The sequence below is a fragment of the Saccostrea echinata genome, unplaced genomic scaffold (genome assembly GCF_033153115.1).
Source record: "Saccostrea echinata isolate AGI-Se365-2 ecotype Australia unplaced genomic scaffold, CSIRO_AGI_Sech_v1 ptg000027l, whole genome shotgun sequence".
Lineage (NCBI taxonomy): Eukaryota > Metazoa > Mollusca > Bivalvia > Ostreida > Ostreidae > Saccostrea > Saccostrea echinata.
The window spans coordinates 10,957,538-11,029,626 of record NW_026889776.1 but is presented as its reverse complement, the minus strand read 5'-3'; the positions used below and the strand labels follow the sequence as shown (position 1 = coordinate 11,029,626).

The following is a 72,089-nucleotide window of genomic DNA, read 5'->3' as shown; positions in this document are numbered from 1 at the left end:
ATTGTTCCGAAACATTTTAATTACAAGAAAACTTTACAGAGTCTGGATATTGAGCATCTGAAACATAATCCTCTTTTCTGTTCATGTTCTTCTTCAATCTACAACTATAGTCCTGCTGGACACGTTATTACTGGTGACGTAAATATATTATGTGGACCTTAAATCATCAAGTTTAAAAGGGCCAAAATTTAGGGAACCCCGATCTCTTAACTGGCGTCTAAATTTCATAAATATTATGGATTCTGTGGAAGTTTACGCCAGGCGATGGGCCAGACAAGAAAAATAAACCTTGAAACGTAGTCAGAATGGATTAAATAAATCGGATGTATGTTAAAACCTCGCGATTGAGGGGCAAAATGAAAACCAACTATCCTTCTGTGTTCAATAATTCAGAAGTGAAAAAAGAATTAAATAGATTACACGATCAGTATGTACTGGTCTCTGCTGACAAAGAGGGTAACAATATTGTCTTTGTTTGTAAGGCTCATTATTTAAATTGTATTTTAGAGCAACCAGGATTTAATTCAACAAGTGGTGATCCAACGTTTACCAATAGCTCCCTCTCTAAGGAGAAAATTATTCAAAATCATGTCAGTTTTGAATATTTTTAATATTACCAACAACCAACATGAATTTGAATTACCATATCTATATTGGATTCCGAAACTTCATAAAAATTCTTACAAACAAAGATACATAGTGGGTTCAGTAAATGTTTTACCAAGCCTTTTTCTTTACTCCTCACTAAAATATTAACAGTAGTGTAGCAGGAACTTTAGGAGTACTGTGCAACAATCTATTCGAGAAGTGGTATAAATCAGAATGTGGATACTTAAAAATTCCAAGGAACTTTTGGAAAATTTGAAATCAAATTTTTTTTACCAAAATCAACAACATAAAAACTTAATACTTTTCAACTTTATATACAACCATTCCCCACGATAAATTAAAGTCCAGGCTTTTTGATACCATTGACAGCTGCTTTTTCAATAAAAATGGAATTCGTAGATTTACTAACCTTGTCATTGGTCATTTGCAAAATTATTTTGTTAAAAACCAACAAGTACTCTGAAGTTAATATTAAAAAGAGTTTCTGATTGACAATATCTATGTGGTTTTTGGAGACCATGTTTTCCAAAAAGCCATTGGAATTCCCATGGGTACCAATTGCACCCCGTTATTAGCAGACCTATTTTTGTATTTATATGAAGCAGAATTTGTTCAAAATCTTATACATGAAAAGAAGAAAACACTTGCTGTGGCCTTCAACTCGACATTTAGATATATCGACGACGTATTGTCAATTAACAATGGTTTTTCATACTAATTGTTGGGCCATTATTTACACACTGAATTGTCGTCGGATTTTTTCCGTTATTTCCCGATCATGACAAGGAGCACACGGCGGTTGTGATCAGTCGGCAGGGGATGCTCACTCATCCATGTCACCTTATCCCAACTCTGATGTTTCAATGGTCTGTGTTTGCTCTGCTCCCAAATTTGTATTGTTTAATGGACTTTTGAGCTTGAATACTGTTCGTTATCTCCATACATTTCATTCTAAAGCATTTCACATTTTTATAGTATGCCAGTATAACATACATTTTTTTTTAGTTTGGTATAGTTGAAGGAATTTTTTTTACTCTAACTATAGCTACCAATTATTCTTGCAAATGTCATAGGTTTCAATTTCCCAGAAAAGTTTTGTAACAAATGTTTGTTTCCATTTATTTTAATATGAATTTCAGAAAATCTAATATGGCATGGTTTGTTTTGTACAATGCAAAGCCATTCTATTTCTATAATAGTAATCTTTATGTATTTCACTCATTACATATATATTGTGTTGTAGCTACTCCCAAACAATTTGAAGATGAACAATTCATTCAATCGGGCAGCAACTGATACATCAAGTATGGAAAAGGATATGCTCCATATTACACTATAGCTACAAACCATATACATTTGTATTTACCTGGCAAGATTATTGAATTGTTTTGATTATTGAAAAAAAGTAGAGTTACAAACATATTTATGTGCTTTATATGTTACTCAATGCATTGTTCTGAATTTCACTTTTTAAAACAGCAAACTTGGGGGGGGGGGGGGGGGTTATATCTGTAGAAAGGAAAACAGGTTATTAAATATAAGAGAAAGCATCCCATTCCTTCTAGTTCTTAAAACTTTTAACATAGTCTAGAATCCATAGACAGTAAAACGTTTGATAACCGCTAAGAGAATCCTATATGCGAAAAAAACCAAATCTGCATGTTGGATTTTTTTTTTTTCATCTGTGTGTGTGGTGGGAGAAAGGGGTGTAAGGGGACGACCATTTCCTTCTAAAGGACAGATTATGTATTCTCAAAATGATCAGGGGTATAAGGGGACGACCATTTCCTTCTAAAGGACAGATTATTTATTCTCAAAATGATCAAGAATAGATTATTTATTTTGTCAAGGAAAAAAATTGAAACATCGCAAACCCCAAAACTGCATTTCGGGGGTGGGGGGTGGGGCTAGTATCACTAGTCAAGGACAGTTCATTTATTTTTTTTGCTGGTTGATGACATATTATTTAATTTCAATATTTTGAAGGACAGATTATCTATTTCCAAAATCTGTCACCCTCATCCTAAGATATCAATGGCCATACACTGAGTATTTAATCATTGATGGGGGTTATGGTCCGCGTAACATTTAACAATTCAAATTTCTTAAATGATTTAGGGTTTTAGAATTTTAATATATTAGTTCAAATTTCTAAATTTCAAAAACTCAAACTGATTTCGTATATCGAAATTAAATAGTATAGTTCAAAAATCTAAATTTTCAAATTTCCAAACTGGTTTAAAATTTTAATTTTTTTTTTAGATTTTTACCTTAAATAATCAAAATTCAAATTTCCAAAAACGATTCTTGCATTTTAAACTTTTGACTTTTTAATCTACCGTTTGTTCAGAAAATTTAAGCTCAACAATCTAAAATTGAGGACCATTTTTCGTCTTTGGATTATTTAAAATTTACTTCAAACTTCTAAATTTCAACTTTCAAACGTTTTAGATTTTTAGAAATTTAGTATTTTGATTCAAACATTCAAATTTTAAATAAACAAAACACTTTTTATATTTTGGGTTTTTAGAAGTTTACTTTAAATATCCAAAATATCAAATTTCCAAGCCCGATTTGATTTTTGAAACATCAATCCAACTTCTAAAATTCTAAAAACATCATTACTTGATTGACATTGATCACGAAAGTGAAAGTAACGCTAGTCAATTCGTTCGAAAGCTATCGTGATATGACAAAATCGTCTGTTTTGAGGGCACCAGGAACACATGTATTCTTATCTTTTTATATTTTGTTAATTAAGGGTGCATCAAATTAATGTCATATATGACCCAATTTAATGATAGAGCGTACGGCGCTCCAAAACAGGTGACTTTGCGATATTGTCAACACAAGTCGAAAACAGGTGCAGGGAGGATCCAGGATTACATATGCGTTTAGGCACGATGCAGACGTAAAAGGGAAGAGGACTGGAGTCGCTTGAAATACTAGGAAACTGAATATTATGAGTTTCCACGAGAAGATCTTGCATCATGTACAATGCATGGTTTACATGTTTATTACCTGCTGCTTGATTAATCTTATCACCAAAAAAAAATGTAGAAAAGCGACTGTCCAATTTGCGAAATTCATGAAGATCTTCTGAATCTCCTGAAAATTGCTGGTTGAGAAGGGAAAATCTATGCAGAATACTGTCCATGCATATTCTCTCTCTCTCTCTCTCTCTCCCTATAAACTTTGAACAATTTAAAGGGAAGGTGCGTGACCCCCTCCCAAATCCATCAATGCGGTGCACTTATTTTTTCGCACACACGCTGCAATTAATCCAGTGCAATTAACCTTATGCAATCACTTTCATGCAATTTTCCTCTGTATACACACGGTGCAACTACATGTAATTACATACATTTCTTTTGTATGTATCCCCCCCCCCAAAAAAAAAAAAATTGTACATTTAAAACAAAGATTTTTTTTTTTGGGGGGGGGGGGTCCATATCAACTCTAATAATGCCAGACTCGGAAATTTTTGACAAGCAAAATAAACAATAAATAAATAAATAAATTTGCCCAAACTTGATAAACCTATTTCGAGGGGGGAGAGAGTGATAGAAAAAGACACATCCTTAGGTCAATTTTCTTCTGATACATGACTCTCCTTACCATTTGAAGAGGAATCCATGTTTTATGGGAGGGTCCAAGGTTTTTTTTTCGTTACTTTTACAAAAAGATTTAATAACTCTGAAATCTGGAAGGAGAGGGTTCAGAGCTCGATCCCCTTTCTGGATCCGTACATAAATAGCATACATCATTTTAATGGTTTAGATATAGTAAGGACTTTTCTGTTGTTTTTGCAATCATTTTAGCATTCGCTTTACAAGTAGAAATAAACTGCTTATTCTATATATGACCTTTGTAAGGTTTGATTGGTTACTGCTGAAAAAAAAATTGCACAAAAAAAATTGCACGCAACTCCACTTGAAGTAGAGCAGGGTTCTATTCCAGAACCAAATGTGTTATCAAAACTTGCATGCGACTGATATTTACCCGGTACACATGCTGCAATTTATTCCATGAGATCAATAGGGAACCGGAGTCGGTTATCTTATCTTGTATCGGTAGGGGGCGCCACAGGAAAATGCGGTCCATTACAAAATTGATAAAGCCTGAGAAGATGGATAATCAGCATCCATTCTCGAATTCGGTATCGCAGATCATACATGTTTCAATTACTATCTTTTACTTACTATGGCATCTAATTGTGGTGATATGACCATACCCGAACTTAGGAAAGAGTTAGAAAAGTTTGGAGCAAAGAAATCAGGAAGGAAGTGGGAACTTGTGGAGAGGTAAATAAACATGCGATGTTTTCATGCAAATCCAATGTAAACATTATTAATAACAGTAAATCATTATCAATGGTGTGTAAAAGGTTTAAAATTGGTCAATTTAATAGTGAATAACATAATTACCTGCTTTAAGAAAGTAATTCTTAAATAATCTGTAGCTTTAGCATATTAGATTTTTAACTCGAATTTCCTCGGTAATTCCAACGTCGATGTCATATTGCTTGTTGCTTGCAGTAAAATAGGAATACTTCTCTACATTTTTATTATGATGCAGTATTATCATTTTCTGATTGTTTCCATTCTGTTTTACACAAAAAAAAATGCATGAAAAAGAATTATAAAAGCTTATTTCATTACAGACTTGAAGCCTACAGAAGAAATGCACATTGTGCTAGGACCGATGTCTCTGGACCTGAATTTATGATGATGGCGCCAGATCCACAACTCCACAAGGACCTTCATGACGACAAGATTTTTCCAGGATGCACCGAGGCAGAAATTTCCACTTTCTTGTCAAAGTTTAATAAGACAACTGATAAGAAAGGAAGGGATATGTATAACGATGGATTTATCCAGTATGCGAGGGTGACATTTCATGATTCACACTGGTTTGTTAGAAGCAGTGTAAAAGCTTCAATGATGAAGTCTGTGAAGTACGTTCTTGATATTATGATTGGAAAAGACAGAAGTGTTGTGGAGTCTCAATGTGAGTGTGCAGCAGGTATGGGACCCGATGCACATTGCAAACATGTCTGTGCTGTACTTTTTTCATGTGCATATTTTGTTAAGCATGGGACTTATAAAACGGAACTCACCTGCACACAGAGATTACAAACTTTTCATCGTGCTAAGCCCCATAAAGGAAGCCCTTTGAAAGCAAGACAGCTGGACATGTCAGGCTGTGTCGAAGTATGTAATAACGACTATGACCCTCGTCCAGTTGAATTTAGAGGCAATCCCGGATACCAGTCTCACTTTAGAAATGTGTGTCTGAATTACCAAGGTATTAGAAGGACCCCAATTTTTCAGCTGTATGAACCAGTAAATATGAGAGCTTACAACCTGGACCATGACTATCTGAAAGATACATTTAGTGAGACTCATTTGAAACTTTTGAATGTTTCAGAAATTTCAGAGGAGAGTGCACGTCAAGTTATGGTAAAAACAGCAACACAAGCGGCCAATGACCTTTGGTTTGAGGAACGTTGCAAACGTCTGCATTCCTCAGTGTTCGGTAGAATATGCAAAGCAACTGATCGAACTGATAAAGTGAAACTTGCTGACTTCCTAACAACAAAGGGACAAAAATTAATGCCAAACCTATTCTTCATGGAAGAAAATATGAAAAAGAAGCTGTGAAGAAGTATCAGGAAAATTCGGGACGCACAGTTTACGACAGTGGAATCTGTGTCAGTCTGGGGTCCCCTCATTTAGCAGCAACCCCAGATGGCATTATTGATGATGACACCTTGATAGAAGTAAAATGTCCATATGTGGCCAGGAACAATTTTATTTCTTGAAAAACAGTTCCTTATATTAAGCAATGCGGAAATAAATTTCATCTGAATAAATCCAATGACTACTACTATCAGGTCCAAGGACAACTTTTCTGTGCAGAGAAACAGGAGTGTATATTTATTGTATACACTTTCAATGATTTTCTGTTCTTTGAAATTGAAAGGAATGATAAATTTATTGATGAGATGAAGATAAAATTGAATCAATTCTATGAAGATTTTTTTAAGTCTGCTCTATTGGAAAAAAACATTTTTCAAGACATATAATGGTAAATGTACTTGCAATAAAAGATGACACATGAACAAAGGCTTTATTCTCTTGCCATTTTTATTGGTAAATTATGTATAAGATGGTACTATGCAATTCTTAAAATTACACAATATGAAACAAACATAAATGGTTTCTGAAGAAAGTTTTGTTTCAGAGCTATTCATAGGCTCTGTCAGAATTTTGAATGTTTTTGAAAGTCCAATGATTCTTTCAATGTGCACACGTTTGCTGGATATTTTTCTGTCCTCTATCACAGTAGCACAGGACATTCTGTTTTTCTTTTTGAAAAATGTCGGTGTATTTATTTGAATGTTCCTGTGTATAAACATATCCTGCACACTAAAACCTTTGTCAGTCATTATTGAATCCCCGGAGTTACACATTTCCAACAGCCTACTTCGTTCAACTATTTGACGGTCACTTGTTGATCCCCCATATGCTGTTGAAATATAAGATGTTAATCCACCTGGTGTCGCCCCGACAAGAACTTTTACTGCGCAGCTAGGTTAAGGCTGTCCGAAGGCTTAATATGCATTAAATATATACTATTTTATATTTAGCAATGTTTTGATTTCAGTTTGTAATCTATGTATACATACACAGTTAAGTTGTAAAGAAAGTTGAATAAGGTATTACAAAAAAGCATTTTTGTGATGTCACATGACTGTGTTGATCACGTGACGGACACTTATAAATTTTCTTAAATGTTGCACAAAAATCGCATCGGCACAAGTGAAAAACAAATTTATTGTGAACGGCTTTTTACATAAATTAAATAAACGTATTCTTGGGTATATATAAAGTGCTGGGGGCAAGTCTGAATTTTATTTCATAAGAAAATATTTCACGAGAAATTCAACTTAGCCACATACATGGGGTCATTTTCCACTCTTCATCGCAATTTATACAAAATAGGATAAATTACATACAATCCCCCAGCAGAATTCAGTTAGAGGACATATCTCTCTAGTAGATTCACACAGAATATCTTCAATTAATCCTTATTATTCACTTGTGCCAGTCTAATATACATAAGATTTATAGATTCTAATTCTGTCTACAGACACGTAAGGGGGGCATTTCACATTCATTTTTTCTATTGTTTGAAAACGTGCATGTTAGACAAGAAAAAGGAATAAGGATATTATACTGCAAGTAATCATCATCACAGCCTTAAAACAACAATCCAGACACATGAATTAAACATCAACGTAAAAAAAATTCTACATGTGATGTGAAAGGAATGTAAAAGTTGTGACACTTTCCCCGTCATGTCAGCTCAAGTATGCAGTGACTTGACGTCATATGCCATTATGGCGTCATATCTAGGTAGTTCAGAGAAGTTCCTACGGCTGGTACACTGTGACATTCTTCGGACAGCCTTATCCTAGCCGCGTGTGTTACGGTTTTTATAAGTATAATAAGTCGCTTGCTGTGGCTTTGGCAATTGTGGTCTTTTAATGAGATTCTCTGTACCATCTATTAACACTCTGGTATTTGGAAACTTTGTTCTAAAATCTGACGGACAGTAATATTTCACAAGATACTTTGTAGGCCAAATGTCAATTTCCTGCCATTGCTTACTCATGAATAAAATCCATGTAAAAATATATTAGATACCGTTTTTTCAGACACTCCAAATAATCTTGAAAGTTCAAAATTGGTTGTATGGCGCCGTAACTTGCAGAGGACTAAGAAAAACTGGTCAGGAACACTAATGTTTGAAACCTTATGATAAATATAATTCAAACAGTGAGCTGCAGGTCCTAAGGTTCTTAAAACAAAACAAGAGGCCCAAGGGCCTTAACGGTCACCTGAGTATGATACAACAATTTAAAGGATGCATAGAGTATAATATGAACTGAAAGGTGAAACTTTGTTGCCAAAAAGCAAGAAAAATAGGGTGATCATGATCAACAAAATAATTGGTCTTAATATTCATTAACAGCTTATAAATTATGTTCTGTAAATCTGATCCCCATTTATCACTATCACCATACAGTATATTAAGAACTTATCAATGCTTCTGTACTATTTTAATCCTTTGTTGAAATTTCTTACATTGGCCTCTCTTGGTCCTTGATGAACATTTAATAAGACAAGTTATTTTTGTATCATTTTTATTTATCTACTACTTATAAGTCTATTTGATCATTAAACTATGAAAGTACTTTTTGTATTATACAATAAAAGTTTTTGCATAATTATCTTATTCTATTTACCTTTCAAGTACATTATTTACAGTGATAAATTATCAAAAGTAAATGGCAAAGGGGAATAACTCCTCTCAGTAGAATACAAAATAATAGAGCCCTGGCCAAGACCAGAACACTTGACCAAATGGTCCAGATGTTCAAAAATCTGGTAAAAATAATCTTCCTTATTAAAACTTTTACTCTTTTTGCCTCTGATATGCCCAGGTGTGGAGAAGATTTTTAAAGAAATAATGCATTTTTACTACAGATTCAATATATTATCAATAGAGCCCCCCCCCCCCCCCAACACCAGAGCTTCTGACCCTGGGACCATAAGTTTGCTCATCATAACTAATCACTTTGTTTATCTGCTTAACACCAAGGAGCAAACAGGATTATTTAATAGAATTAATGCATTTTACTATATTATCAAGAGTCCCACCCTCACACCAGCACATCTGACCAATGGGTCATGAAATTCACTACTCTGGAAGAAGCACTCTTGCTCATCGTAACTATACACTTAGCTTCATTGTTTTTTTAACCAGAAGCGGAAAGGAATATTTTCAAATAAATTTTGCTTTTCCACTTTATAATCAATAGAAGCCCCCCCCCCCCCCATCACCAAAAACCTTAAATCTGGGGTCATAAAATTCACAATTTTGGAAGAGGCATCCTTGCCTATCATAACAATGTACCTAGTTTGTTTAAGCAATACCCAGGGGCAGAGAAGAAGATTTTCAAAGAAATAATTCACCTTCATTACAGGATCTACAGTACCAACCAGACCCAACCTGACACCTAAGCAGTCCCAGAAAGCAGTCCCTGGGACTGCTTTGGGACCGCTCTGGGACTGCTGTGGGACTGCTGTGGGACCACTGTGGGACTGCTCTAGAAAGCAGACCCAGCAGTCCCTGGGACTGCTTTCTGGGACTGCTTTGTTCACTCATGCATGAAAAAGGTTCTGAGTGACATGATAGCTCCGCCCCTTGTGTATTCCGAATTTACAGGCTCCCTGTTGTTGTTTTGTTTACTTGCAGCAGAGAGGTGTTTAAGATAAAGAATTAAAAAAACAAGGATTTTTTTAATATTTTAATAAGTAGAGATAGATATACATGTAATTACTAAATGTCTTCAGGGGCTGTAAATTTACACAATTGTAGTCTAGAATTAATTTTAAAAAATGAAAGTAGTTAAAAGGGAAGTCAGGAGATGACTTTTATCCTTTAAATTAAACTTTAATACAGGTGTTTGAAAAAAATATATCCAGGCCTATTTAATTAATTAATGCTAATTAAAACTTTAATACAGATGTTTGAAAAAAAAATATTGAGGCCTATTTAATTAATTAATGCTGTCAAGTTATGGAATGTACTCAAAGTTTGCATTAGCACTATTTAAAAACATACAAACAAACAAAAAAAAACAAACAAACTTGTCATTACAATAAGACATTCAGAGGGACGTACTGTACTGGATTTTTTTTTTTAAATTGAAAAAGCTAAAACCATATGCATGCTAAAAAAGAGCACTCCATGCTATTTTTTACCGTCCTCAAATAAAACCTAACAATTTATTAAATGACCATGAAATAAAATTATTCTACCATTCTTCAGTCATTTAAAAATTATATTTGTGAAAAATTATTGGGGGATTTATTTATGAATTTGTTTTTGATTTATAAACAAGTAATTAAAAGAGTAAATTTATAAACATTTTAAAATATTGGAAATTGTGACTCATTTCTTATTTGTTTTGTTTGTGTTTTCCTGGTCGATTAATAAAAAGCAATACAAATGTATAAAATGGTGTCAACACCTGAAGTTTCAATCGCCTTCGGCATGATTAGCAGAAAGTCAATGCATGTTATTTGGGTATCAGTGTTACACATCACTGAACATGCTGGTCAACAATGACACTAATTTCAATCTATGTACAGCAAAAAATCTTCGTTTCAATAAATGTGTATAAATTTATTGCGGGATTAATTAATCTTGAACATAATCTGAGGGTTCCATTCGCGTGATTTACAGATGTACTCTCAAACGTTTATATAATAAAAGTATTATTGTTTTGTGTTACATAGATAATTTAACGATAATTAAATTGGCAAGTCAGTGAAAATAATCATGACTGAAATATAATACACAAAGAATTTTTCAAAAGCTCCAGTACTTAAGAAAACTGCATTCAGAGTATAGTATGGAAATCGGCCTTGCTTTATAATTATAAGGCCTATTTAAAGCTAGTTTTGATAGAAAATAAATAACTCAATCTTAATTATCTATAAAAAAAAATAAATAAAATATGGAAACCAATATTAATCACAGTAATTTAGAAATTGATTTATTTTGGTGAAAAATTAATATACCACAAAACTGTGTTTAAATATTCATGTTATTTATAGGTGTGAACGTCTTCTTTGTTCAGTATTTATTATTTGTTTCTATTCGCGTAGTGTGATTTTCTTAACAGTTAAAAAATGACTGTCGCATGAGAATTGATACTGCTCAGAAAGAAATGGATCATCAATTTCAACTGCCTTTTATAGTTACATTGTTTATTGGTAATCTCATTTCTGAGTAAGCTCCGCCCATTAAATTAATTAACCCCGCCCACTGGGACTGCTTTCTGGGACTGCTGGGACCGCTGGGACTGCTCTGGGACCGCTGTGGGACTGCTCTGGGACTGCTTTAGCAGTCCCAGAGCAGTCCCAAAAAGCAGTCCCCGGGACTGCTCTGGGACTGCTTTGTGTCAGGTTGGGTCTGGTTGGTACTGTATATAGCCCCGCCCTAGCACCAGAACTCCTGTCCACGGGGCCATGAATTTCACAATTTTGGAAGAGGCATCATTGCTTATCATAACAATGTACTTAGTTTGTTTGAATAATACCCAGGGGCAGAGAAAAAGATTTTTAAAGAATTAAAACATTTTCACATTAAATCAATAGAGCCCCGCTCTAACACCAGAACCCCTGATCCAGGAGCCACGAATTTCACAATTTTGGAAGAGGCATCCTTGCTTATCAAAACTACGTATTTAATTTGTTTCAATAATACCCAGGAGCAGAGAAGTAGATTTTCAAAGAATTAAGGCATTTTTACTATATAATCAATAGAGCCCCGCCCTAACACAAGAACCCCTGCCCCTGGGGCCATGAAATTCATAATTTTGAAAGAGGCACTCTTGCTCATCATAACTATGTACTTAGTTACTGTAGTTAATACCCAGGAGCAGAGAAGAAGATTTTCAAAGAATTAATGCATTTTCACTATATAATCAATAGAGCCCCGCCCTTACACCAGAACTCCTGCCCCTGGGGCCATGAAATTCACAATTTTGGAAGAGGCACTCTTGATCATCCTAACTATGTACTTCGTTACTTTATTTAATACCCAGGAGCAGAGAAGAAGACTTTCAATGAATTAATGCATTTTCACTATATAATCAATAGAGCCCCTCCCTAACACCAGAACCCCTGACCCTGGGGTCATGAAATTCACAACTTTGGAAGAGGCACTCTTGTTCATCTTAACTATATACTTAGTTAGTTTATTTAATACCCAGGAGCAGAGAAGAAGATTTTCAAAGAATTAATGCATTTTCACTATATAATCAATAGAGCCCCGCCCTTACACCAGAACTCCTGCCCCTGGGGCCATGAAATTCACAATTTTGGAAGAGGCACTCTTGATCATCCTAACTATGTACTTCGTTACTTTATTTAATACCCAGGAGCAGAGAAGAAGACTTTCAATGAATTAATGCATTTTCACTATATAATCAATAGAGCCCCTCCCTAACACCAGAACCCCTGACCCTGGGGTCATGAAATTCACAACTTTGGAAGAGGCACTCTTGTTCATCCTAACTATATACTTAGTTAGTTTATTTAATACCCAGGAGCAGAGAAGAAGATTTTCAAAGAAATAATGCACTTTCACTATATAATCTATATAGCCCCTCCCTAGCACCAGAGCCCCTGACCCTGGGGCCATGAATTTCACAATTTTGGTAGAAGAGTCAATGCTTATTACAATCATGTCAACAGTTTGACTGTTTGATGTCCAGGAGTAAAGAAGAAGATTTTTAAAGATTGCATTAATTTTGTTGTTTTTAGTCCCACCCCTCAGGCCCCAGGGGGGCAGGGATCATGAAATTCACAACTTTTGTTCCCCTTTACCCATAGATGCTATATGCCAATTTGGTTGAAATTGGTTGAGCGGTTTCAGAGAAGAAGCTAAAAATGTTCAAATGTTAACGCACATCGCACGACGCACGTCGCACGAACCACGACGCACGCCGACGGACAAAAACGGATAGCAATAGGTCACCTGAGTGACTCAGGTGACCTAATAAAATTTAGTGAGAGTTTCCAGTCCAGTATAGAATTGTACTCCTGACCAGCATCATCATTTGTAAAGTTTTCAATACTCATTGGGGGATACCGAGGAGTTTGTGTCTCTACATTATAAAATTTAATGCCCGATTTCTTCAGCAAAAATTTTGGTAGAGCTAGATACAGTTTCCTCAGATAATAGCAGATCATCAGTTGACGTATAGATGACTTCATCTACAGAAGGCAAAGAAGAAAATTCATCTGCTAGTTTTCGTTTGATGCCACTAGACTTGGCTCTGTCAGCTCGTTCAAGTGAATCTTGACTTGGTTCTATCCAGGAAAAAATGCTTGGCACTGCACTTTTCTTTAATCTTTTATTTAAAGGAGTAGTTCCTAAAAATTAAATGATTCATTCAATAATTTTAAATGGTTTTAATTTATTTATTTATGAATTTAATGAGGCACTAAATTTTGTATATGTTATGCATACTTAAATATTCCTTTGTAATAAGAAGTTTAAAAGTTTTCATAGAAAAGCAAATAAAGTTACTAAATATATTTATTACTATTATGAAATTGATATATATGAAATATGCACATGTGTTTCTCAATTCAACTGAAATCTGTCAAATTTGTTTGTAAGCAGAGTGCTAATTAAACATCAATGTCAAAACACAGTATCTCGTACTAGCAGATAATCTAGCAAATTATCAGACAACAGCATGTGTTCTTTTAGACATGCCTTGTGTTTATACTATTAAGAGATAATGGGTTGTAATAAATGACCAGTAATTGAAGTTGTCAGTGGGGAGTCTGCATGTGGCAGTTTCTGTAGCATTATCAGATTACTTCGAATGAGACGTAAACAGATACTAGTAAACAGACGATCCGATATTATTTGTGCATTTTATCTAAGTAAATGAGACATAAATATTGCACAAAATAAAATCTATAAACATTACTTTGCACATGTGTTTATCAAAAAGATTTCAAGATAATAAAAAAATGTTACCATGCTGAGTTTCCGTCAAATAGTCGTCTGATTTAAAATGTGCTCTGCAAACAACTGGTACCCGTCGACGAGCAGCTGAATGTCTCTACTGGCCGAACATGAACAACGACATAAAGGAATTCATTTCACAGTGTGAGACATGCCGTAGCATGGAAGTGGCAAATACCAAGATGCCACTCTCGCCCCATGATGTCCCAGACCGACCATGGTCTAAGGTTGGTGTTGACCTTTTCACGCTCAACAATATCAACTATCTCATTCTTGTTGACTATTTCTCTGGATACTTTGAGGTTGATGAACTGCGCCAAACACTTGCAACCAATGTCATCCAGAGAATGAAGTATCACTTTGCTCGATACGGACTACCTGAGATTGTCGTCTCGGACAACGGTCCCCAATTCTCATGTCTCGAGTTTCTGAACTTTGCAGAAAAATATGACTTCAGACATCAGCCCAGTAGTCCTGGAAACTCTCCAGCCAATGGAAAAGCTGAGGCTGCAGTAAAAACAGCAAAGACTATCATCAAAAAAGCTCTGGCGTCAGGAAGGGATGTGTATCTGGCACTGCTTGATCTCAGGAACACACCGACCCAAGGACAGAACACAAGCCCTGTACAGCGCTCTCTTGGTCGCCGTACACGTACGCTTTTACCAATGACAACCATCCTACTCCGACCAGAAGGCATACAGACTGACGATATTCACCGTAAGATCCTGCAGCGACAGGAAACACAGAAAAGCTATTTTGACAGAAAATCAAAGGCCCTTAAGCCTCTCGAGGAAGGTGATGTGGTTCGTCTTCAACCATTCGTCAACCGTAAAGCCCCTTGGGCTAAAGGTCAAGTCATCCGTCGTCTAGATGACCGCTCCTATGAAGTCAGTTCTGGAGACCACATATACCGGCGCAATCGAGTACACCTTAAGGCTACCAATGAACCTCCAGTGATGACCTTTTCACCTAACACACCTGTGCATGCACCGTCTGTAATACCTACTTCAAAAACACCGACTAAACCTAATTCACCTGTTAAGGTCAGCCCACAGCCTGTGCAACCACATATCACTGTACCTCCGGCACCGATGCCAAACTTACCTGATGCTCGTATTACCACATCAGCTCCGAAGGCTGATTCAGCTGTGGAAACGCGATCTGGCAGGACAGTTAACCTACCTTCGCATCTTAAGGATTTTCAGATTGATGTTAAGAAATGAACAGTTGTGTATAAGCTTTAATATGTTTATATCTCAATAATAGTTTCATTTTTTTTTTTTGTAAAATGAGGAGGATGTTATATTCCTGTTATTAGTTTAACCTTTTACTGACTTTCGTTTATTAGTAAAACCAGTTGATGTTATATCATTATTAGCCAATCAGATAACTTCTTTTGTTTTGTGTGCGAGTCCGTGATTTGATTTAATAAACGTGTTCAACACATGTGTGCATCTCTCTGGGTCCATCGCCCACCAAAGACTCCTTAATCTAACAAACAGCATGAGTTGACGGAGTCCAGGTTTGGAAACGAATCTCACCACGTTTTATTGCATGTATCCATGCTTTTCTTCTTGACGGGTCTGTTGGAAATATATGACCACCCCGATTACTACAATTCGGCACACAACAACAAGTTTCAGGCATGTTTTATAGGCACGTGTTTGACAGCAGATTGTTTACGTTTTTCTTCGATCGGTAACTACAGATAAGGCGCGAGGGTGTTCCGATATCCCAGATAGCATGACTATGTTGGGCCAACATAGGCCCAACAATGCTCGTTACGTCGGGCCAACGTTGGCAAACAATGTTGGCCCAACGTTATTTTGCTCATCGGTTCTGCGTAGGCCCAACGTGTAGGGCCTACACTGGCCCAACATGTTGGGCCTGCATTGGCCCAACAATGCTAGATTACGTCGTACCAACGTTTGTAAACAATGTTGGCCCAACGTTATTTTGCTCATCGGTTCTACGTAGGCCCAACGTGTAGGGCCTGCATTGGCCCAACAATGCTAGATTACGTCGGGCCAATGTTGGTAAAAGACGATAAATTGGCCCAACGTTATTTTGCTAATCAGTTCTACGTAGGCCCAGCTGAAGGTCCTACATAGGTCCAACGTGTAGAACCAATCGGCTCAATGTTGGCAAACAATGGACATGTACGTTAAACGTTGACCCATATATTTCCCCTTTGGTCAAACAATAATTCACTATTTACTGTTACAATTTTACTTTATCATGAAAAATAGGTGTTTAAAAGATAAGTAATAAAACATTAATTGAAAAAAAATCTCTTTTATTTTTTATTGTACTTAGTTCTCTTTTTTTTTTTTGGTGAAATGGTACATTTTAAAATTTGCGCCAAATTTTTTAAAAGATAAATGCCTAAAAAAACAGAATTAAAGAATGGAAAATGTTCATATTCTTTTAGTGGTTAGGAACCAAAGTCATTTTAGCGACACACATCTAAGCATGCTCAGGTTCACTTTCTGTTTGATCATCTTGAGTGTTTTGGTTGGCTATCTGCTGCCTCCTTTTTTCGGCCCTTTTCTTTCGCCCGCCGTCCCTGTCGCTCGCAAAACGGAACCAGTCTTTAGCTATAGTGAATATCTCTGTGTCAGTGGTGTTGGAGCACAAGCGATTCTTCCTTACTGTTTCTAAATAAATAAATAAGAATAATGTATTTATTTCTCAAAGAATGTCCATGGAAGACCTCTCTCTCTCTCTCTCTCTCTCTCTCTCAATACATACCTTTTAATATTTCCTTTAATTTTAAGGAAGAGAAAGGAATTTTCCCTCCCTTTCCCATCCAGTTTATCTTAATCGCCAGTGGGTTTGATATCATGTGAGACAGGAGTCTCCTGATTGTTGTTTTGGCATTTTCCCCTCCAATTGTTGATAACGATTTCACCTGTATAATTTAAGATAAAAAAATGAATGCATATAATAAATGGCACCTCATGTACATGTAGCAATTATATATATATATAGAGAGAGAGAGAGAGAGAGACATTTAAACCTACCAAAGTTTTACATTTGTCCTTATCCTGCAGTGTGTCTTCTAGCTTATCGATATCTTCTTGTGATTTAAGAGGAAAGCACACGTCTAATTCCGTGTCAAGCTCATTTCCACCGGATATTGGGAGGCCTCCAAGTCCATCAACCTTTGAGATTGTTGCCTGTAACAGCTGCGTGTTTAGGTGCATCTGTACTTTCAATTCCTCAACGTTGGTCATGATTTTTTCCAAGCAGTTTACAATTTTCTTTTCTGATGCTAAAAACAAGGTTAGAGTTTAAAACAGACAATAAATAAGTTTGCAATATTTATGTGAGATAACATTTAAAAAAAAATAAATTGGCACTGAATCATTTTGAATACATACCTGAAGTGGAGGGGCCTTTATCAAATAACGATGCTGTACAATTGGTTGGTGCTTTAGTTTTTGTTGGTTTTGAAGACGAGGGCTGACATGGGGGAGCTGGAAGGCTTGGCAGATTTGGTGGGGCAATTTTCCTTTGAATCTTTCGAGGAGATTTTCTAATCTGTTGTCGGTGGTGTTCCTCATCTTGTTGTTTATCACACTCAACTTCTTCTGAATCTGAAGACTCAAAACGGCTTGGTCTAGGAACACAATACCAATGTATTGTTAGAATAATCTTAACATAACTTTGAATGGTAATACAAAACATGACTAAGTTGATATAATACAAACTTTTTGGTCTTCCTGGAACCAATATCCTCGTTCTCTTCAGCATCAGTTTGCAAGTCTGATGTATATGTTGCTTTTGACAGTTTTTTCCGTGCATCGTTGTACTCCGCTGCATAAAGAAATATACATGTATTCACTAGACCAAAATCTCTAATACAATGTTGATTATACAGTAATATGTACTGAATATATATACTCAAGTTTACTATATAATTATATTTTGATTGCTGATAGACTTACTTGTTTTTGCCAGTACCCTGACTGGAAGAGGTCTAAATTCTGCATTCGGGGCAATATTTGCCTTCACTGCCTTTCTTATTTTGGCTGTCATTCTAAAGGTTGGCCACTGGCACATAGTTTCATTTTCAGCTAACCACCTCATAGGAACCACATCAACTTCCTTTTCTTCTGTAAATTCCACCACTGCATATCCATTAGTTGTCAATGACCTTATTAATGATTTGATTTAAATTAAGTTTTAAAACAAAAAACAAAAACAAGATACCAAAAAAAAAAACAAACCCAAAACCATAAAAGTATTATTTTTGCTGACTATTCACTCCAATTGTAAGGTGTTTTTTAACCTACCAATCAGCATCTGTAAATGAAATCGCAATATATTTGTTCTTGAATGGCAGAATGACACATTTGGATTCTACGTCATTCAATTCGGAAAAATGAAAAGTGTTTCCTAAATTCGAAACTTTTAAAATTCCCAGTAATTTGGATTCTAACGGACATACGAATGCGTTTTCTGATGTTCCAAAGACCTGATGAACAAGAAAAATTTTACCTTCATGCAAAATAATGTTTTTGATTAGGCATATTTTTCCATCGATTCGTACACAGCTATCTTTGAAATTTGTTTTAAATACATATCTCACTGTCTCTACTTTCTGATACTGACAACCATGCACAAGTCTTTCATGAACAGGTCCACTGCTATGGGGTTTACTTAAATGTGGATAAGTTTTTTGTTCCTTTTGCAAATCCGTTTGTTCTGACAATCTGCGAATAATTTGTGCCAAAGGAAAAGTTGGCTTCCTCACCATTTTTTTTAACTTCGAAAGAAAGTTTTCAAATGGAAATGCAGAAATGTTGTCTAAACTACCAAAAGTTCGGGCTTCATCAGCAAGATGAACCAAACAATGCACATTGTAAACAGCCATTTCATCGCCATAAACCTGATAAAAATGTGTGACAAAAGTTCGTAGGAGATCGTGTGCATATTGATTGTATTCATTTGATAGCCTCTCATTAAGTAGAATATGTATCCCCACACTAAAAAGAAGAAAATTATGATAAATGTTTGGATGAACAGCATCATATAAAGCTACAACCCCAGTGTATAGCAAAAACTGTCGGAACTCTGTTGCCTTCCATCTTTCTATTTCTGCTAATGGCCGAGGCTTTCTTGCGAATTCAGATGGTATGCAATGCTTAAGTGCCACTAAAGACTCAGATATTTGCTGCACTTCATGCGATCCTAGTCTACAATGCAATGGACCTTTAATCCACAGTAAAAGGAGGCGTTTCATGACTCCAAGACAAACCAAATGCATATAATCCAAGGGGATTTGTGTAACCATGCGTATACTTGTTCTGGAGAGAGGGGAATCACCTAAATGATGGTCATCGTCATATTGTTGAGAAAAGGATTGATCTGTTCTTAAAGGAGCGTTTATCTCAGGAAATGTCATCTTACCCATCCACCTGCCGCGTTGAGTACATTTTTCACAACCGTGATAACCAGAATAAGACTTCACATTTTTAATGAATGCCCTGGCTGGTGCATCACATATGATTGAATCGATCGTAACATTTAACTGTTTTCCTGAGAATTCAATTCCATTTCTTTCAATTTCCATATATTCAGTTATAAAGTCATATAAATATTCTTCAAGATTATTAGGTTTTTTGGTTCCATAGAATAGACAAATAATGAAAATTTTATTGTTGCCTTCGATGTTTTGAATTTGTCCAAGTATTGGCCAAAATTGGTCAGAGGTGCTCTTGAAGAGAGGTAAACCATCAATATTTATTTGCAGTTTCAGTGAAAATTGATCTGGTATCACATTTGTACTTTGGTTAAGTACATGGCAAAGGGATAACGCAATGCCAAAGTAATAGTACTCTCCCCCACATTTAGTTTGAATGGTATAATTCATTTTCGTTTTAAGTAATGTTCGAGGATCTTTTGGCAAATCAGGATGGAAATGGCGTAAAATTTTTAAAAGATCAGACAAAGAAACATTTGGAATCTGATGTTTAACAGCCCAATCTCGTAAATAATTTTTCAAAGCCTCATCTGACTCATTATCACTCTCTCTATCAGCATTTGAGTCAGAAGAGTCACTCCATACATGTCTCAATCCACAGTGCATCTCAAACTCATTGCTATTTTCTGCTTGTGCATGACAAATATCACTTTCTTCATTGTCTGTAGACCTTCTACTTAAGACTGATTCTTCATCTGAGATTATTTGCTCTACTTCAGAACTACATGGTTCGTCAATATAACTATCAGCTGAAACTGCAGGGCCTATCTGCAATGAACAACTATTTTGTTCAAATGTTTCTTCATCTTCACTTTCTAAGACATTTTGAGCTAATGTTCTACGAACACGTCTTCTAATTGACCAGTATGACGTGCCCTTTCCCCTTGGGTACTCATTCATTTTAATAGTGAAAGGGAATAGTCAGCAAAATAATTTTCAAAAACCCAACAATATCTAAATTAATTTAAAGATGACTTTTTAAGGATATGGATATGCAATGGCATCCACAAAAATAAATTTTACCTGCAACGAAAAGATCTTTTTTAAATTTGTTACCTTTTTTGATTCATTTTTATATCAATTTAATTCTACAATAATTTACCCAAAATTTATTTTGTTTTCATTTAGTACATTAAGAGAAATTGAAATAAAAATTTTTATATTCCCAAAGTCTAGATAGACTACCCAACTTTAACACTAAACTGTTCCATATCTAAGTTCAAATGGTAATTTATAACAACTTAACGATATTTTATGCTGTCTAGTTAAGATATTTTAAGGTATGTCACTCGTCAGCTTTTTAGAAAAGTTCAGTCAGAACCTGTTACTTCAAAACTATTTATAACACTTCAATTTTTATAACATATTGAAATTAAACAATGCAAATTATTCAACATTCAATTAAAAAACTCGCAAATTCATAAAGAAGCAAAATTTATGAAGGACGACAGAGCGCTCATAGCCCAGCTGTTTTTAAGGGATTCATTAAAGGAGAATGCATTAGACATGCAAAAAATACTACTGACTCTACAATATTACATGCAACACTTATATGACTTCAGGACGCACTTATCAAAGCGAGGTTACTCTATCTCAGAAATTGATCGTACCATCAAAGAAACGATCAACACAAACCGATCAAAAGCACTAAAGAACAGCTATTACGTAACCCTACAGTCTTGGTTACTAAATTTAACCCTTGCATTAAAGGACTGAAAAAACGAATTCTGAAATATTGGAATATCAATCTTAGAAATCCAGAATGCAAAACTTTATTTAATTCTCAACCAATCATCACTTACAGCAAACACAAGAACATAGGCGACGAGATAATCAGGACTCACTTAAAATAAACATCGTATTATGTGTCTGTGACTCCTGATGAAGCTACTTAGCCGAAACACTCTACAACTACTTGCATAATACAAATTAATCTGCGCTTTGCAAAAACATATCTACTACCCGGTATAAATTTATGTGGTTTAGAGTGTAGGGTCCTAATAATTAAATCTCATACAAGTCTGGTTGATTGATGTCGCTAATTTTCACATTTTAAAGTAACAGTATTTCAATTATTTAATGCTTTACGTTACACTAACAAAAATTTGAACTATCAGAAATAAAAAGTGAATTTCAAACTTTCTGAACAAATTGTAAGACAGAAAAATCATCAAGTTTGTTAAGAAGAATCATAAATAAACAAACAATACATAAATTAATACTTACATGATTGTTGAATTGGTAAAATTCCACAAAAAAATGGCCAACAAGCTTCTACTTTTCAAAGTTCTTTGTCTCGATCTAACAGGCGGGAAAATGCTGTGATCGAAGCAGCGATGGAGGGTCTTTGTCTTTAATTTGACCATCCTAATTCCTGTATCAAATATCACGCTTTTCTCCACAAACTGACCAGTCTCCCACTGTTTATCTCATTGCCTAATTGCATTCTGCTGAAAGTGTTCTCTTATCTTTAACTTGATGCCCAGATTATTGACACACACAGACGAGGGTACAGGATAAAAATCAACATATTATATTTATATTTTTTTTAATTTACTTTACTTTACATTTTGCATTCAGATTGTTTGGTTGAGAAATATAATTAACATGCTTTTTCATTTGTGAAGAAAACACACACCATAATTTTCTAAATGTATTAAATTTAATTATCAATAAGAATTGTTTCTTATCATTCAAATGTCAAATAATTATTTGACAAGTTAATATGTTAGTCCATAGCCAGTATTAATTTAAAAATCTCTTAGAGAAGTGATTGCAAACACACGTTTTGCATGTTTCCTTCCAGTCATTATCAATATATCTTATGATTTTTGTTGGGCCAACATTGGGCCTGTATAGAACTCACATTTGAATAGTCTTAAAGATTTTACGTTGGGCCAACATTAGGCTAACGTAGAATACCCTAGGAATTTTGACTGATTTTATATTGGTTGATATATACATATATACATAACGGAATTAGTTGATGTTGGACCAACGTTGGGCCAACGTAAGAATCCCTTGGTTGTGGTACTCTTTTCAATTAGGCCTAGGGTAAAACAAACAATGGGCCAGCATTGGGCCAACGTAACGCTCCCAACTCATGCATATCGTCCTTTCGTTTGGGCAAACGTTGCACCAACGTACTCACACTAACTAAAAGAAAACTTAAACAGACAGTCAAGCTTACATTGAGCCAACGTTGGGCCAACATACTGTTACCAGATTAAATTATCAGTTGCATTACAAACGTTAGGCCAACAATGGGCCAACTTTGAACCCCCAACGTCCTTAAAATATGTTGGTTAATCTATGTTGGGCCAACATTGGACCTATTTAAATTTCCCAACAGTATTCCAACTGGTATTGTGTTGGTTGATCTACGTTGGGCCAACGTAAACCCAACGTAGAAAACCCAACTTCATTCTGACTAGGTTTTAAATTAATTATTTCATGTTGGGCCAACATTGGGCCAACGTAGAATTCTTGATGTCATTTTTACCTTCGGTTAACATCGGTTTACCTATGTTTGGCCAACATTGTATCATTGTTATACACCAAACTCAATATTATAAAATTTCTAACTCAATAAGTCTAACGTTGGGCCATTAATGGCCCAACGTTGTACACCCAACGCCAACCATCTGCCTACAACCCAACCACTTGCCAACGTTGGCCCAACATAGTCATGCTATCTGGGATAGGTCCGTGTTTGTCTGTGGCGCCCTCTAATGAAAAGATAACCGGAGCAGGTACCTTATTGCAGTGTGTACCGGCCTAAAAACATCAATTCGTAGTATGCAGTTCTTGATCACTATTGGATATGGAAAACACATAACTACGGAAGCCCGATAGTGCAAACCAAAAATAAATATAAACAAAAACGAAATTATTACATAAAGAAAACGAAATTATTAAATAAAGAAAAACGAAATTATTAAATAAAGAAAACGAAATTATTGAATAAAAAGCAAACGAAATTATTAAATAAAGAAAACGAAATTATTAAATAAAGAAAACGAAATTATTAAATAAAAAACTGAAACTAAAATACGGAATTTATAGATGTGCATGGTCTAATTTAATAATTTCGTTTTCTTTATTTAATAACTTCGTTTTCTTTATTTAATAATTTCGTTTGTCTTTTATTTAATAATTTCGTTTTCTTTATTTAATAATTTCGTTTTATTTATTTAATAATTTCGTTTTTTATTTAATAATTTTGTTTTCTTTATATAATAATTTCGTTTTTTGTTTCTTATTTTTTTTGGTTTGCACTATTGGGCTTCCGTACATAACTCTTTAAAAACAGATTTTATAAATCATTTACCGAATGAAAATATTTAGATCTATTTCTTGCATGCTTAAATTGACAATATTGTAAATGCATGGACACTGGAAGTTAATGTAAATAAATAGTATGTGCATGTATAAAATCATGGTGCACAAGCATCTGAGCACCTCGTATCACTATATAATTTATATTTCTTTTTAAAAAGATCAATATACACTGTAATTCAAAAAAGGAACCTGTGGTCAATATCAATTTTAAAAAAGAAACCTGTGGGCACAGCTCCCCCCTCCTCCCACCCCCCCCCCCAGGTCAGGTCATTTCTCTCTAAAACTTTGTCTCTCCTAGGTTATTTCTCTCTTCTACCATTTCACGGTAGGTCATTTCGCCCCATTTTTAATCTGGTCTAATAAAATTATTACAACTCCATTCTTGTGTTATTAACTCTCCTACCTAGGTCATTTCACCCCATTTTTAATCTGGTCTAATAAAATCATTTACAACACCATTCTTGTGTTATTAACTCTTATCTGGTCAAATAAATTAATTTAATCAATTTATGACTCTTATAAAACTGAACGAGAGGAAGTCTGCTGGTATCTTATTTACGGGAAAAAATGATTAATTTTTTAATAAAAACAATACATTGATACCGTTGCCCAGCCCTTGCAACGTGGAGGCCTCCTCCTTAAGGGCCATAATTTTGAAAGAAAAATTTAAAGCCAAAGTTAATAAATGTATTAAAATCATCAATCTTTACCTTAGCCGATAATGAAATTAAAATTTGTCTTTGAACAGAATGTTATATAAATCAAACTCGAAACCAAAGAAAAAATAATACCTGTAATAATGTTACATTTATCGATTGATTTCATAATAGCGAAACATGTAAGTGCGAATAAAAAATAAAACAGTTTCGAATTATATTCTGTCACTCTAAATCTTACGACAAAAAGGAGGAAAATAGATCTCACATAAAATAAAAATAATTGTTAGAAAAAAAGATACTAGTATTTTAAGAAACCAAAAATGTAAATATTTACAAGGTTTTTAAGTAATTGTACATTCTTTACACTAAAAAAAGATAGGAACGCGAAGAAAACAAAAACGTAAAAAAAAAAAAAATTGCTACTTATATGAGAAAAAACCTGAAATGCAATACTTACATATTTACAACGTATACAATATGTACAAAGTATACCCAAATCTCATGAAACACAATTAATTTAACAACGAAAAAAACAGATTATCTGTAGAAAAAAAAACCCAACAACAACAACAACAAAAACGGATTATCAGATTTCGAAGAGGAATTTACTCAGTGTGGCCATAGACACCTCCACAAATTAATAATTAATATTTTATTTTGTTGCAAGATTTTAAAAATATACCATAAAAATGATTCTTGTATCTCTATAAGAAAAATTATATGAATACCCCCCCCCCCCCATCTCCCCTTTGAATCTAATGTATAATGTATAATCTGCTGTGTATACCACCATAATTTTTTATCCAACCACTCATTAAATAATGCTATTCTAGATATTTTTCCTATAAAAATCGACTTTTGAGCATCCATCTGGTAATAACATTTTGAGGTAGTTCAACATATTAAGTTTACGATTTTCGGATCAAATAATATGGATTGTAATAAATCCTAAATAACTAAGGCAAATCAATTTATGTACTTTCGAGATAACACAAAAAAGCTCAACAGATAAAATGTCTTTTATGAATTGATGCAGTCATATTGCCGAATTTTTCTTCGAATTAATTTAACATATTTCTAAATTGTTATATTTTGAGTACAAACAAAAATATTTTCACAATCATACAATTATGAAATACTTGAGACAGTTTTTTGAAAGGGTAAAGACACATCATTGTTATGTTAGCTAGATCTTTACACTGTTTACATGTACTTACGTCAATTTTATTATTAAGGAGTCATTCACGAGAAGTCAATTATGCACGTACGCAAGAGAAAATATTAATGCAGAAAAAATGTTTGAAACAATCAGGACTTTTTAAAATTAAAACTACATATATGCACATTGATTTTCTGTTTTGAGAATAAACATGTTCAAAAAGGGATACACAAAGTGCTGCATTTCATTTCCGGAATTTTGCATTGCGTTTCCTACATTTTTTGTTTGCATTTCCGACATTTTTTTTATTTTCATTTCTGACATTTATTTCTTTACATTTTTTTTTTTTTTTGAATATTTGGAGGGTACTTTTACGAAAATTTAATGTTAACGAAGTATGTGGAAATAGGATATAAATATTACATTTATTTCAAGCCATATTTTTTGAATAAAAATAATGCAATACACTGAAGAGCGTGCATATATATATATATATATATATATATATATATATATATATATATATATATATATATATATATATATATATATATATATATATATATATATATATAAAGCTTTCGATTTTGCTTCAGTTAATTAATAGCATGAAGAACTTACGAATTGCTGCACATTTAAAAAAAAGTATTGAATAAAATATTTTCCTTTTCAAACTAAATTCTTGAAAAACAAGTTATTAATGACATCCATATGCAATATGTAAAAACAATAATCGGTACATTTTTAAAAACTCAATTCAAATTATGAAATATTTTAAAAGATATAGATTTACAAACATATGTATACACAAATGTCCACATGCAAACGTGTCCCTGAATAAAGTAAATAAATTCAGATGCATGTACATACAATATGTTTTAACAAAACAAATGATAGAGGTACTATGAAATCACTTACTTTACTTATTTTAATTGATGTTTAATTTTTGTTGTTTTCAGGTTACACCTATATTAGGAGACCCACGAGATTATTTTCCCCCACGCAATGTTAAAACTGCAATCAGGACAACTCTCGTTCTCCAATCACGAAATCAAACCTCATTTTTTCCTCTCCCAAACCACAAAAATAGACACCACGTAATATAAGCAAGTGATTTTACCGTATGTTCACAAGTTTCTGAATTAATATTGTTAACGTTTCCTTGTCTATTTCATAATGAGTTTGATATTCTGAGGGAAAAAAATATTGTTGTATATACATGTAATTTTTCTTAAAAGTTTGCTGAAGGTCCTACATAGTCTTCAAAGATAGATTTTCGTATGTCCATTGAGTCTTAACGTCCAGTTGTTGATATTCATTTTTATTCTCAAAGCCAGCTAATTCCTCGTAAAATAATTTATCACTCCTTGTGTGTGCATCAGTATGTACTTCATCTGTTTGTTCTCTTTGGTGTACAAAAGGTCGTTTTATTTCCCTCTGGAATAAGCTGAGGTTCCTTCCTCTACAAACACAACATACATAGATAATAGATGTTTCCTGATACAGATCCATACATTCATATATTGGTGGCCCAAAAAACTACAATGATCTCGTTGCTATTTTTTTCACATAAATCAAAAGCTGTAAAATTATATGAAAATAATATTTTGTATCACTTAAATACAAGATATAAAAGCTAATCACATTTTTGTATTGTTTAAAGATTGCTTAAATCTTCACTACATTAATGACTTTGCTGGTAAGATATTTGTTATTTAATAGTAAGTAAATTAATTCCACATCCATGCATATTACCTTATGAGCTTTATGATTACAACCAATACCAATACAACAATAATAGTAAGGACTGCTGCGATTGAAATCTTCACTGCTAAAGCTCCTGTGGACGTTGTGTCTGACTCTTTTACTTGAGGATATATCCCCTCTTCTAAATAAATATAATAAAATTAAGTACAAGTATTCATTATCCTATTGCTAAATAAATGCATGTATAAAATAGAACATTTAAGATATAATTTATAACAGGAAAAAGATTATTAAACAAAGGATATAAGTGAAAAATATTTGAGTGTCTCAAAACTTTTCATTAAGATCACCCTAGATAAACCGGCAGATTTTGTTCTGGTTTATAGGCCGTCAATAAAATTTCCTGTCATGTCTATCATTATTCGTGAATAGAAAGGTGTTTAATAGATGTTATATATATATATATATATATATATATATATATATATATATATATATATATATATATATATATATATATATATATATATATATCTTCTTCTTAAAATAAACATTTTTTCCCTTTTATTAGACTACGTAAATACTATTAAGATTAAGACATGAAATATGATCCTCGAGTGTCCATAGGGTCAATAAAGTTAAAATCATGCATTCACATGCATGCAAATGAATGTTTTCTTTCGTGGATCTTGATGAAGAGATTTATTAAGAATTTTTCCACTATATATTTCCATATCAAATTTTATCCTCAAGTGTGTCTCACCCTTTCCCCGGGAACATGATTTGTTCACTTTGAAATCTCAATAGCCTTACTCACATATAAGTTTTACTTTTTGGTCCTTACCCACATCTGTTCCGTGTTAACTTTTAAATTAGTAATGGCTCACTTGAGCTTACAACTCAATTAATCTATAAATTGTTAAACTCATGATCCCTAGATTAAAGGTTCAGGGGTCAAAATGGACATAAACATGTATTTGTCATCAATTGAAAATAATTTACATCTTTGGGAATCTTCTTTTCTCTGCGACATTGAAGAGGAGAACTTAACGGTGTTATTACAATTACTAACACTTAGCCCACTATCTAACATTATCATCAAGGTGCCTGTGGGGATAGGGGAAAGGGTTAGCTTGGTAATTTCTCAAATAAATATTACACATTTGAATACTCTCTCTAAAATGCAACCCCAGCAAGAAAAACGTTTTCATGAATATAAATAAAACTTAACCGTCTATCAAAACTAAAAAAAAATTACTGTCATATAATAAGAGGTTCTAAATTATGCTCATATTACGAAATAAACTCGTTTATTAGTCACTAATTGACATGAAATATGAACTTCATGTACACGTTCCTGTGTTGCTTTGTAAAGTCGTTCTGTCAAAGGTTTACATGTAAAAACATCGTTAACATTTTTTGTATGAAACACATGCTGTGTTATTCTTTATCCTCAGTTGTTTGTAAAGGATGGAATCTCTAGCGATATATATGTACTTCTGTAATAGTCTTAGATTTAGTCAAGATAATTTCCCCTAACCTTTAATGCAAGATCCACGTATATGGTGACATGTGCGGTTGCAATTTGTTGGACAAAGATTAGAGCAGTCATCCCCATAATACCCTTCTTGACATGCTGAAAAATTAAAACAATATCAATTCAAATTTTAAAGTTATATATATATATATATATATATAAACTGGAGTTTCAACCTTCCTCAAAAGTAACACTTTCTCCTCGGATTTTTGCAAAGCGTTTTCGATACAGCACTGTGAATAAGCCAGTTTAAACCCATTTCTGATAAAGAACCAGTCTGTGAATCTCTTCTTTTAACAAGGTTTGTTCGCCAATGACCACACTTATAAAACCCAAGATTTTCATTATATCTTGCAATCAAAATTTTTAATAAAAATCCGCATTTCTACTTTAAATGCGTTTTGAAGATATATCCAATATTGTATCAATGTCAAACGCACTTCAAAAAAATATTCCGAATAATAATAAAAAAAAATCCTTAAACACCTGACCACTGTCCATAGTTCCTGCTAAGCCAAACGACTGCCATTTAATGAATGAATGAAACAAAAGAGTTCACTCACTGGTTTTACTGTCTAAAGAAAAAAAAATCTCTTTTCTTTTGTCTACTTATTAGATGGTTTCAGGTAGAAAACTATTGATGCCTGAGCTCCTATTCTGTAATTATCGGACTCCTCCAGGTAATTTTTGGACATTTAAATAGCAATGTTTTAAGAAGACATATGCCGAATACTGTTCTATATGTAAAATTATCAGACTGTTTGAGGCCCGTTAGGGCCGCAAACAGTCTAATAAGTAATGGATATATGCCGAATACTGTTCTATATGTAAAATTATCAGACTGTTTGAGGCCCGTTAGGGCCGAAAACAGTCTGATAATCTATACTACTATATTAAAATAATAGACTCGAATTTTTGGCCTTTAATATCGATTAATCGGAAGAGTACCGTCTTTTATTTGATATATTTTAAACATCATTGGTACTTGAAGATTACCAATTTGTTTTTATTTTTTCTCAATTAAGCTTCGCTAATTAATAATCAACGGAAATTCCTCAAAAAATTCCGGAAATCATCTGGATTTTTTGGATTTTACAATCTTGCGCGTGCGCATTACATTCACGCTAAATCACGGTGTTCAAATCAATCTCCCTTGCAGAGTTGTCGTTCGTTTTTCTCTTATACACGAATGTATGAGCCGTTGGTCGAGAGTGTGTTCAAATCAGAGAAGACAAAAGTATATATACTAAGTAGATATATATTTGTTACTGTATAATTTCTCTAATAAGAAATCATTAATGTATATGAACAGAATATATAGCAAATTTCCAATGAAAATTTACACGTATTTGTCATAGGCGTCGGAACCGGGAGGGGGGGGGGCTACCTTTTTTCGTTGGTTAAGCCCCCCCCCCACTGTCAAATAGCCACCCCACTTTCAATTTACTTCTGACGTCTATATGTTTGTATTATCGTAATCGTTTCTGAGTTTATATCCATACAAATGTGATACTGTGGCCACGTGGGTAATCATTCGCCATCTCGGAGACACATTTATTATATGTTATTTATATCTCTGGCCATCTCAACGGAGGCAAAAAGCTCATGATCGTAGGAGCAACATTAATGTAACTACCCGATTTATTTTATCCCTCCTTTCTTTTATGCTTTTTTGAGGGGAACTGAAAGGGGGGGGGGTCAACTCCAGTTAGAATCACATCTTAGTGAAGTAGGCATTCTTTTTCCGCCAAAAATTACAATAACTACTATATAAAATTATAGACTCGAATTTTTGGCCTTTAATACCGATAAATCGGAAGAATATTGTCTTTTGTTTTATGTATTTTAAACATCATTGGTACTTGAAGATTACCAATTTGTTTTATTTTTTCTCAATTAAGCTTCTATTTTTATTACTTTTTCTATGTACTAATTCAAGGATATTACCTTAATTTTTATCAAAACAGACAGTCTTTTACAGATTATATACCTGTCTATTACCTGTGTATATATAAAGTATATTTATTAGCAGTGCTTAACTCTTTTATTGTTGAGGTCATATTTTGAAAAAGTTGAGACCTGCAGTCTCACCTTTACACCTTTACTTTAATCACTGATTGTGTAAAAATACCAGCTTAGCACAATTCTTCATTTTCATTACTTTGCTTGATATGTATCAGCAGTGTGCTCAACTCTTTGCTGTTGTCATATTTTCAATGAACATCGATCCATAATTTCTTTTATTAAATTTGTTTGGAAAGGTGAAATTTATGTAAGCTCCGCCTGATTCGAACTCAAGACTTGATTTATAGCTAACTGGTGGTCAAACCCATTCTGCACTACGCCGTTACGCAACAATTTTAAAAAACAAAAACAAAAACAAAACAAAACAAACACAAAAAAAAAACAGAATTATATTAACATTCATTGTTTATTTCAAAAATACCTTACAATATGAATGTGTCGATGTATCTATTTTGTAAATGTCCGATATGCACATGGATGCATTAATAACAATGTCAACCTGTGCACGCACGGGTCAAAATCTAGTTTTACATATAGAATTGTATGAGGCATATATCTTACTTAAAACATTGCCATTTAAATGTCCAAAAGTTACCTGGAGGAGTCTGATAATTACACAATAGGAGTTCAGGCATCAATAGTTTTCTACCTGAAACCATTAATAAGAAGACAAAAGAAAAGAGAAAGTTTTTTTCTTTAGATAGTAAAATCAGTGAGTGAACTCTTTTGTTTCATTCATTCAATGGCAGTCGTTTGGCTTAGCAGGAACTATGGACAGTGGTCAGGTGATGAAGGATTTCTTTATGATTCGAAATATTTTTTTTATTAAGTGCGTTTGACATTGATACAGATAGAGTGTTGGATGATATCTCCAAAATGCATTTAAAGTAAAAATGCGGATTTTTATCTAAAATTTTGATTGGATGATATAATGAAAATCTTGGGTTTTAAAAGTGTGGTCATTGGCGAACAAACCTCGTTAAATGAAGAGATTCGCAGACTGTTTCTTAATCAGAAATGGATTTAAATTGGCTTATTCACAGTGATGTATCGAAAATGCTTTGCAAAAAACTGAATGGAAAGTGTTACTTTTGAGGAAGGTTAAAACTCCAGTTTCTTCTTGGGTTTGCTATTCTTAACAACTTAATTTCCTCGCGTGCCCTTTCCCTGAATTTTTTCTCCCTCACTTTTTTTTCTGGTTTCTGAACAAATTAAACCTTCATCTCACTCTAGTTATTGTTTTTTAACTACTGTCCGATTTTGTTATCACTGTCGTCCGATAATATATTATTGGACTGCTAATCATTATTATCGGACGGATACAGGTAAATTTTTAGACTGCAAGAACAAAGGCATGACGTCACAGCAATGTTTTAATTTTTACATATAGAACAGCATTCGGCATATATCCATTACATATATATATTTCACTTATTTATCTATTTTGCTTTATATTTATCAATGTTTCAAACAAAGATTTCTTAAAATTGACATGCAATTAATTACATGGGGGAAAAATCAATTAAATGTTCTCACAATTGAAACACCTAATTCCAGTGTAACCTTTTAAGCATCCATCTATACAGGTTCCATTTACATGGTGACATTTTCCCCTGTTACAGTTAGTACTACAACTTTCATAGCAGTGTTGTCCGAAGAATCCACTAGGGCAAACTATTAGAGTAAAAAATGAATGAACATTATGTTAGTTGTCTGTTTGCTTTACGTTGATTTATGAATTTCGTACTCTCTTAGGGACGACACCAATTGCGTGTGGGAAGCTGCAAATCGGCACATATAGCCATAAATCATTGAGGGATATTTTTTGTGCCAGCATCTACTGCGACAAGGGACCTCAGTTAAACGGTTTCATCCGAACCAAATATAATACGAGCTCTATATAGTCATGTTAACGGGACATTGAAAAATATATCAATATATTTAAGAATATTTACCCTTATTACAGATATTTCCAGAATATCCGGCATTACAACCAAATTCACAGAATCCATTTTCCATATTACAGAAGGTGCCATTCAAACAATGGCCACTGCAGTTATGAATGCATCCAGAACCATAGGTTCCATCTTTACATTCTGCAATTCGTTCATTCAAAAAAATATATTTTCTGTACTTTTGTGACAAATAGGAGTACATATGCATTACCAAGGTTCTACTGAATAGAGACGATTTCAATATTACTGATATAAGTGGTCAAAAAACATCTTTGCAATTTTTTGAATAAATTGTTGTTAATAATCTGCATTTTTTTTTTTTTAGTACAAAATGCATAAGAATTTAAATTTATAATTAGAATTATAATCCAGAAGTCATGTTGAAGAAATATATAAATGTACCAACGTATTGGTTTCAAGTATATGCAAATTCTTGTTTCACATTCTTAAAAGATATGCAGTAAACATTTTTAAATCTATTTTCATGACATTTGACAAATTAAAATAATTACTTATAAATTGTAGATTGTTTAGTAAAAAAGGAATAATTTTCACTGATATTTACTTTGAACACACTGCTTCCCAATCCATCCGGCTGCACATCCTCCATCACAATATCCGGTCACGTGGTTACATGTAGCGTTTCCTTTACAATGTCCTTTGCATTTACTTTTGCACCCTACACCATGCCATCCCCATGGACATTCTGTCATTTGAAATGGCATCTAACATATATTATCAGCATTACATATTTTTTAATGCAATGATGAACGTATTTGAAACTGCAATCTTTTTAACAATAAACTTTTTTTTAGTTGTTAGTTTTAGAATTTATATTGCAGCTGTTTCAGAAAAGAAATACATAACCCGCGTTAGCATGTTATGTAAATTTTTTTTTCTGCAATAGCTGCAACGTTTATTCCCATACTAAAAACAAAAAAGACAGTTTATTGTTTACATTTACATCTGAATAAATGACTAAATAAAGTAAAATTAAGTGCGTTAAATAACGTATTATTGATATGTGTGTCATTGTATATTTTATTGATGCAAGAGCCACTGCTAAAGAAATCTATACAGGTGGCTTGGTTAGCGGCGTTTACCGATGATTAACGACCGTGGTTTTCTGAAAAAATACATGTATTCAGTGGATGGAAATATTTCATACTATCATACCTTCTTCGCACATTAGTCCCAAGTATCCAGGCGCACATCCCACACATGTTCCGTCGACAATATTACACCATTTTTCTTGACAATTTTTTGGACAGGGTATACTACAATTACTTCCATAAAGTCCAGCTTTTGAACACCCTTATTATTATTACAGATAATTATTCATTAATATTTTGCAATGTATTTTTTCAGCACTTTGACAAACAAGTAAAAAAACATCTGTTCCTGTGATAAGAAAAACTTTGTGAACTTTTGTATGAAATGATAATTGTATTCTTAACATCATTTTAAGGTAGAAAAATTAACATTTCCCATTAAATAGCAGTAATGATTGTTATTGTCATTGATTATTTCTCTAATTTTTCCAGTTATCATTTTCTATTCCATTATCCCGACCTCTGATTATTAGCATTGAAGGTAAGAATTCAAAGTGCTAAAAACTGGAAAGTACTAAGAGAAAATTATCGATACTTGGTACATGTAGTTTAACTTTATACCTAGTTTAGGAATAAAGAGTTTTTAATCCTATAATCAAATGAAAAAAAATCATTATCATTCTTTTGACAGAAGCTTTTAATGTTAAGAGTAATAGTCATGATATTTTAACCTTGTTTTCCTCGTGTTATTCAAATTTCACATAGGAAATTGAAAAGTAACACAGCAGAAAATCAAGATAAAAGAGAGAAGAATGTAAACTTTCCAAGTGGAGAAATTCTTATTTTTTGGACTTTTCTAGAACTAACGCCATATACAACTGTACTATAATGTGTTTAGATTGTTTTGTTGGTCGGACGACATGAAGCAAGATGTTATATAATTAAAGGTCGCTTTTTCAATCACATTTGATGATGATGTTGCTTCTCATAAAATATTGAAACACATTATCATAATGCAAAATTTATTAACCAAGCAATCGGATGCTTTGAAAAAGAACGAGCATAGAGAGAACCTTATGGGGTAATTGCAGAATAGAATAATATATTGTTCAAAATGAGTTGTTTGAAACATTTAGATATAAAATGAAACAAATTTTGAAAACCTTGTACTTTTACTTCACATAACTCAGTAAATGTGTGCAGACTTGAGTATCCTTTGGGGTAAGTAACTCCATCCAGTCTTTCATTGTAATAGATGACGTAACGACCATATCCAAAACATGTTATATTAAACGCCAAGGGAGGTAATGGAAGTGTGTTCTTGTAACAAAGTCTACCGTCATCTTTATAAGGGGTGTTGGATATATAAAGGGAAAATCCAGCAAAACGACCTCTTTGCCTCATCTCTGAAATATGTATGTGATATCAAATCATTGTACAACAAATGAATGTTTTGTTTGATTATTTCTGATTTTACAAGTTTTTTTTTTTCTTTTTTCCTGCAGAATTGTTTTGGAAAATTTATCAGACTGAAAAGAAAATGTCATTCAAATGTATCAAAAATTACAAAATTATATTTACGCCATTGGAGAGACAAATAAGCAATAATTCCCTTTTACTCAGGACCACTTGTAGACATCGTTCAAGAATGAGGTTTAATTCCTTCAATCCTTCTGATTTGTTACTCACATCCTTGTCATTACTAACGAAATCAAGTAGTCACAAATGACAAACATTGACATTTGTGACTTGTTATAAATTTGTAACAAGCACTGTAGGAATGCTTCCGCAATGTCTGTGTGAACAGCTGTGCGAAATTGTGAGCCTCTTTTGGTATAAAGTACATGTATTAGGGTATAAGGGAAATTGTGTTTTTATAATTAAAAAATATACGAGAATGACGATAGGCAACAAGTACAAAAATGATATACTTTGCTCAAAGCATGGTGGACAACATAATTATACTAATCTACCTGCAAGGTAGATTTTAAAGATGCAAAATAGCATTCCGATATAAGTGTTTGTAAAAAAAAGTAAAACATGTATAAAATGTACAAAGTATAACAAAATACACATAGCGACACAGAAAAAAAAATCAAAACAAATCTTGAAATAATACAACAATATCAAACCATATTATATTCACTATAATCACCCTTATCTTTGTAGTCTTTAAATTCTACACTGATGCAGTAAATGCTGTGAGTTTCGCCAAGATCTAAGATCCACCACACTGTTTTTTCTTGAGAAGTTGGACCAATGTCGATTGCCTTCATGCATGTGTGTCTATCTCCATCAACTGCTTTGTCTGCACCACAGGGAGGATAACATAATGAGGTCATGGACTGTGTAGCAGTTTTACCTTTTGATAATTCATCTGTGAAAAATGAAAACTTGAATATGAAAAGAATGCAATTATGAATGACGGACGCCTTGTCAGATGTACATGTAAGGATAAAGACAATTTAATGATGGGAAGAAGAACAAATTTTAAAAAGCTACAATAAGCATAGCGAATATATCATGATTTCGGTATCAGCGAAATTTTCTGGATCCTTAGCAAGTTGCTAGCACTTCAAATTATGATTAAAAGTTAGGAAGAGAAATTAGGTGAATAATATTTTTTCCAAAGCACTGTATCCAACGGTATAATTTTATCCTTATGATGATACAAGTTAATAGTTGTCATTGTTGTCATTATGGTAGTCGTTATCGTCAGCCACATCAGCTTCTGGTGTCAACGCATTGCAAGTGTTTTGAGGAGTTATTGCTCTTATATTATAACATTTTGTGATAGATAAAACACTGTGTATTAAAACATATTTCGGGCATATTTGTCTCCATCAACAATACTAACAGGGAAGCAATATTGGTCCAGAAAAGCAAAGTTCTATGAAAATAATGTCTTGACATGCAGGCTATACAAATTCCATAGACATCTTTTTCGTCGACAAAAACTATCAAGTAACCATTAAAGGAACAATTTTCAAAGTGAATTTTATTCCAATGTTGATCAACTCGGATTCATAAGCCAGAATTGCTTAGTAGGCAATTTTGTAATTGGACTTTTATTATGATACGGCAAAAATGTGCAAAAACAGTTATAGAAAATATTTATATCAAGTATAAATAATTATTTACTGAATCTTTTTTTCAATGTATGCTTAATATAAGATCGGACAACTTTCATGGAAACACAAACATAACAAATCAATGTTCGTTATATTAACCTTTTTCATTATATTACACTTTTATCAATTAAACTTTCACTAGAATCTCAGGTATATTTATATCAAGTTATAAATCTAAAATCACATTAATGAAAACCTCTCAATTTTGTTTCTAGTAATAAAAAAAATCCCCATCTTTAATTATCACTGTATAACTATAAAAACAATTGGCTTGAAAGTTACAACCTGTGTATCTTATGTATACTTGTCGCTACCAACGCATATTATCTCTTAAGAATATTGTGCGTTAAGGTTTTTTTTTTCTTCTTTTCCAGCAGAGGTCTTTGGGCTACAAGATTCCGGTCCTTGTCTTTAAAGTCTTGTAGTTTTCCAGTGATGGTTCTCTTATTACCTGACCGGCGAAGTCCATTACGATGAATTCAAATGAAACTGACGTCAAGATTTAGATGATCACTAATGCGCTTGTGAACTTTTGCATTAAGATTCTCGTTTTCCTCTTCTGCCAGATTATGGATTAAAATGTTATATCCTATAGATCTTCCTATCAGGTCTACAATCTCATTTTCTTGTGTCACTTTCCTGTACAAATTTACAACGATTGATTTTAACAGTTGAAGTTCCTTCCGGAGAGCAATACTTTCCATTATTAGAGTTTCAATTTTAGACTGATTGTCTTCTTGCTGTTCAGGGATGTATCTTATTCTGTCATTTAGACAATCTTCATTCCATAAATCCATTCTGCATGTTATTGATTCATGCAGTGTATCGAAAGAGTCCATTTTTGCCGTTATAGCCAAAAAGAGGATAACGTCAGTTTTTCAAACATCATTTTCCCCAATTTATGTAGTAGTATTCATCTATCACCTACTTAAAGTGTTTATGATTCCCAGCTGATTAGGAATGCAAAAGTGTGTTTTGAATATGATCAATTTTCAAGCCAAGACAGACTTCTAGAAAATACTGGATTTTCCTCAATCTCGTTTCAATTCCTATTTTGCAGATTATAATTTTTGGTCCTTATGATGACGTTGCTTGCATATACAACCTATCGCTTTGTCGTAATTTGACTAACGTTTTTCATACAAACTCTTATGCCACCTTTTTATGCTATTTCAACTACTGATTACACATTTATCTGATCAAGGTTTATCAACGGATTTGATCAGTCCACAGGAGATGCTTATTACTCTTGCAGTGCAAAGGGATCCCATATCTGATGAATCGAAAGGTTTTTTTTCTGTTCGCGATTTGAATTATCAACAGGGTTTATGAGGTTGATTCCTATTCTTATCTTCATCTTTTGTCACAATGACATGATTGAATAAGTCTTCCAAGGATTTTTTTTATTTATGATGATACAATTGCAATATTATTGATTTCCTTAAAAATCTGCAGGGGTTATGGTTATGAAAGTGCAAAAAGTACAATGTAAAATACTTGAATTTTCCTAACAGCAACTGATTTCGCAGCTATGTTAAGGCTTCCCGAAGCTTTAAAATGCGCTCAAAACATAATATGTCATTGCGAGGTCGGTTTTAGTTTTAATTTATAAGTGTTGAACTTAAGTACTCCCAATTTATATAGAGGGTTTCCTCGGCTATATATTAACATATTTGCTATGATATCACATGGCTTTGTTGATCACGTGACGGTCATTTATAATTCTTTGAAGTGTTCCATATAAATCGCTTCGGCGCAGCTGATTAACACAATAATTATTAATATTTTGTTATATAAATAAACTCATCGTATCCTTGTGTATCCGAAATGTGCTTGGGAAAAGTCATAGTATTACTTAGATACAAAATATTTCCTGAGAAATTCAACTTACCTACAAATTTGAGGGTATTTTCCACACAATATCGTAATCTGTATTAAAACTAAGCCAACACATATTTTTCCCAAGCAAGATTCAGTTAGAGAACAACATCTTCTTACAGATTTCCACAAAAATTCTCAGATTAATCCTCATTAATCACCTGCGCCATACTCTTTTATACACAAAAAATAAATTCTACCTCCAACCACGGGTATAAAACAGAGTGCATTTCAAAAGTATATTTTTCATAAGCATTTTGAAAATGCTGAATTTTAATCAAAGGTAGGTAAGCGGTGTATTTTTAAATTATTCGGACATATAAGACTTAAAAAAACCTTTAACGACCCGTGAATTTTGCAATAGCTATCTAGCATTTTACATGCAGTTTGAAATAAAGTTTTAAGTTTATGACACTCTCCCCGTCATAACACCTCAAGTTTGCAGTGACTTGACGTTGTTTTCCGTTATGACGTAATATTATGGTAGTTCAGAGATGTACAGAGTGCACTGTGATATTCTACGGGAAGCCTTAACCTACCTGCGTTGTAGGTTTGTTTTGTTTTGTTTGTTTGTTGTTTAACGTCCCTCTCGAGAATTTTTCACTCATATGGAGACGCCACCACTTGCCGGTGGAGACCTGCAGATTTTGACCTATGCTCGGCACTCAGGACCATCGACCAGTAAGGGATCTTTTTCGTGCCAGGACCTACTGCAACACAGAACCTCGGTCTATGCGGTCTCATCCGAAGGACCGGTCTCCACGTTCCACAGTGGGATTCGAAGCCGCGACGTAAGGATCAACTCCTTACTCCGCGACTCTAGAGCAAACGCTCTAACCACTGCGCCACGCGGGCGACTCTGATTTGTAGGTAAATATGGATCTAAATTAGATTTTGACACCCGGAAAGATTAAAAGATTATTAGGAATAATTAAATAAATCGTTCTCGTGTTTGAAAAAAAGGAAGAATTTCGTTATGCTAACAAAGAAATGAAATATCCCGACATTTTTTTTATTTCAACAAATGCTCACGATAGATATCATTATATGTCCGAACATATATCATCTGTTTTTTTCTTGCCACAAGTTAAGCATTGATGCAGGCATTTGCTCAGTTAATACATGTAACAATGTCATTGTTCAGTATCGAACAAGGAAGGAATGATTTCAGCTAGATTTTAAATGTCTGATCTTGCAGTTGACATTGCTCAATATTAGGATTTTTAGATTAATACATGTATATCCAAACCAAGGAAGCTATAATAAATAATCTGAGGGTTTTGTTCAGTATTGTTCAAAAGAAAGTCATATGTATTTCAAAAGGTATTTTTTACTTGCCGTATGCAAACAAATGAAGTATTCCAGTGAAAAGTATTAGTATTCCATAACTAGTATCCATGTCACCTGTTGTTTTGAGTAAACTACAGGGGAAGTTTTTAAAATTCTGAATAAAAGTTAAGTATAAATATAGTCTTTATTTGCAGTATTACTGAAGGAGTTTTTTTTTACTTCCTCATATATGTACATGTATTTATTTAAAAACTTTTCCGTTTGCCCATTGTATGCGTACCTTTCTTCAGTGCTTGGATTTTAACAAAAAGAAGTATAATGTATACGGATATGAAATTCACAATTTTGGAAGAGGCAACCCTGCTCAGCATAACTATGTTCTTAGTTTATTTAATATCCAGGAGCAGAGAAGAAGATTTTCAAAGAATTAATGCATTTTCACTATATAATCAATAGAGACCCGCCCAAACACCTGAACCCCTGACCCAGGGGCCATAGAATTAACAATTTCTGAAAAGGCAGCCATGCTCATCATAACTATGTTTTTAGTTTATTTAATACCAAGGAGCAGAGAAGAAGATTTTCGAAGAATTAATGCTTTTTCACTATATAATCAATAGAGCCCCGCCCTAACACCAGAACCCCTGACCCTGGGGCCATGAAATTCACAATTTTGGAAGGGACACTCTTGCTTATCATAACTACATACTTAGCTACTTTATTTAATACCCAGGAGCAGAGAAAAAGATTTTCAATGAATTAATGCATTTTCACTATATATCAATAGAGCCCCGCTCTAACACCAGAACCCCTGACCCAGGGGCCATGAAATTCACAATTATGGAAGAGGTACTCTTGCTTAACATAACTATGTACTTCGTTCCGCGGGTACGTTAAGGCAGTACACAGATCATATTTCTGTGAATTTAGACTTTTTCCGTAAAATTTAACATTGATAAATCGGAAAAGCCAAAGATAAAACATTTACTATTATTATCCATTGTATAGACGTCATTGAGTCTGAGGCTAAAAGAAGCACCCCACTTCGACGTCATTAGGTGACGTCTATAAATAGAAAAAATACCTTAATGAAAAAGTGAAAAGTTCAACACTACCCCGGGGATAATTCATTTCTTTTTGTGAAAATGGTTATGTAAAAACATCACTGGACCATGAAAAGTGCTGCTAGAATCCTACTATCCAAACACAGAAAAAAATATTCCAAAGTTTCGCATGAAACCTTACCAAAATTTTTACATTTTATTCATACGATCAAGGAATTGTCATCAATTTATGTTAACCACACGATTCCAGCAGCACTTTCCAAGTACTATAGAATATAAGCTTTCGATACATACAAAAATTATGTTTCACAGTATGCGGCATAGTTTTGATCTTTTGCATCTTTGTTGTTATAGAGCGACAGGGGAAAGGCTGATCGGGATTTCAAAGCACTGCCTGTGTTCATTACAAGAAAACATGATAAGAATATATAAGCGTACCTGATTCATAATCTTTAATTCCTTATGAATCGCACATAATCAACATCCACGGTAGGCTATATGCTTTAAAACTCCCATTTCATACATTTGTTTACATGAATTCTCGTCAGGTTTCATTTTCACTCGGCGAGGATTTGATCAATAGTTATGACGTCATGGGTTTGGTATTTAACCCCCGTGATGAGTACTTAGCTATTTATACCACCCCAAAACGACAAGAATTAGTTTATATTATGTTTTGAATGATTCCATTCATTTCTTGAACCTGAAATTAAACTTTATGTATAGATTTTAAGAAATCATTATTTGTAAAGTCACGTCATACAGCTTACTACGACGTCATATTGTAAAGGCAAGTAGGATATCTCTGGGTGTAGCTTTAACATACCTGCGTACTTTATTTAATACCCAGGAGCAGAGAAAAAGATTTTCAATGAATTAATGCATTTTCACTATATAATCAATAGAGCCCCACTCTTACACCAGAACCCTTGACCCAAGGGCCATGCGTCGTCGCAAACCACGATCAAAATGTACGATCCTCTCCCATTCTGGCCGTGGTTGAATGAGGAGAAACTATTTCGTAGCTCATTAAAATATTGACCAATGCGAGTAAAGCATAATCGGATAATGAACTTTGACGCGACCTTTCAATACCTAATCGCAGTACACGAAACATTTCTTGTATACTGTTGATGTCAATAGTTGATTTCAATTGCGATGGAAACGAATATTGTCATTGGCTGAACATGACGTCACAATAAAGAGGCGTGAATATTCAAGATTACGACACTTTTTATGACCAAGCAGCCACGGGTAGGAGAGAGCTATATGCGGACTCCGGACCGTGGCTTGAGACGATGGGGGCCATGAAATTCACAATTTTGGAAGAGGCACTCTTGCTCTTCATAACTATGTACTTAGTTAGTTTATTTAATACCCAGGACCAGAGAAGAAGCTTTTCAAAAGAATAATGCACTTTCAGTATATTATTTATATATCCCCACCCTAGCACCAGAACCCCTGACAATGGGGCCATGAATTTCACAATTTTGGTAGAGAGCTCAATGCTTATTAAAATCGGGCTAACAGTTTGACTGCTTGTTGTGCAGGAGTAAAGAAGAATATGAAAAAGTTTGCATTAATTTTGGTGGTTTAAGCCCCACCCCTCAGGCCCCAGTGGGCAGGGACCAAGAAATTCACAATTGTTGTACCCCTTCACCTATAGATGCTATATGCCAAATTTGGTTGAAATTGGTAAAGCGGTTTCAGAAAAGAAGCTAAAAAATGTTCAAATGTTATCACACGACACACGACGCACGCCGACGGACGAAAACGGATAACAATAGGTCACCTGAATGACTCAGGAGACCTAAAAATGAAAGTTTGCTATACAACTTCATTAACCTACTTACTTAAAAATAGAGAAAAGCTAACATTTAATGTTTATTTTTTGTAAATGACTTTATATAATTTATACATAACGATAAATGGTTTATATATACTTATTTTAAAATATATACAAACGAGATGACGCCTGCTTTCATCGTCACCCCTCCTCATTTACATAGTAATATAACACTATCTTCATTCAAGTTATCTGACCGATATTCAAGAGCTCGCTCCCAGTAAGATTATCTAACCGATGCAGGCTACCGAGAAATATGTTGATGTTACAGTTATTTTCAAAAACCTCATTTAAAGTCAGTATCTTTTCGTAAATTCTATGGTCGATGTATTCATCTTAATAGCAAATGCAACCTGTCATTATATTGACTGTCGTATTTCTACACTTGTCACACCTCGGCCGATTCGTACCTCATCTAACCTCATCTTACCTCAGCTCTTTCATGTAAACCTCTATTGCACCGGAGCTACTTTATAGGCAATATCACTGCGCCTTATAATTACACGTGCACAGTGTGCTGAAATAGATGTGTTAACAAGCATGTGATTATGTAAAGATACTAGGTGCATGTTTCTTGGTAAGTGTTATTCTTTGTGTTACTTTACTGCTTTGTGGATTTTAATCGTGTGTCAGATGCTTGTTTATCATCGTTTTCAAAGCGTTAAGTTTTCCCTAAGCTGTAAACAGGTAGCCTTATCACAACTGTTAGGCGGAGACGCATGTCAAGTTTCCTCGTACAGCGAGGTTTGATGAAGGTGATGGAATCAACCGAGGTTTTCCGAATGATATTTCTAAACAATTGCTAAACTAAATTTGACTACGGATTATCCATCTACCTATCAAACAAAGGGTTCATGACGTATGTGACCGGTTGACAGCTAATGCTAACTCCCCCTAGGCAACAGATCCTTCCTCTGTAATCTCCGGGGATCTGTTCACAGATTTGTTTTGTTTGTAAATTTTCCTTTTTATTGGATAAATGCCATTTTTAAATTAATGTACTAGTATATGAAATAAAAAATTAATTCTTATCTTAGTCTCTGTATCCCTTTCTAAAACTTTATCTGAATGCATATTTTGTAAAGATTTATGAATCTAATTAAGGTTTTCTGATGATGCTTAAGATCAGACGAAAGAAAGTGGTAGAATATATGCCGTAGTGTTTTGACAGATTAATATATAAATGGGCCTCAAAAAAGTTATTTATCTCTTAAAATGGAATTTGAGCAGTGTGCTTTGATTACGTTCATTGCAGTATTCTCCAATATAACCACGGGTACAACCTACGTCATAGTGTCCAGTTTCTATATTACATTGACTATTATTCTTGCAATGGCCATTACAGTTGAAAGCACAGTCTGGACCATATTTTCCAACAACACATCCTTTAATGAAATTTCAGTGCAGACAATTTTAGGTAAATTTACTGCAATTATTTTATCTAAATATACATGTATTTAGATAAAATAATCAACCCTGACCAAACTGGTTTTATCTCCAACAGAATATTGGAGAACACATAAGATTGATATATGATATAATGCACTTTACAGAAGAAGAAGATATTCCAGGACTTTTATTACTGATCGATTTTGAGAAGCTTTTGACTCTCTTTCCTGGAACTTCATACAAAAAGCATTACATTTTTTCAATTTCAGCCCTTCCATCAGAAAATGGGTCACTCTTTTTTACACGGATATTAAAGCTACTGTTAATCAAGGTGGTTATTTTTCTGATGTAATTGATATTCAGAGGGAATGCAGACAAGGAGATCCTTTGTCTCCATATATTTTTTTGATCTGTGCAGAGATTCTAGCCATACAAATTAGGAATAGTAAAAAAATAAAAGGTATTAGCATTAGAAATGTAGAAAAAAGGATCTCTCAACTGGCAGATGATACTTCCCTTATTCTTGATGGAAGCGAGGAGTCTCTTTTAGAAACACTGAAAACTTTGAACACATTTTCAGATATGTCTGGATTATGCATTAACTTCTCAAAAACACACACTGTGTGGATTGGATCCAAAAAATACAGTGATGAGGTTTTAATCCCAAATTATCAACTTAATTGGGGAACTACTAGATTTACTTTATTAGGGATAAATTTTGATGTTGACCTAGATAAAATGTGTGAAATAAATTATCAACCAAAGCTAGTGCAAATCAAGTCTATTCTTAGTCAATGGGGAAAAAGGTTTTTAACTCCAATTGGAAAAATTACTGTTATAAAGACACTGGCTTTACCTATATTAAATCATTTATTTATGTCAATCCCAAATCCATCTAATTCTCATTGTAAAGAATTAGAAAAACTTTTTTTCTCATTCTTATGGAATAATTCAACTCATAGAGTTAAGAAAGATGTCATTGTTAAAAAATATGAAGATGGAGGACTGAAAATGATAAATTTAACTGCTTACATTGTTTCTTTGAAATTAGTTTGGATAAGACATCTAATTTTTACAAATAAAGGGTGGGAAAATTTCATCCCAAATATGAATATTTATAAATTTGCATCCTGTGGTATTGAATACATCACTCAACTTATGAAAACCTTAAAAAATAAATTCTGGATTGATGTGTTCAAGTCCTGGGTTGATTTGAATAAAATTTGTACTGATTCTAATGCTACTGTAGACTCTCCACTGTTTTATAACCTTGTGATCCATATTGGAGGGAAAACTTTTTGACAATAATATTAGATATATTAATGACATTGTTGGAGTGGATGGCTTTTTTAATAGCTATGAATGCTTTTGCAATACTTATCCAGATATAAAGATTAATTTTTTAGAATATTCTAGCTTGATCCATGCAGTTAAAGCTTGGATAAAGAGGAGCAATTTTGATAAAAATTTACAAAAATCAGACAATCCTCTTATTATGTCTAACTTTTATCTTGAATCAAAATGCAAAAAATCAAAAAACTTCTATGAAATTCTCAATAAAAAAACAGCTGGTTACAAAAAATTGATAGAATTATTTGATTTGGATAGCAAGGAATGCAAAATAATTCATAAATTACCATTTCAAGTCACAAAAAACTGTAAACTCCAGTGGTTTCAGTACAGAATTTTAAATAAAATATTGGCAACAAATTCTTTTTTATTCAAAAATAATAAGGTTGTTTCAAAGCAATGTACTTTTTGTCAAAAAGAAGAAGAGACAATTGAACATATCTTATGGGAATGTGATCTTGTACAATCACTCCTTGAAAACTTTGAATATTATCTCCAGCAGAAAAACCTCCATTTGTCCATAACAAAAAAATCATTCATTTTATGTATTGGAGGAAAAAATAATGAAATAGCTAATATCTTAATCTTGGTTGAAATATTATATTTATACTTCTAGATGCTCTAAAAAACCTCTAAATGTACACTCTGCGAAATCACACTTGAGTTATTTTTACCAAACACAAAAATATATATCATATAAAAATGGTGAAAAAGAGAAATTTGACAATCAGTGGAACAGGTGGAACCAACTATTTTTGTAACTCTCTCTCTCTCTTTCTCCCCCATCTCTCCTCTCTCTCTCTCTCTCTCTCTCTCTCTCTCTCTCTCTCTCTCTCTCTATATATATATATATATATATATATATATGCACAATTCTGTTAAAGAAAAGATATTGGACATTTTGTATATAATGAATTGTGTTGAAAAAATAAAATAATTTAAAAAAAAAAATTACTGCAATTAATACATTATCAAAATAATCTCTCTTTGTTTGTGCGCTTTGTCTGTATTAAAAATTGAGCCAGAGCTCAGTTTGTTCTTACATTTCTCACAATTTATTCCTGTCCATCCTGAAGCACATCTTTTGTCACAATAATCGGCCACGTGATTACAAGTATTCCACGTATACAGTGACCGGAACAATTATATTTACACTCCAGACCAAATGTTCTATGCATCCATTCTATGAGGGAAACACGATTTCGTATCAGATATAAATGTAAGAATCCGGACATTTATCATATCAGTAGATTAAGTGGAAAATTTGTTGATCAATTTGACGGGAATCTCATAATAGCATCACACTCGTGAGTCTCATAATAGCATCACACTCGTGAGAATTTTGCACTAGTAAAGAGACCTATAACTTACTTTTTGTGCCAAAATAGATGGATCATTACGCTTAGGTAGAATTTATTGCTAATGCTTAAAATAATGTTCATTTTAAAACAACACGTCAGATCTTGCTTTTAAGGACGCATAATACAAACAAGTTTTTATCAAAAGTCTTGAAAATAACAACTTACATGAGGGTTATATAACTAAATGAATAAGTTTTAAGCAACCGTATAAATTGAATTTTTTTCATTCTCAGTTTCACAATAAGGATTTAAAGAGATTAAAACGTTGTTAAGTTAAAAAAATGTGTCCAGAAAGGTGGAGTTTAGCACATAATGGAAAGTTAACAATTTCTTAATATTCTTGAAATATATTAGTTATATTATTTGCAAACAAACATATATACCAATCCAGGAATCCATTTTTTCATTATTTTTCCTTAAGCAAAATAAACAAAAATACCCATTTTACAGAATTCATCAGTCCATCCAGGGTTGCAGGAATGGCAAGATCCATTAACAATATCACAACTTCTTTGTTGGCAATTTTTAGGGCATGTCAAGTCACATTCTTCTCCATATACGTCTGTTTTGGTACATCCTTTTTGTAAAAAAAAATTTGCTTTTCTTATTTATCACCAAAATACAATGTATCATGCGTAATTAATAAATTTATAAAATTAAAATTTTGGCAGTAGATATTATGACCATAACCTATAACAATAACTTCACATAACTCTGTATAAGAAATCTCATATCCTTCAGGATATGGAATTCCTTCTTGTCTCTCATTGTAGGAGAAAACATAACGGGCATGTCCGATACAAGTAGTATTGAACTCCAAGAGGGGTATCTCATCATTGTTTTTGTAACACAAAGAACCATCTTTTATTTTTGTAGAATTCGATAAATGTAGCGAAAATCCAGCAAAACGACTTCTTTGTCTTAATTCTAAATTCAAACAATAGATATTTTGCATACGAATTAATAAATTATATAAGTATTTTGTTTTTTCTTCTTAAATAAAAAAAGTATGTTGTTCAAAGGATTTGAATGACATATAATATTACTTTTTTACTTATGCATAGACATATAAGTTTAATAATTAGGGCAAACAAGGGAGGGTTGGGGGGTAAATAAGTCAAATGTTATACACGCTATTTATCTCTTTAAGACTAGGTAGACTTGGTCTCTACTGTCTCTATACCGTGTATTCTATTTTTTACAGATAAGAAAAATAATAAAAAGATATTTAAAAAAAAATAGCAATCTTGAACCAAAACTTAAAACTGAAGATGAAATACTACTGTTGTTTGATTTGTTTTGTTATTATATGATAATGACTATAGCAGTTGAAAGCATTGATATTTTTGTGAGAAAATACTTTTATTTAAGGGAGATCATTCAATGAAATTATGATTATTCTAACATGTACATACCGAAACCTTCGTAAATCCTGAAAATGATGAACACTTGATAGATATTGTAGACATCGCCCAAATCTACATACCACCAAACTGAATGAAACTGATTAACATGAGGATCAATAGGTTCCATTCTCATGCAGGTATCATTGTGTCTATCCACTGCATTAGATGCATTATAAGAGTGACATGTTCAAGGATCACAGCCAAGGAACGTTGTGCTTTGTGCAGTGGATTTATTAAATGACAGATCTTCTAAAAATTGGGGTTTAGAATGCAGACTTTATCATACTTGCAGAAGAAAATTATAACATCACAAAAATTAAATTTGTACAGGGCAAACTTAGGGCTTTGAGTTTTATCGCTCAATATAGAATCCTTATTTTAGAATCATAAAAGTCGTTTGCAATCATTTAGAAAAAATTGTGGAAAACCCTTACTAATTGAAAATGCCTTATTTCCTAAAAAAAAAATCATTGAAGCGGAATGAAATGCAAACTTTATCTGTAACTCATTACAATACACCCAAATACCAAACACAGTACAGTATCTGCAAACATTTAAAAAGAAAAGAAAAACCAAGTGGGACAGACCGGTAAAGACACATGGACAGACAGACGGACAGACGAGGAGGAAACATATAGTTCCCTCCGGTTTCACTGGTACTGGACTGATAATAATTTGTACAAAGTTATTTGGCATTTTTATGCCCCCGTAATCGAAGATTCGAGGGTAATTTTTTTCCTCTTGTCCGTCCGTCTGTTTGCCTGACTGTCAAGCTGTTTGTATGTTTGTCCGCAAAAATTTTAACCTTGTCCATAATTTTTGATTAGATGGAGCTACAATTTGTATATTTTACATCTATTTTCCTTCCGACAAAGCCTTTTTTGGGGTACCTTAAATTTGACCTCTTGACCTTGGAGTTTGACACACTTTGGCAAAAAATTACCAAACTTCACATATGGATAAAAATATTTTTGATGTGTTGACCTTCACTTTTAGTTTGACCTTTTTTAATAACCTTTTACCTTTGCCAAAACTTTCGAACAGTTAGAACCAGGGCAACATATTTCACAGGTGTATTCCTTGTGACCTTCCTTAAGTTACCAACAATTCTTTCGATTCAACTGTGAAAAGTCAATCAAATAAAAACTACATGGATTATTCAAACTTCCAACAACTACAATTGATTTATTGAAAATCAAAATGTAATTAAAGTTCTGATACCACACTAAAGGACAGGATAAAAAAAATCAGTTTATAAACTTTAAACCATTGTATTTTATTGGCTTCTGATTATAGATTTCTTGATAAGAAATTTGTGCATTTAAATTAAATAAAAAAATATACTTGTAAACAAAATATTAGATTCATTCTGAATAAAATTGAAACACTGTGCCGGATAAATCTGCCACTTCCAAAGTGGCAAATCGGCGCCCGCCAAAGTCTTAGTTTACATAAAATCCATATATACCATGAGATAGACCATCACTTACAGAGTTCAAAACTATCTTTGTTACAGGTGAATCTCACCTGTCAGGTGAGATAATCATCTTTGAAAAGAAATATCCCATGGGAAAAATAAAGTTCCTATAGGAAAATTAAAATTCCTGAGGGATATTATAAAATCCCACAGGAGTCGATCATTTCCTGCAGGATATTTCAGAATTCCTGCAGGAAATTAATTTACTATGGGAGAATTTAATCTCCTGTAGGAATGTTATTTCCTATAGGAGAAAGAATAAATCCCTTAGGAAAGACGTTTCCCTTAGGATTTCCTAAATTCCTATAGGATTTCTTCTTCAGTAAGAAATTCCTATAGGAATATTTCATTCCTTTTGAAATTTTTGCTTGCTCCTAAGGGAGAAAAATATCCTGTAGGAAATTTTTGTTTCATCTATTTGTTCGACTGTAGCGAATTCTTATCAGTATAAAATATTTTGTATCAGAGAAAGAATCATCATCAATGTGGTTGAAAAACATACTATATCTTATAATAATTCCTTCCTGATACTTAAAGGCAATTTAAAAGGTTGTTATGGGGAATTAGTTTGAACACAATGGTAAAAATATGTATAATATTATGTACAAAACAATATTATTTTACAGTTGACCATTTCTACTGCTACATACTACTGCAACACAATTTTATGTCAAAATTTGCATCCTAATTTTGAATAGATTGATAAATAGGTTGATTAACTTTATAAACATACTTGCTGTGGGGCATATGTTACTCTAAAAATGCTGAAAAAATGCTAGAACCTTAGCCGTTTATTAAATAAAGTGTATTCAATATTAGTCAAAACCTGCCTCTGCAAATTACTATCAAACAAGAGGTTCTTGAGATACTAGCTACTGGGGCATCATATGGAATTGCTAATGTAGCAGAGAACCTGCTGAACTTTGACCTAATCACTAATAAGAGTCATTAAATTATTACAGATTAACCTGTCTGTAAATTTTAATTACTGTAAAGTATATTATTCTTAATTATATCATTTTAGTTAGCAGTACAGCAGAATACTACTTGTCAATGACATTCATCCTTTGATCTAAAAGTCAGTTGTAAGTTATACATGTATCATTTTTATTAAGATATTATCAAGATATTGAAGACTAAAAGGTTGGTATGGTGACTATCAAGCGAGTAAAGCGACTTTGCGAAATATTTGCTGGAGGCAATAAACGTTGAATATAGCAGTGAACCAGGTGACCTTTGACCTTTTGAGCTTTTCAACAATTGCTTTATCCATTAATCATTCAAGAAATGTGCCCCACTTCTTGGAATGGAAGATATATACATTAATGCATTATTCTGTTGAGAAAAAAAATGATCTGATATATATAGCTTGTCAAGCCTTTAAGTAATACAGTGATTATTTACTTTTTCTAATTGCTGGTTTTTTACAATACATTATACATGTATAATCTGAAAGATATCACAATAACCTTGCCAATGACCTTTTAAAATTCCCAGAGTGATATAAAAACCCTTAAATCATGAACAAAGTAATAAGAAATCCAGTTATTTAATAAAGTGAGTAAAAAAGTAGTTTGGCAATAACCTAAGCATTTTTCATTGATCCAACATGGACAATGACAAGTTTCCACTTTTCAAGTGGTGAATATCAAATCATTAATTGGGTTTAAGGAGAGGTCTTGTTGTCAGATGATACATGTGAGTGTACACAGACACCATTACAGGCTCAACCTTTCACCTTTACTGATGTAAGCCCAAACTTTACTGAAGTTTTTTTTTGTCTTTTTCTAAATTGAATCTCTATATTTATATATGATTGTGTAATGTGAAGCGGTCACGCATCCAAAGGTCACCACAGCTTGACTTTATTGAAATTGAAATAGACTCTACCACAACACCAGAAAAGATAGCTCAATAGCAATGAAGTTTTAGTTCCCTATATACTAGTGTCTCCTACATCTCATTTAGTTTGTAAAATATTTGAATTATTGCATCATCAAACTTTAGTGTTGAAAGAAGAAGTGATGAATTTGAAGATTTCTACAGAGCAAAAAATCAGAAGTCATACAGAAATGAGTCCTATGAGTGAAAGTTATAAACAATGAGATTTAGTCTCAGCCAATGATTCAATCCCTGTAAGATCATTTTGAGTTTGTATAAACAATGACATTTCAAATATTCAAGTAAAAAGTAATTATATAATGCTGGTCAAACTAAATTATTTGAATTTCCTAGTGACCATCTATTTTTGAATTCAACTAAAAATGTGCTATTTTCCTACAGGAACTTTAAAGGAAGGAGTAGCATTTTGAAAAATTAAAAAAAAAAAAAATATTTGCAGACAATACAGTAAAACACTTCGATGAAGGTTCATTTACCTATGCTTGATCATTGAACAGTGGAAATATCTAGAAATAAGATTTTTTGAGATATTGGAATCCCTGGAAGTGGTAACTCCATAGATTTGATACAATAAATCATACAAATATATTCATGGCTGTCTGATGTATTGTATATGTATACGAGGGGTTATTAAAAAGTTCGTGGACTGATGCGATAAAATTGATACTATGTAGCCTGTACTTACAAAATTTATAAGGGACATTAAACAACAAAAGTTTAAGAGATGTTGAAAATTATACTTGATACGTTTATAATTTGCCAAATTATTTCAAAATAAAAAAAGACATTATATGATCACCCGGCGCTGTCGCCGTTAAGTTTCATGACGTCCGACAACGTCATTGTTTCTCAATATCCGCTCTCTTTACCTCATACACTTATCTTGATGAGATTACTTGGAGTTAAGTAAGGACTTCAGTCCCTCTACTTTATATGACTTTACAATGTCATTAACAGCTCCTTTCAATGCATATAATATTGTAAATGAATCTATACATAGGGAAGGATCCTTACTTGATTATGCCAGAATACTTCGCTTGTTGGAGTTCAATGTCTACCACACATGAACAACGTCACTTTTCGACGTGACTGTCTTTTGACACCCTGACTACAAATCGACATTAACTGTGCATTTTTCATCTCATTGAATCTTTTTGGGGCATTTAAAACAAGTACTTGAGAAGCATTTTAGTTTTCTGTAGCCCTTTTAAACATTCCCTAGATCTATACCAGTTTTTCCAGATGCGAAACTCTATAGAATGTTGGAAAAAGAAACACCTCCCCCTTTTTGACGTCATTTTCAAGCCCTTAATTTTCTGGACACTCCATATAAAATTTACAATAAAATTTCATAGAACTTACAGGATGGAATGAAAATTGCAAATTTTACGAAACGATTGTGTAGTACCACATGACTGAATTAATTAGATTTTTTGATGACAAATGATCATATCAAAAGAGTTTTTCTCAGTTACACTCAGGTAGAAAAAACGTCATATTTGAGGTTGCGCCGCCTGGACATACCATTGCTTACAAAAACATGAACAATTTATTAAAAAATAAAACTTACGATTTATGGTTTAGTCTATAGATAGAAAAAATGATGCTAACTAAATGTATTAAAATTCATTGATGTACCTAAATCGGTTTTAATTTTATGGCGCTAGTCCACGAACTTTTTGATAACCCCTCGTAATTAAATTATATAGAATATGAAATTTATGAATTGTTGTTCAACACCTCCAAAAAGTCAAAAGTATAATTATTTTGAAATACTTGGTCTAATAAATAAGGTCAGATAATATGAAAATTGTCTCGATCCAGTCCACTTTCAGATCTTTATTTTACATCAGCAGTTAGTTATCTTGAACAATGCTGAGGATTATTAATGGAAATCATTAAAAAACAAAAACTAAAAAAAAACAAAAACAAAAGCAAAACAAAACAAAACAAAAAACAAATCAAAACACACACACTCACAAGCTTTGTTACCCCGCCCCCTTCTTTTGATCAACCGTCTTATTCTAAAACATTGAGTCATAATAACTAAATATGTATCATAAACTATACACGTAACATACTCTATATATATCTAAATCCAAAATTACTGGAGAAAAATATTACATAAAACTCGATATCATTGTAGTACCATACAGTTGACATTATATGGAATATGCTGGTCACCTACTTTTCCGCTGATAATTTCACAAATATTGATTTGATAATACATTAATACTGTACATTCGAAATTTTATGATGACCTTTCGCTCTCTGAAAAATCAACTTCCACTTCTCAAAACGTCTACATACAGTGTACCTTTAGCAAAACAAAAATGGTTCTGTGTGTGGAATGGGGAAAACACTTAAATTCTAATCATTTAAAACTAAAAGACGCAAAACAAGCTTAAGCTTAACCATAACTTTTACTTACAATGATGTCAAGTAATCAAAACAAAACGACAACCATACTTCTCTCCAAAACAAAAAAATTACGATCAAAAGTCAAAGAATCTTGTTTCATTGTCCGAATTTAACTAGGTCCAAACAAATCTAACATAAGGTATAATGTCATGGGGGAGACTCAGGTGATAAAATATACATTTATATCGAAATAGTTACATAGTATACGGGGATATAAACATGTTATATAGTATTGAATGTAGGCTTTTTGAACATAGAAACATAACACAATTTAAATCATCAGTTTTATGTACTTATTGCATTAAAAGCTGTGCTTCAATAAATGAAAAAAATGGCCCATTGGTCACAATGCTCACCTGAGTGACTTTTGCCCTACTTATCTACATTAGATTTTTTCCCTATATACATGTATTCCTTGTCAAATTTTGATCGCGTTTTGTGGCCCCTCCGTATACACAGGGGCCATGATTAGAAGAAAATGATTCTGCATAACAGAGGAGGCTTCAACATTAATATGATTCATCACGGCTTTGCTGTTCTTGACAAGAGGACTTTTCCCTATATAGTCCACATTATAGCCTCAACGTACTCACGGGGACCATGAAAGTTTTCTGGCTCAGTTGTTCTTGAGAAGATGTTTTAAAGATTTTTTCTATATATTTCAATGTAAATTTTGAATCCCTATTGCGGCCCCACCCTATCCCCAGAAACATGATCTGAGCAATTTACAAACTTAACTACCTCAGAAAGCTTCCAAAAAAGTTTCATTTTTTTCCGGTTTAAGCTGTTCTTGAGAGTATGTTTAACAAATTTTTCTATACTGTATACAGGACATTTTCGCCCTAGTCACAGTGGGCGAATTTAAAATGGGATGAGTTCAAAGAACACAGTATAATTTCTTTAAACAAAACTGTGACTTTGCGAATTTTAAACGGGGCAAAATTGTTCTCAAGTGCAAATGGGCGAAAATAAAACGGGGCGAAAATAACCACATATACAGTATATTTCAATGAAACATTTCATTCCCTCATGTGGTCCCATCTACCATGAAAATGATTTCAACAATTTACAATCTTCTCTACCTCAGTAAGCTTTCTCATTAATTTCATCTTTTGGGGGCCAGTTGTTCATGAGAAGTTTTTCCTATATATTTAAAATCTCAGTCTTCACTACATCAGGAAGCTTTTACATCAGTTTAAGCTTCTCTGGTACATTGGTTCTTGAAAGAAAAAAGATCTTTGAAGAATTCACCTATGTATTTCATTGTTAAAAGAAAAACTTTATTCCCTATTATGGCCCCAGCCTAACCCCGGGAGGCATGATTTCAATAATTTAGTATCTACACAAACTTAGGTGTGCTAATAAGTAATGATTACGTCGTCAGCTGTCTATATTTTCAAACTGTAACACAGCGTGATGTACTTGCCTGTTCCCAAATAAGGAGTGAATGTCATGCATCTATCTCTAAGATCAACGCAAGATCGTAGAAAGTTAAACTTTATCATGTAGGACACTGTTTGAGAAATTTATGTTCCGAAAATAGCGGACACAGACAAGCATCCTTTAAATAAAAAGGATTCATCATTGGTAGCAGATATACATAGTTTTATATGCTATTCAGTAGCACAGTTTTCATGTAACGTCATAAATTTTTTTCCTGTACTAAGAAAGGTAAATATGAAAATATTAAACCTTCTTAAATCTCTTCCATTGCGCCCCCTTATTAGCAGACCTATTTTTGTATTCATATGAAGCAGAATTTATTCAAAAACTTCTACATGAGAAGAAGGAAACACATGCTGTGGCCTTCAACTCGATATTTCGATATATCGACGACGTATTATCAATTAACAATAGTTACTTTCATTCATATGTCGACTCAATATATCCCAGTGAGTTTGAAATAAAAGATACTACAGATTCTGACACTTCTGTTTCATATTGAGATATTTTACTAGAAAAATACGTTATCGGTAACTTAACAACAATACTTTATATCAAACGTGATGACTTCAACTTTCCCTTACTTATGTAACAATATACCCTTCTCACCTGCATATGGGGTTTATGTCTCTCATTTGATTCGATACGCAAGAACATCCTCTTCGTATGAACAATTTCTAAAACGTGGCAACCTATTGACAAACAAGTTGATGAAACAAGGATATCAACAGTCTCGTTTGAAGTCTTCTTTTTGAAAGTTTTTCGGTCGATACAATGACCTTGTCGGCACATACAACCTATCATTGAGTCAAATGCTGACTGACGTTCATCATACTAATTGTTAGGCCATTTACACTGAACTGTCTACTGAATTTTCCGGGTTTTTTTCTCCGATCATGACAAGGAGCACACGGCGGATGTAACTGTGACCGGTCGGCAGTGGATGCTTACTCCTCCAAGGCACCTGACCCCATCTATAAATTTTGATGTCCGTGTTTGCTCTGCTCCAACTTTGTATTTTTTCATTGGACTTTCGAGATTGAATATTGCTCGTTCTCTCCATATTTAATTCCAATAAAGACCAGGGTCCATGACCATGAACTAAGAATAGTCTTAAGTCAACATTTATTCTGAATATCTTGAGTTTTATTTTTCATATGTGTATAAAAATTTCCATGTTCATATAACATTTAAACAAAAACACATGGCGAAAATTTTGTTAAATTATCAAAATTATTTCAGAAGTTATTTTCGTTTGAAATGTTGACTTAACTCTGTTTATGGTTTTGATGCCTGAGCAATATTGCAGCTTCATCCTTCCATATTCTTATGGTAATTAAATAAAAGGATAAACTATAGTTGCATTGTAATTTTTAAAACAATACAGGGCAAAACAAAATATCCATTCTTATTGATACAGCCTTTAGAAATACGTTGTATTAAAATACTTTTTTATCCTTCGAAATTTTTTCGCTCATGTTGTGATGCCACTAGGTATTGGTGAATGATCACAATTCTAGACCTGTACTCGGAATTTTTGAATATTTAGCAATGAGGTTTCGATCCAGGACCTACTACGGCATGAGATCTCGGATCTCACGATGTAATCCAAAAAAAGAGTCTCTGCAGTAGAAGTTGATCCCATGATGAAAGGAACAATTTCTTAATTTACAACTCTAGAATGAAATACTCTAACCAATTGGCAACCGAAAATTCGTAATTCTTTTATTTATTTGCGATTCTTAAAAAAGTCTTTTAAAAATTTTTAGTATTCAATTTACAAAAAAGACACATTTACACTTAAGTATTTTTATTTATTATTTTTGCTTTAAATCCACTAAAGACAGGATAATGAACTCTTAAACCGTTTGCTGTCAAGAGCAAAACTTGTCAAATGACAAAGTTTTAAGAAATTAAAGAGAAACATATTAGTAATATAAACAAGAGGCCCAAGGGCCTTAACGGTCACCTGAGTATAATACAACAATTTAGAGGATCCATAGAGTATAAAATGAACTGAAAGGTGATGCTTTGTTGCCCAAAAGCAAGAAAAATAGGGTGATCAGGATCAACAAAATAATTAGTCTAGTGTTCATTAACAGTACATAAATTAGGTCCTGATCTGTTCCCCATTTATCACTCTCACCAGACAGTATATAAACAAACTTATAATCATTGCTTCTGTACTCTTTTAATTCCTTGTTGAAATCTCTTACATTGGCCTCTCTTGGTCTTTGATGAACATTTAATAAGACAAGTTATTTTTGTCTCATTTTTATTTATCTATTACTTACAAGTCTACCTGATCATTAAAACTATGAAAGTACTTTTTGTATTATACAATAAAAATTCTTGCATAATTCTCTTATCTTTCAAGTACATTAATCATTCAAGTACATTATTTACAGTGATTAATTATCACAAGTAAATGGCAAAGGGGAATAACTCCTCTCAGTAGAATAGAAATAGAGCCCTGGCCTGGACCAGAACACTTGACCAAATGGTTCTGCTGTTCAAAAATCTGGTAAAAATACCCTTCCTTATTAAAACTTTTACTCTTTTTGCCTCTGATATTCCCAAGTGCAGAGAAGATTTTTAAAGCATTAATGCATTTTCACTATATAACAAATAAAGCCCCGCCCTAACATCAGAACCTCTGATCCAGGGGTCATGAAATTCACAATTTTGGAAGAGACATCCTTGCTTATCATAACAATGTATTTGTTTAAATAATACGCAGGAGAAGAGAAGAAGATTTTCAAAGAAATAATACACTTTCACTATATGATCTATATAGCCCCGCCCTATCACCAGAACCCCTGACCCTAGAGCTATGAATTTCACAATTTTGGTAGAGTCACCCTTGCTTATCATTACAATGTATTCAATTTGTTTAAATGATACCCAGTAGTAGAGAAGAAGATTTTCAAATAAATAATGCACTTTCATTATATGATCTATATAGCCCCGTCCTAGCACCAGAACCCCTGACCCTGGTGCTATGAATTTCACAATTTTGGTAGAGTCACTCTTGTTTATCATAACTATGTATTTAATTTGTTTAAATAATACCCAGGAGTAGAAAAGAAGATTTTCAAAGAAATAATGCACTTTCACTATATGATCTATGTAGCCCCGCCCTAGCACCAGAACCCCTGACCCTTGGGCTGTGAATTTCATAATTTTGGTAGAGTCACTCTTGCTTTTAATAACTATGTATTTAATTTGTTTAAATGATACCCAGGAGTAGAGAAGAAGATTTTCAAAGAAATAATACACTTTCACTATATTATCTATATAGCCCCGCCATAGCACCAGAACCCTTGACCCTGGGGTCATGAATTCCACAATTTTGGTAGAGTCACCCTTGCTTTTCATAACTTTGTATTCAATTTGTTTCAATAATACCGTGGAGTAGAGAAGAAGATTTTCAAAGAAATAATGAACTTTCACTATATGATCTATATAGCCCCACGCTAGCACCAGAACCCCTGACCCTGGGGCTATGAATTTCACAATTTTGGTAGAGTCACCCTTGCTTTTCATAACTATGTATTCAATTTGTTTCAATAATACCCAGGAGTAGAGAAGAAGATTTTCAAAGAAATAATGTACTTTCACTATATGATCTATATAGCCCCACCCTAGCACCAGAACCCCTGACCCTGGGGCCATGAATTTCACAATTTTGGTAGAGGGCTCAATGCTTATTACAATCATGCCAACAGTTTAACTGCTTGATATCCAGAAGTAAAGAAGAAGATTTTTAAAGATTGCATTAATTTTTATGGTTTTGGCCCCACCCCTCAGGCCCCAGGGGGGCAGGGGCCACGAATTTCGTAATTTTTGTTCCCCTTTACCCATAGATGCTATATGCCAAAATTGGTTGAAATTGGTATGCTGGTTCCAGAGAAGAAGTGAAATTGTTCAAAAGTTTACGATCGACGAACGACGGTCGACGGACGACGCACGACGACGGACGAAAAGAGATAGCAATAGGTCACCTGAGTGACTCAGGTGACCTAAAAATATGGGGGAAAATCTCCCAGTTACATGTAAGGCCTTTATCCCTATAAATGGAAAAAAAGGAAGGAAATAGGTACCATTGAATAAGTTTCAGTATAACTTTGTTATAAAAATAGGGTTTTGATCAATTTTAAATCAATGAAGTTCTAAGTATTTGACATCTGAAGATTTTCATATGGAATTATATTTTGGGGTTCCAATTCCTGATATTCGTGTAAAATTTGAATTGTTTTTATTTCCTCGTAAAATGGTTTTTCAGTCGTAGTATTTCCACCAGCAGATCCTACATTTGTTTCTTCACCAACTCTTGGAATGGGATGCGCTATCTTCCGTGGAATGAATTTTAAAGCTCCTTGCCTTCAATAATAAAATAAACAAATATGACGAAATTGGCATGTTTCATGAATATGTATATACCAAACTATGACCAAATCATTTAAAACAGCAATGACATTTTGCTTAAATTTTGTAAAAATTCTTCATTATATATAAGTTACAACATAGCATTTGTTTCGATAGGAACTGTGCATATACTTTAGTGGAGAATATTCTCTGCTAAGTTATATATGATTTTTCTGTCATTGATACATTTGCAGCTAGGTTAGGACGCCCATGAAATACACGCCTTAATATGTTCGAAGAAATTGAAAACTAGTTTAATATTTTTTCACAGCATTAGTTTTGATGAATGTGAATTGTGGTGTTTGCACCTGTATATATCGGGTCTCTGCTGATTTCGACCAAAGCGAAATCGCTTCGTAACAGGTTTAAAATTAGAACACATACGTACTACTACAAAGATCGTAAAAGTTCAACGATATACGAGTATACTTTCCGCCATAAAATTTATTCTGTTTTCTTTGAGACAAATTACTTAACATATTAAGTGCTGGGAGCAACTTCCTCATGCTCGGAAATTGTGTAAAATTTAGCCGTTTTTCTATAAACTCCAGACATAGATGTAATACGCACTGGGGTAATGTTACATCACGGATTATGTAAAAAAAAAATGCACAGCCAGCTCCCAGCACTTTTCAGAATAGTAAGGATAATAGATATTTAAAAATTCAGAATTTAAAGTGAAGCGGATACCGTTGAACTTTTGATATTTTCGAGAGGTTGGACCATTCTAGCACGTCACTGTACAAATATACTGCCTACGGCTATATATAAAGTTTACACATTATGAATTTAGTTTGACAATAAAATCCGGACTAAAATATTTTAGAATATGTTTCTATTCTGATCCGATTACGCTTGTTTTTTATTTATTTTTATTTTTACAAACTACAATACATGTAACAGCTTGATCTATGCCTAGTACAGAGAAACTGCGTGTCAAACTAAGAAATTATGTCATCTCAGTAAGTACAGCGAGATCAAGCTGGCTTTCATTCTACATTCGCTAAGTGCTATTATGGCAAGATAAGTTGCACATCCATTTATCTTTAAAAAAATTATGAGAAACGAACGTATTTGAGTGTCTCAAAAAGAACATATAGTTATTTATTCATCGAGATTCATTTGTATTGTTTTAACATGACGTCATAATAGCTTTCCCGAACCTCTGCGTAGGCTGACGTATATATTGGAGTCCTTAACCTAGCTGCGTTTTATTAAACAAGAAAATGTAAGAAAACTTTATTTTATTCCAATATTAGATAAATCATTGTTTACTACATTTATTTATTAAGTAAAAAACAGTTTGTGTAAATAGAGTAATCTCTGAAGGGAATAATTCCTCGCTTCATTTCTCCTTCAAATTACAAACAGGATTATCTTCACTATGATGAAGGAATGAAGATCACTTTGAAAAAAGAGATTTTTTTTTAGAAATAGGAGAAGTCTCCTCTACTATTATGCTTTGTGCATATTACCTAATAAGTATAAGGAAGACAAAAATGAATAATCCAAATATGGTGCTCAGAACAACTAATATATAAAATTCTACGGTCCATTTTCCAGTTGGCGTTTCATCTAAAACAGAAATTGAAATTAAGAGTTTTAAAATGAGATTTTGTTTATTTGCTTTTTTCCAAGCATATAAACATATCAAGGTCTTACACTCAGTGGGACATATTACAGCAGAAACATACCCTGATAATCACAGAGCAGTCCACGATATTGATCCTGACATCCATTGGGACAACCACCATCAAATTTACTACAGGCCTCACCGTTCATGCAATGGCCACATCTATGCTGACAATTTACTCCAAAGAATCCCTGTGTGCATTCTACAATTATTATCAATAAAAATGTTAAGCTTTATCTAAATGTATACATAATTTTTATGTCATATTTGTATGGCATTCTTATCATATGTTAATATGCTTGTTTGATATAAATTTCGTTCTTACTTTTCTCGCAGTGTTTTGAGAATTGTGCTTAAGCCTCAAAATCCGATTTCATCGAAATCCTGATTAGATTAACCCCATTATATAGATGTTTAAATTCACTTTACAAACTGAACAAATTTCTTTTTTTTCACGAGGTTTTTTGTTGTAATTTAATTTTATCCATGATGTAAATGTACCAACCTGTTTTGCAGTTTGGTGACCCTGTGAACCGAGGTAAACAGTCGCATCGACCATCAGTATGGTTACATATAGCAATACAATTTTTTGAGCAGGTTTTTCCACACTCATATCCGAAAGTACCGTTTGGACAAGCTGCAAACCCACATTCGCATTACAGATGAATGATATTTAAAATGAAGTAAATCTTTTATCCCTATGGTATAATAATAATTTAACCATGAAAGCCATGATTTGAACAATAGTTTAATTTACACGATTGTAAGATAATTGCATATTAATTGGACTAATTCATATCTTGTTGTAACAATTATAAAAAGAAATCTTTTTTTATTTAAGATATGAAACAGCTCTGTTGCTTTGGGGTAGACAGGAACTAAAGCAACAAAACAAAAATAATTTTGCTGCAATAGTATTTTATAAATACTTTTTTTTTTAAATTATATAACAAAAAAAAAATCCTCAACTCAGTCTTTTTCAAAAGTGCATAAAAATCAATGTTGTTTTGTTCCAAATATATATATATATATATATATATATATATATATATATATATATATATATATATATATATATATATATATATATATATATATATATATATATATATATATATATATATATATATATATATATATATATAATGGGATTCATTTAAATGGACGAAGAAGGGCTTCATTTTTTATGATTTCAAGTATTCACATGTATAAAACGGACTGTGGCAATTTACAGACAATACGTTTGATAAAGTTTAAACAAGGTAAGAAAACGCCCTGGATTCTTCAAATTAAAATGTAAATGGAAAATCTATATTATATGTTGATTTTCTATGCCAATAGGAAAAATATACATATATCATTATAAAAATCTGCCACGAAATGAATGAAAAACAGCATTCAAATTCATTCGAGACTCTTACGATTCAAACACCTCATCCCAGCGTAACCATTTAAACATCCTTTTATACAGTTCCCATTTACTTTGTCACATATTCCATTTTTACAAAATTTACTACATGGTTCACTGCAATCGGTACCAAATATTCCACTCTGACAAGCTGTTAGGATAAAAAATTGATGGATAAATAAAGGTGAAATGGATATTAATAACGAATCAGAATATGATAAATATGTTATACTGCAGTAATAGGATATGCATACATGTGTTACAGAGGATTCCAACAAATCCTGGATTGCACCCCTTTTCACAAAATCCATTTTCTTTTTTGCAGAGAGTCCCATTCAAACAATGGCCACTGCAGTTATAAACGCATCCAGGACCATAAGTTCCGCTTTTACATTCTATAATTTGTAAATGCAAATTTAAATGTTTTTCAAATTTGTTTGCGAAGATTTCCGTTAATACATGTAAATAACAAAATATGAAAATACCTGTTCAAATACATTTCTCTTAAAGATGTAAAGATTTGAACAATATCATTCTAAATGTTCATCACAGAATACCTTCAAGCTTGTAATAAGGATTAATATTTTTGTGTCAAATTGATTTTATAGCAATTTACGCCAATATATTTATTTTATATATTTCGTATTTTCCCATCCCGGATTGATTGCTTAAAAATGACGAAAGTGTATGTGGGAAAGCTACCTGAGGTACGATAAAACATCCTCAACATTAATTAATTTCCATTTCACCTCAGATTTTTTGGAAAGAAAAAGAGATATTAGTTTTATCTGTATTTACATTTATAATAATTAGGATGTTTACACTCCAGAAAAAAGCTAATTATACATATATATCATGTATGTTTTAGTTAATAAAATTTACGTTGATCACACTCCTTCCCCATCCATCCAGCTACACATCCTTCATCACAATTACCGGTCACGTGGTTACAAGAAGTGTTTCTTGCACAATGTCCTGTGCATTGTCTTTTGCATCCTAAACCATGAAATCCCCATATGCATTCTGAGTTTTGAAAATGAGAATAGATATTAGTGTTGTAATGCACAGTTAAATGTATTTATCTATTTTTCAATTCAATTTCCATACCGTCCTTGCATATTTGCCCCACGTATCCACGCGAACACCCCAGGCATGTTCCATCAACAATATTACATCTCTGCTCCTGACAGTTGATTGGACAAGGTATACTACAGTTACTTCCATAAACTCCTGTGTCGGAACAGCCTGATTGACATGAAAGATAATTAAACATCTATAGCAACACCGCCACCAGAGAAAAAAGTTTCAGTGTTGTAATCTAAGATATCCAAGAGCTTTTATCTAAGACATTCATCTCACACTCCTACAGTCTTCTAAAAAAATATTACATTTATTTCTTCTTTTAAAGTCTTTATTGATCGAAGTTGCCTTACTCAGAACATTTGCATACTTTTAATCCAAGATACGAAATATCACTCAACTCAGAAACAATGAAGGTAATTAATAATTTAAAGTGCTATAAAAGCAAAATATTTACAGGAAATTACAAACACTGAGTCGTTTTAGTTACTCTTCTCCGCGAATTTGAAAGCATAAAGTGGTTTAAATTATTTAAGTTCATTCAGATAGTAAAAGGTCGAAGAGGCCTAATGTAAATGGTAGAAATGTCATTTATGATTAGTGTGGCACAAATAACATTTATGTAAAAAATATTATATCAATCTGCTTAGGATTATCCGAAAACCGACAGGATAGGGAAAGGGAAATTAAACAACAAACAAACAAACAAAAACAAAGACCTTGTATGTTCACTTCACATAACTCAGTGAAGGAAGACTGATTTTGATATTCTTCAGGGTAAGTAACTTCGTCCAATCTTTCATTGTAATAGATGACGTAACGACCATATCCAATACATGTTGTATTGAAATCCAAGGGAGGTAATGGAAGTGTGTTATTGTAACAAAGTCTACCGTCTTCTTTCTTAGGAGTGTAGGATAAATAAAGGGAAAACCCAGCAAAACGACCTCTTTGTCTGAAGTCTGAAATATAAAATGAAATCATTGTAAAACAGTTGTATGATATTTTGTTGCAATAATTTTTTTTTATTTTATATAAATGACACAGGTTATACAAGAGATGGTGACAAACTTCATTAAAACCCCTGCCTTAATCTTGTCAGTTACTGGGTCATTTTCCTAAAATAAAATGGTCAGAAAACTCAACGATTCTTGATTTTTTTCTACCTTACCAAAAAGATTTTTTTTTAGTAATACAGGTGTTTTGAATATATCACATTAATTTCCTTTTGACAGCTGAAAAGATAGATTGATTATTGTATGATGATGATGTTATAATTTCAAGTATGAGAAAATTTGTCTACATTAAAACAAGTAACTTTTATTCTCTATTTTACGCGTCCTGTGTATTGTGGTAGATCCTAGCTTTATACCTCTGAACAACGCTTTTGATGAATCACTTTGAAGTCAAGCAGAACTGTGCGATTTTCGTTGCCACTACATCTTTAAAAGGCTGGCTACAGTGTATTAATACTCTCTTCATTCACTTATTTTGAATACATTATTTAGATTGTATTCACATTGTTTTTCTCTTATTTTAGGTTATGAATTACATGTAAAATACATAATATAAACAAAAAATAGCACATTTATTGATATTTTCAAAACTGGGAAAATAATTATGGTGAAAACTTTTTGATTATAGATTCTAATCTCAATAATTGCATATTCAGCTGCTAAGAACACATAGCACAAACCCAAAAAAATGATGCATGGATTGATATACATTTCGACAGATTTTGAATAGAAATGAGATAGATAATAAACCCCTTGTAAATAAAGAAATCTTTTTTTCCCTCTTTTTGGGGGTGGTGGGTGGTGGGTGGAGTTCTGGGGGGAGGGTGGTGAAAGTGCAACTTTGTACAGTTTTTTTTTTTTTTGTGTAAATCTATACAATTTTTTTCGCTCTTTTTTTTTTTTTTTTTTTTTTTTTTTTTTTTTTTTTTTTTTACAATATTACGAAATCTATACTACTGTATGATAATTATTGACTCAAATTGAATGATTGAAGTTTTCAATTCGGGACTTATTATTTTTTAACCTGTGTTTATAAATCGACGAAAATTACTCTTAAGAATCCGGAATTTTTATCTGTAATATTTTAATTCTAAAATATCGTACGCTTTTAGATACTGTTAAGTAAAACGAATTAGGACCAAAACGCAACAAAGTTGGACTAATATTCTAAAAAAACGAACAACAACAAAAAAATAAATAGAAACTTATAAAGGGGGAATATACATGTAGATTAATAAAATCAGACTACTAAAACATAACTAATTATTCTAATAAGAAACAACGACTATCAATAAACAGAAATAAAACACTTGATAAAATATGGAGATAACGAACAGTATTCAACCTCATAGTCCATTTAAACAATACAAAACGGGAGCAAAGCAAACACGGACCTCCAAAATCATCAGGGGTAGGATCAGGTGCCATGGAGGAGAAAACATTTCCTGTCGACCGGTCACATCCGCCCTGTGCTCCTTGTCATGATCGGGTAAACGGAAAAATCAGTAGAAATTTCAGTGTGTAAACAATGGCCTTACAATTAGTATTTAAAACGTCAGTCAGCATTTGATCTAATGATAGATTGTTTTTGCTGATAAGGTTATTGTATCGACCATAGAACTTGCGAAATAATGACTTTAAACGAGACTGTTAATGTCGCTGTTTCATCAACTTGTTGGTTAATAGCTTGCCTCGTTTTAAAAATTGATCGTACGTAGAGCATGTTCTTGCGTATCGAATCAACTGGGAGACAAAAACCCCACGTGCAGGTGATATGGGTATATTTCTACATAAGTAAGGCAAGTTGACGATAGGAAAGTTGAAGTCATCACATTTATCATAAAATTTTGTTGTTAGGTTTACAATTAACGTCATTTTTAGTAAAATATCCAAAAATTGAATCAAATGCATTCCGCTCCCTTATGGCCCCAATTACCTGACGTATGATCAAAATTTTATAATATATAGTTGAAGACTGTTAAGATAAACATTTTTTCTGCAATAATTTATTTAAAAAAAAAATATTGATACTTAAAGAGTTATAGATAACTCTAGATCTGGAATTATATATCGAAAAGGGGGGATATACTGATAATAATTATGAAACAAAAGATGTTCAAAAAATGTTCTAATAAATATACCCCTTTTCAATTTTTGCACAACCGTCCTATTAGGGATTTGAAGGACTGGCTCCTTAATACGGAAGCTCATTAGTGCCAACCTGTATATATAAAGGAAAACCAATATATCAAAGCAAACGGCGATATAAAAAGGAAATGCAAAATATAAAAACAAAATCTCGATATATATAAAGGAAATGCGAAATATATAAACAAAACCTCGATATATATAAAGAGAAAAATTTCCATCGCCTGACCTTTAACATGTTTAATGACCTTAATTACAACAGGGACCTCGCATATGATAAGCGGCTCACGATCTAATGTTTTAGTGCAATCAGTTGATTTGGCTCAGTTTCAGGATGGTATCAGTGTATTTTGTTTTCTTTATTTGTGTATCTTAATTATTATGATGATTTAAACTAAAGCTAACAAGCATTCTGAGAGTATTGCATTAGCAATACTAGTCCCCTACCCGCAAGTGTAATCTGGTTTCCATTTAAAATGAAAAAATGCTGTAATTCCGTCAAAAAATCATTGAAGCAGAACTTAATGCAGGCTTGATCTGTAATTCCTTAATATACACTTACATACCAAAAATCAGTTCAATATCTGCAAGCGGTTAGGAAAAGGTGGGATAGACTGACATACATACATACAGACGGACGGACAGACTCAGAGGAAACCTATAGTCCTCTACGTTTTCACCGGTAGGGGACTAATACACTGCTGTTCTTCTTACAGTTCAAACGTGTGGGGCAGAATTACACCATAGAGACTTTTTTGCTCAAATATGTATATTCCATAGCACTAAATGTTGGGCGTCTTTTCAATCGAAATATAATTCAGTGCAAAATGCAGTGTGTGTTTTACTATGCTTTTTACATGATGCATGGAGAATTTAAAATCGATTTAATTTACAAAGTGAAACAATAATATGCACTTTAATTATGTAAGTTTGCACTAAATCGTTTCTTTTCATTAATTCCCTAATACTTGATATTTTTTTCACACCAAATACCCTATTACAGTACGTAATTGTACTTGTCGCCTTCTCTCAAATTCCGATCTTCCCTCACATTCAAATGAAGTGGGGGAGGGGGACGAGAACCTTCTTTGGTCTCTCCCCTCTCTCCCATTCCGATTTCGATTCCTTTTTTACAATCAATGGGCATACTAGTATATTATTTTTATAATATGAATTATGACATTAAAAAAACCTGAAGTTGTTAAGACTCCATGTTGATCATTATTTTCATAAATTATCGGTTGTGAAACTAAAGGAAGTACGGCTAATTTTTTGTAATACAGTACACAATCTAGGTTGTAAAAACTAAATTGATCAAAATACATGTATAGTCAATAGATACACAGAAAATACGATAAACATTATACTTATTTCATGAATATATATAATTAAATACTCATCTACTCAATTAAGTGCATTATATTGAGTAATGTTACAATTACAGTTCATTGATATATGCATGCATGTATAAATAAATAAACACTATTGAATAGCACCATTTTGTTGATTCTGGGAAAGTAATACATGAGTACTGTATAACTGATTTCCCCCTGCCAGGAGTTAATCTGTATATAATCTTGATGGACAGCTGAGTGATACAGGTCACGCAGTGGAAAATTTTCCCTTTATATATATATCGCATTTCTCTTTATATATATCCAGGTTTTGTTTATATATTTCGCATTTCCTTTATATATCGAGGTTTGCTTTTATATATTGCTTTTTATATATATATATATTTACAGGTTGGCACTAATGGGCTTCCGTAGCTTAATGTTTCTATTCTATGTATCTCGAAAACGAAAAGAAATTTCTGAATAGTTGTTGAACATAAAATTTTTAAAACCATGAGTACTTTTATGTGATAGTAAAATGAAGCGGCAGACTCCTCAAATTTGCCCACAGCTAGGGCCATTTTTTTTTTTTTAATTCTACAACTCTTAACTCAACTTTTAAGATTATGATACATAACTGAAGCAAAATGTTCATTTGATTGAAATCAATGTAAGCGATGTTTTATTTTATTATTTTTAATCGAATATTGTATCTCATTTTATCAAAAATCATACGGAAGACCCATTCGTTGCCCGCAACGGGATCGGATATAGTTATTAGTTCTTTTTCTTACCGATTTTATTCATGCGAGTTCCCGGAAACAACTCGCACTTTTTATAAAACTTTCAGATCTGATAGATTATACAAAAATTTAGATTATTATTTTTTTATGACATCTCTTCCGGTTTGGTGTTTTACTTGATTTTGTAATTTTTAGAGGGACATTTTGTCCAAGCGATTTCTCAATAACCATTCAAAGCATGACATTTTCAGTGATGATAGAGCAACTTACGTAGATGTGCAGTGCGTATTTCATTACCACCGGAAATACAAAACATTGATGATTGTCATGGCCCGAATAAAGTTATATCGAGAATTTCAAAATTTTTAAAACGATTTCTACAATATCTCTTTACCTCTGAATATTTTGTGAAATCAAAGAGAACGAGAGTTGTGCAGAATGACACGATCTTTCATATAATATCAACAATAAGGGACTGGCCTCTACAATATGGATGCTATAAGGGCCAAAAGACTTTTTCTTATATCTCAAAAAGTATTGAGAATATGTACATATTCCACAACTGTTCAAAAGAAAAAGTAGCAGCTAAGGAGATCATCAAAAGTCATCAAAGGGCATCACTTCTGGTCACGCCGAAAGTAGTCTTAAATGACTAATCTTTGCATATATCAGGGTAGATTTCAATGCCAAATGTTACTGACAATGTCTTACATTTTGTCGATTAGCCTTCTTCATAATGACGTCTCTCGATCTCGATTTCCTCTCTTTGAAAATTAAATCAAAGACCTATTTGTTGCAAAGCTCTTCTAGTTTTGTGTGTGTGTGTGTGTGTGGGGGGGGGGGGGGTGCGTGTGAGAGGGTGTGTGTGTGTGTGTGTGTGTGTGTGTGTGTGTGTGTGTGTGTGTGTTTTATTTGTCTTTGCTTTTTTTGCTTTGTTTTGTTTTTTTTATTTATTTATTTTTTTTTGTTGTTGGGTACAACTATATATGAATCAATGTACACAACTACTAAATTTATATTAAAAAATCCTTTAAAATAAAAAAAATTAAATGTAATATAAAATTTATTTCTTCTAGAGAAATTGGAGTATAATATACATGAATTTAAATTAACTTTCAATACTTATAAACTAGTAAATATACAAAGAAAAAAAAATTAAAGCTATATCTTCAAACTGAATTGAAAACATTTCAGTTTAAACAAGTATTGTATATGGTTTGTAAGCAGTAGTACATGTAAACCTTACTATAATCTTCATCTTCTCTGTAATCTTTAAAATTTATCCTTATACTGTAAATGCTGTGATTGACTCCCAGATCTACTATCCACCACACTGTTTTATGTGCAGATGATGTACCTATATCTTCTGTCCTCATGCATGTGTTACTATCCCCATCAACAGCTTTGTCTGGACCACAGGGATGATAACATAGTGAGGTTGTAGACTGTGTGGTGTTTTTACCTCTTGATAACTCATCTTTGAAAAATTAAAACAATGTAACGAATCAATTGAAACATGTTTAAACAACTTAATATTTCCAAAGAAAATAATTATAAATGTTAAATGCCTTGTAGGATGCATATCTATATATGTAGGGCTCAGTTGAATTATGTACGGTAAATATAGATAAACGTGTTAAAATTTTTCACTAATACATTAAAAATCAACTTATTTTTGTGAATATTTGGAAATTAACTGCTTTGAAATCAATTGCATACACTCATGCAGAATAAACACTTTTCTCCAAATTGTTCTGCGTTTATCAAATGGTATTTAACACCTTCTGTTCAAAGATTTTACAGACTCATTCCTTCATAAGATAACCTTTATAATTGTAGCAGCTTGATTGTCGCCATTAACAACACAAACAGGAAGACAATATCAGTCCAGAAAATCAGGTTTATGTACCTGAACAAATATCAAAATATACATTTTTCAAAAGAATTACCGGAAGAATCGTCCTCTGTATTTCTTCAGTCTAAAGATATTTCTTTTCAAGGAGTAAGATTTCTTTTTTATTTTTAGTTTTTTTTATTTATTTTTTTTTTATATATTTTTTTTATTTATTTATTTATTTATTATTTTTTGTCTCTTAATTTTCAAAAAGCAAGTTACCCACCTTACATTTTATGTACATTTAGAGTTTAGAGAAAACATTCGATTTGAGTATTTTAAACTTGGA

General features: G+C 32.9%; 2 protein-coding genes across 2 annotated transcripts; one reads left to right on the top strand and one right to left on the bottom strand.

The window, feature by feature from the left end:
* Positions 1–14,345: 14,345 nt before the first annotated feature.
* On the top strand, positions 14,346–15,458 carry LOC133193203 (uncharacterized protein K02A2.6-like). The gene has a single exon (XM_061329171.1). It carries the CDS (start codon positions 14,346–14,348, stop codon positions 15,456–15,458), a length of 1,113 nt encoding a protein of 370 aa, XP_061185155.1.
* Positions 15,459–27,272: 11,814 nt separating this feature from the next.
* On the bottom strand, positions 27,273–36,434 carry LOC133193202 (protein draper-like). The gene is made up of 7 exons (XM_061329170.1): positions 36,314–36,434; positions 35,322–35,564; positions 34,283–34,420; positions 33,672–33,812; positions 33,107–33,247; positions 27,667–27,770; positions 27,273–27,344 (listed from the first exon to the last, which is right to left on the bottom strand). Exons 1-7 carry the CDS (start codon positions 36,432–36,434, stop codon positions 27,273–27,275), a joined length of 960 nt encoding a protein of 319 aa, XP_061185154.1.
* Between the last annotated feature and the right edge of the window lie 35,655 nt (positions 36,435–72,089).

What these genes read in the sequence shown, in the direction of transcription:
- LOC133193202 (XM_061329170.1), bottom strand. Translation starts at nt 36,434, where the DNA reads ATGAAGGCAATCGACATTGGTCCAACTTCTCAAGAAAAAACAGTGTGG. An exon ending in TAAAGACTACAAAGATAAGG is followed by an intron (nt 35,565 to 36,313) that starts GTGATTATAGTG and finishes TACATATTTCAG; the next exon opens with AGATGAGGCAAAGAGGTCGT. An exon ending in TGGAAATATCTGTAATAAGG is followed by an intron (nt 27,771 to 33,106) that starts GTAAATATTCTT and finishes ATATTTATTTAG; the next exon opens with AAGAGGGGATATATCCTCAA.
- LOC133193203 (XM_061329171.1), top strand. Translation starts at nt 14,346, where the DNA reads ATGAACAACGACATAAAGGAATTCATTTCACAGTGTGAGACATGCCGT.